Raw genomic sequence first — 72,089 nt, 5'->3', positions numbered from 1 at the left:
CCATTTGATATTATACATATATGTGACAGATAACAATATTAGAATATATCACCAGATGTAACTAACTAAAATATATTGATTTTTATTTTATACTTTATCAGCTGTTTAACATAATATTGTCTGTTTTTAAGGTAAAAAGTATATTATGTATTTTATCTTCTATACAATAAGCCTGTTCTTGTGATACAATACTTCTTATGACAAATTTTATTAGGATCTGTTCAGCGGTTTAGTCATGTAAAGGAACAAGACAGATATACCTTTGCTTTTACATCTATACATATAAATAAAATTGGAGTGTCTGTTTGTAATATTGAAATAACCGTTTTTTACTACATGTATATGAATATAAATACGGTACATGTACCAAAGTAACATTTTGTCTATCTGTCTGTTTGTTCCAGCTACTCTTTGAAATAGCTGGACCGATTTTAACGGGACTTTTTTTGGCAGGTAGCTGAAGAAATAAGATGTAACTTATTATACTTTTATTTTTGAAAAATTTTTTTCTTTTAGAAAAATAAAGTTAAATCCCACGCGAAGTGGCTTGTACAGCTAGTTATTAATATAGATATACTCCCAGGGTGGAAATAATAAGGGCCACGATGCAATTACGTATCCATTATTTTTTTATGTTTATATAAAATAAAGTTATTTGTCAATAAATTGCCGAAATCCCTTTGTCTCGCAATTATAATTGAAATCTTAGGGATTGGGTTAATTAGAAGCTTATAGTGGGTCAGGGCAGGGTATGACTGAAACGGTATAATGGATTAAATTCCCATGTTGTAACGATTTCCAGGTAAGGTCTCGTTGTAGGGAATATAGGACATTGTGAAATAATTTAACATATATATATACAATCTGTAGCATCTCTTTAGTGGGGTTTTATATAATTTTTAAATATTTTAATAATTTTTTTTACCTATTGTTTTTTGTAACAATCTATTATATGTTGCTGTTGTATTAGTCGCATTTTTAATTATATTCGTATTTTTCTCATAAAACTCTGGGTACCTCTTGCTCATCAGGTACATCAGATATCTCCTTTTCACAACTTTGTTTCGAGATATAGGCAGAATCGTTTTAACTGTTTATGATGTGGGGAACTTAACATTTGATAAACTACCTTTTTGGTCAGTTCATTTTGACTGAATGACTCTCCAATGATGGAATGACTTGAGTCAATCAATCATATTGGAATTCAATTACTAAGAATATATAATATACTACACGACCTCCGTCGGCTATGCACAAGTAGTAGTAGTAATATACTAAAACCAGAAATCATTCTATTCTTAGATGCAAACCGCAGACTAATAACCCCCCCCCCCCCCCCCCCCCCCCCCCCCCCCCCCATAATCTGTTTTATATAGACAGGCAACGCCGCGAGAAAAACAAGTGGAAGAGAAGAGTATAAAGAACAAGGAACACGCAGACGTGGCGTTGTAGGCCGACATGTTTTTATGACAGAGACTAATCTGCGGAGTCGCAAAACAGCTTACAGTCGCCTTCCTGTTATGTTACTTGCAATCGATACTGTTGACTAACAATAATTAAAAATTATTTTTAGGTAATTAGAATGACAAAAAAGTTGACGACACCTGATTGTAAGTGTTATCCATCACCAATGATATATGAACAGCAATAGATAGATATCCCGTTATCATGTGACGCCCTTTGGTACCAACCATGCGTTTCATGCACAATTTATTCCTCAGAAATCACTCTGTTGATAGATGAAAATTACATGAAAAATTGTTTAGTAGTTTTGAGACTATGGTGAATATACAGACAGACGTGGCTTTATTTTATAATTTGTACAAATTATAGTCACAAACTACATTTTATACAAAAGGCTGATATTGTATTCCAAAATATTGGTATCTATAGCCTACAGATATTTTTACTTACCATACTGACTAAAAAAACTTATGAAAAAAAATGTACCGGATGAGTTTCTTGTCACTTCTTATCAACTGACGTAGCTGGCTAAACTGGGCGATAGAGATAGAGAATATAAGAGAGAGATAATATAACATACACAAGAGGCCGAAAGGTCCTATGTGAGTAAATGATTTTGGCTTTTTCAATAGTCAGGTTAGAATCTTCTAAATTGCTTCAAATTCTTTATTTCTAAAGTACAGGTAATAAACGTCTTAGATTAAATAATATACTTCGTCTGTCTTTTTATTTCTTTAACATTGGAAATGAAAACTGTGTTCATTCTGTACACAGTAATTGAAATGTTCCATTGTATCATGCCTTCGTTGGTAACCTTTTTGCAAGCTCTACTATGATTAATATATATTCCTCTACTTCATTTATTTTAAACTACTCACTATATATGAGTTCCCGACCTTTTTGTATATATTACTACCTTTCGCCCTCGACTTTGTTCATGTCATTATGTGTGATTAATATAAAAAGTATCCTTTTCTATTCGGAATACTACGATAGAAAAATTAATGGTGATTAAGCTAATTCCTGAGTAATAACAATTTTTAAAGTAATTTTAATGATTAACAATCTGACGGTTACATATTCAAACTAGCGGTCTGACTCGGCTTCGCGCGGCGCAAATCTCATTTGAAAACTCCGAACTGCCGATTCATTTGATATATTTTTTTTTTTTTTTTTTTATATTTAAATACATTTTTCCACAGACATATTCGTCCGTGCCTTTTTTAATTTACTTTAATATTATAATATTTATTTAATTTCCATTTTTGTACAACTCCAGCCGAGATGTTACAATTTGCCTAACAGTGACACCGAGGCAGACCTTATCCGTCTGGCCCAGAACCACCGCTGGCCGGCCGGGTGAGTTGACAACATGCAGTGTCACCCATCTTTATTTGGAAGATTAGATTTATCAATATGCATATACAATTATATAAATCTTACACTACTACTAATTTCACAGTTTTCATTACATTGTGCAATGTAAGAATTCATAATGTAACAATACACATTATGAATTCTTACACTGCTTATACAATTATATGAATTCTTATTTTAACACTATTTTCAAAGTTCACTATTTGTTATAGTCCAGGTTTTGTTTAATTATTGATTGTTTAATTTCACAGTTCACTTTTTGTCGTAATTCGGCAATTTTTTTTTTTTTTTTCCCTTTTTCACTTCCCTTTCCCCTTTTTTCCTTTCTTCCTTCTCTTCCCCCTTCCTTTCTTTTTTTTTTTTTTTTTTATTTATACTTTTAGCGAGCATGTTCCGGCCTTTCCAGTCCAAAGCGCCCCGATGATGCATCAGCTGTTCTGGTTTTCTATGTGCTGATTATTTTAGCGCAATCAGCGCATCAACAATCGCCCTGTCTCTATTTTTAATCGCCATCTGCAGTGAGTACTCACGAATGTCCGAGTGAGTCGCGCCTTCGGCCTCTTGTATAAAACGAGCAACTGCGTCTTCTCAATTTCTCGTATAATATACGCAGTCGCCTGTGTGCCTGGTGATGGCTATCACGGCATGAGAGTAGCTGCCATGCACTTCATTTGATATATTATAAGAGTCTGTAATAGATCTACATGAATAAAGATTTTTTAATTTGATTTCATTTGATACAAAATTAGGTAGACTTTGTAGTAAGTCATCCGCTTGGGTACTGTCTATTTCAATATTTTGTATCGATATAAGGCTATTAACAGCTTCAGTATTAAGAACGTGATGTGTGCCTTGAAGAAACCTTACCCTTTGTACAATTAATTGATCTGACTTCATGCTCATTTTATCGTCTTCCATTGGCGCCCTGCTAGCGTAAACCTTTAGCGCTAGCGCTTTTAGGCTTATAACATCATTCCATGAATATGTCAGGCGAGAGTTGGCCTTCAGCCGCTCCATAAGTCATTCCGCGGATTTGGAATGCCATCTTCACTCGCCCCCTATTGTTTGGTGAAGTTGTAAAGGCCAGCTGCGGGCAATAGTATTAGAGTAGTCCGAAAAAAATTATCATCAACCCCCCTCCCCCTCATCCCCACGCTCACTCCAGAATTGTAGCAATGCGGTTAAAATCATTAGTCATTACATAAGCAAAATCAAAGTTAGAGCCGTGATGTATTAGTCTCTGAGCAGTATAATTTGTTCTAGATGTTTCCACCACTCTGATTAAAAACAAGGTACTCTACATTTTTTTCACTTCATTAGAATTTGGTAAATAAGCGGACGATCTTTCTGAGTGGTTACCATCGCCTATAATGGTGAACAACACTACAGTCATCACGTTATCATGAGACGCTCATGATACCACTTATGTGTAATCATTCCAAAGTAGTAAATATCGTGTCTTTTAGACTATAATTTCAACTCCTTTATTTTACTCTTCAACCGATACACAACTTACAAAGTAAACTGTTCGGCGCCGCGGTGGCAGAAATAGGAGAGACTGAGGAACACAGACAACTGCACAAAGTATTTAGTAGTTACTTTTACAAAGTTTATTAATATTATTACTACTATTATAAATAAATGAATTTATTCAGATACATATTTCTAAATTAGAACAGTCAAGTTGTATCAGCTTACGAATGGAACAAGTCCCTGGCGTCCAACTTTCGTCCGCTTACATTGTTTTAATTTAAACTTGCAATGTTGCCAGTTATTTTAATGTCACCTCTATACATCACTGGCTTATTTTGCAAACGGATGTCTCTTTCTGTTTATATAAAAATATTTTCTGTTTCATTTATCTAACTAAATGTTTCACATATTAATGCTATTTATATGTTTACACTTTTTACAATTATCTAGATTACTTAAATGACGAGCATGTATGGCAGTAGTTATTCATGTACGGGATTTTTATTTAATCTTAGACATAGATACCTATATAACTGTAAATATGTAAATAAATTGTTTTGTTTAAAAAAAATTAAGTTTCTTTTGAGTTTTCACTTGAGTTTCTAGCCAGTTCTTCTTAATTGAATCTGTATACTGAACTGGATGATAGGGAAAATATATATGTACGTAGAACGTTATAATTTTTGTGTCATATATAAATACAATACAAAAAATATAATGTTCATAAGCTGCTATGTCCTACATTAATAAATGATTTTTAATTCTACATACTTTTTGAAGGTCAAAGTGCGAAAGTAATTACTCTGCCCAAGAACATCCATAGCACCATGGGAATTGCAGGTGGGTGCTCGCGTTTTAAGGAGGAATACATATAAACATTTCTTGTTTCTTTCAATATAGTAAAAGTTCTGAATTATTACTGTTTTTTTTTATTCTACGTATAAGTGTAAATGAACTAGATCTCTACAGACCATTTACATTTACAATAAATTATATATACATATTATATACTAGCTGTACCCGCGACTACGTCCGCGTGGATTTAAACTTTATTGTTCGAAAATAAAAGTAGCCTAAGTTACTCTTTATCACATCAGCAACTATTAGTCTAAATAAAGTAAATTTGTTATAAAAGTTGTATAAACTGCAGGCACCTATTAACGTTGACATCACTGTACACCAGTCAGCTAGTGACCACGGCCAGTACAGCCCAGTCGAAAAATAGAGAGAAAACCTTCATTACTGCAGTTTATGGGCAACTCCTTTTCGTTACGTGATGCTCGTGATGCTAGGGAGTAATCTCCCTTTGCATATGAAAAAAAGTCATATTTCTTCTATTAAGAAAAAGTATTTTCACTTTTTCTCTATATATACATGTATACATACACTTATTTAGCAAAAAAATACTATCTTTCTACTGGTATGTGATAATGTAATGTCATCATTGTATATTTATATTTCAAGTATTTGTTGTTTGTATTACTATATACAAGTATATAGTACAACTGTATTGACAATATGCAATAAATACGAAAGTTAAAAATAACTATTAAATGAAAATATCTTTTTTGAAGATTTTTTTATTTATTATTTGGTTCGGCTCATGAATTTCAAAATAACGGATTTAGAACTGGCACTGTGCCAACTTTGAATTCGTGCACAAAAACTAGATATTTATCACCGATTGGTCGAAAGGTTTTTCCAAATATACCTAGGGAATAAATGAAAATATAACCGAGCGATTGCTCTTGCTTTTTAGGATGGCATGCACGTATTTAGTGTTCCTCAGCCAAAGAGCAAAACAAAATTATACTGCAGTTGTTCTGTTGTTTTACTGTTTATCTATAACTCACGTCTCTCTAAATCTACACTAACAATATAAAGAGGGAAGATTTGTATTTGTAGATGTTTATAACGAATAAACACAAACTAACTGCTATGTCGATTTTAAAAATTCTTTTTACATTATAACGATATATTATCACTTAGTAATATTGGCTATATTTATTACTAAAAAAAAATAAAGATCTCTATTGCAACTTCAATAACTCGAGGTATAACTCCGATAAAATTGGCAATTGTGCCATTGAATGTTTATCTGTGCAAAGCCGGAAGAAGTCGCTAGTCGTAGATAAGGCAAACGAATGACTTCTTATTGAAATTGTAGGTATTTATTATTCGTATATTCTATTAATTCGTTATAAATAGCACATTATTATTTAAACATTATTTTATAGATAATGAGATATTCTATAAATAAATATTAATAGAAATAATATTGAAATATATTAATTTAGAATGCGTCGTGGTAGTAGTGCTTACTACCTGGAGTTATACATATGAGTTCAAATATGTCTGAAAAAAAAAAATATAACAATTTCTATTTGGAACAGATTGTCCGGTGAAGGAAACATCGTCGCAAAATGATTCCAAGAAGTAGCAGTAGAGTCGGCTCCTGCCAAGGAGTTTTCAAATATACCAAGTAAAATGTGAGTATGTTAAGTTTACTATGACTTGGATAGTTGACAATTCTTCTGTCTACTTTTTTGTCTGCCATTTCAGTGCATTATTGGATGTAAAAAATGTTTATTTTATGTTTATTTTTTAATTATGGTAAATTAAGTTTAATTACATGTACATTTTATTTGCTCTTTTTTTCCGTTTGTTGTTTATATTGTATTTTTTACATTGCACTGAATAAATATTTCTTTCTTTCGTTCTTTCTACTTCAGCTGAGATAATAATCGTGACGTCATGTATGTTACATAATTTATAAATTAAACTAGTGAGTTCTAGAATTTAAATTTAAATAATAATAGTTTCAAAAATAGAATAGTATGTTAGAACCTATTTTATTTTGTTCTGAATATTTACAAAACTAAATTACCACAATTTATTTGTTTATAAAATATACCCTTTCAACCATAATTCGCGTATGACAAATTAACTTCATTTTCAACATAATTAATCATGTCTGAACAAACAGCCAAGGCCTTTTACATGTATTTATGCCCGGATATAATTAACCTTAAGCTAGTTAGGTTAACATAATCACATTTTGATGACTTGATTTAATTAGTATATTACATGTTGGGCAAATTTCTTGCAAATATCTATATACTATTCGAATATTACATTATGAATAAAATATCGAATATCTATAAAACTTTTGTAAGATATGATACTTCAGTTGAATAGGAGAAACACTATAGTCATATGCCTTGAAGCGACATAGACACACTTTTTTCGTAAATACATTCTCAACTATACAAGGATCTGAATAACGATAATAGTTAGCAAATATGACAAGATTTAACATAAATTAATTCCAAATAATTCTCACAAATTCTAAATGATGTTATACAAAAAATGAAAATTCTAAAATTAATATCTTGTCATTAGTACAGGTGTTCATAAGCTAGGGTAACCGTTTATCTGATAGATCGTATGATTATTTGACACCAACGTTGTATACAAAAAAATTGGTAAATCAATAACATTTCAGAACAAGTCATCATTCTTGTTTTTAATAAAATGCGTAATGGAAGTCGTCAGCCACTTAATAACTTTAACCGCGTCTTATAAATGCCCTCTGCACTTCCTTTTTTATCAAGTGTATCTATAAAGGCCAGATATGGCTAAGAGCCTTAGAATAGATCGAAAATATGCAATGCAAAGACAATATTTTGATCTTACACGCTTTAATTTAACTTCAAAGAGGAATAAATAAAAACTTTTATTATCAACTTCAGCAAAACGTCAAAGTTACAATGTATTTAAACCAAGTAGACAGGTAACATAAAGTTACCAACGTGGCAACGTATTTATGTTGTGGTAATTTACATTTTTATTGCCACAGCGCAGCGCAGCGGTGGTATTTTGTGTAAGCGATATAGTAGCATCACGGATCAACAATAACAGGGATTGGATCACGATAGGCTACCAAATCTCAAAACATAACAGATGCACGCTGAGTAACAGTTAGTTTATATTATTAATATAGATGAACGGGTTTTAACACAAATAATTTTATGGTAAATAAAGGTATTTACCATTTTTATTTATTTATACTCTTTGTTGTTCCAAGTACAGAATTTTTTTAAAATAATAAGTTTAAATAAACTGATTTAAAGGCGGCCTTATCGCTAAACAATCCCTTCCAGACTACCTTTGAGTAGAGAAAGTAACATAAAGATAAACATATTAAATTGACATTGAAATTATTCATGCAAAACCCGTTTAACATTAATCTTGAGTAGTAAACGCGAAAGTTAAAAAATAAGTTAGTATATAATAATAATAATAATAATAATCTCAGGACAATTCACACAGCGCCATCTAGACCCAAGTTAAGCTAGCTAAAGCTTGTGTTATGGGTACTAGACAACTGATACAATTACATAGATTTTTTTTTCTTTCGTAAAGACATACGTATTATACGTAGAAAACACCCAGACCGACACAAACAATTATACTCATGAATACAAATGTTTGTGCCGTGCGAGGAATCGAACCCGCGACCATCGGACGTAAAGTGGTGTGCTAAACCACTAGACCACCGAGGTCGTATACGAAGTATATATACCTAATAGTTATATCGAAAAACACGATCAATGCAAAGTCTCACTCTAATGCAGAGACCTTAGGATATTGAGATAGTCTACTAATCACTACGCTCCACCACGAGCGTACCACAGGTACGCTCCTTCGATCGATTCCCCGTCCATTTCAAACGGGGATCGAAATTACGATGGCCTGAACCGAGATTCGGATCCCTAGTGGTGCCATCAGACTAAAGTCGTATATGTCAGGCGGGAGTTAGCCTTCAGCCGCTCCATAAGTCCTTTCGCAGGTTTGGAGTGCATCTGCATACGCCCACTATCGTCCGTTGAAGTTGTAAAGACCAGCTACGGCCAACAGCATTAGACTAGTCTGAAAAAAAACCCACTAAAATATAAATACATAATATAATATAATTTATGTTATCGTAACATCGGATGAATGTCATTTTGCATTAGGTACTTCGTACCAGTACTAAGTAGTTAGTTAAACTTTGCACTTCGTTTGTTTGCACTTTTGAGCAAAGTTTGTGCACTTTAGGTACTCCCAAAGTGGGCAAAACTTTGTTATCTTCCCCTACACCTCCCCTTTTTCGCCTCCCCATAATTGTAACTATATATATGCAAGATATCAATTAAAACGAGACTAGCTTTCAGAAATATCTTCATAATATTAGACTTACTAAAACTTGTAGAGATATTAGCATCGTTTAATTCTTGCATGTATATTGTATAATAATAGTAATTATAATATCTGAGGATTATTCAGACAGTGTCATCTACTCCCAAGCTAGGCTACGCTTGTGTTATGGGTACTAGACAACTGATAGATTTTTTTTTAAATACATACATTATATACATAGAAAATATCAACTGATCTGATCTCATGTTTATTTTATCATTCTCCACGTGCCCCGTTAGCGTAAATTATTAGGCCACCGAGGCCATCAATGTTAGCAAAATGTTCGTGTTTATATTTTGTTTCATAGATTTAACTATTATATAGTACTAGCTGTACATGAGATGCTTGCGACACCGTTCATACATTACCATTCCGGATTATACAATAATAATGTTATAGACTGATATATGTACAGATGAAATATAAATATATTTTTTCTCCGTGGTCACGGCACTGACGACGGCAATCTGTCATGGTAGCGCCGATACACCACCGCCATCGGCCAGTAATTCTCCGTCATGAAGATAGGCAGCATGTTGGTGGGGCCCGGACCACAAATGCCTTGAAACTCGCGTTGTGACTCGGGTCCAACTACGCCACCCTCGATCATATAATATTGTGTAACAATAATTCAAGATAACAAATAATACAATATATTAGTGTGATACATCATTTTTAAAATGTATCAAATAGTGTGTGGGATCGGTAATAACTGAATCATCATCATCATCATCATCGCAGCCCGGAAGACGTCCACTGCTGGACATAGGCCTCCCCCAAAGATCTCTATGACGATCGGTCCTGCGCTGCTCGCATCCAATGCCTTCCAGCGATCTTAACCAGATCATCGGTCCATCTTGCTGGAAGCCTTCCCACGCTGCGTCTTCCGGTCTGTGGTCGCCACTCGAGGACTTTGCTGCCCCAACGGCCATCGTCTATTTTATTTACAAAACAATTATTGAATTATTGAATAATTGTTTTGTAAATAAAATAGACCCTCAACAAATAATTAGTATATTAGAATATAAGATGTACAAGAAAATGTATATATCGAATAGAGCTGTATGAGGCGAGTGACGGATGACGAGAAAATATTTTATAGGTGAACTATGGAACGCGTCTGTTTGTCTGTAAGCGGCCAGTTGTCCTGAAAAGAGGTAATGACGTGAAATGATTATTATATTATACAAATATATACAAGCATACCATAAGTGCTTGGTTTAAAAAAAGAATAATCAATCGTAAAAATTATAGCTCTAAGAATATCCAAAATCTTTTTCCAATAAATTCATTCTTACGACAAAAACCAAACCTCAGGCTGTCATAATAAATTTTAAGAAACTACTTTCGGGTGAAATTCATTACAATTTGGTTAGCGAAAGTCTGTATTAAAAAATATATTTCGATATGAAATTATTTATGGTTTACGTGAAATGAAAGTCTAATATTTCAACGATTTTATAACTATTGTTCGTTACTTTTGGATGGTCGTGGGTTCAATGCAAATATATACCTATATTCTTCAGGATATGAGGATCTGCTTGTATTGAGCCGGGTGTTTTGTATATATGTACACATATATAATCTAGCTGCTGGTTGGCTTTGCTTGAAATATTTGAGAAAAACTATTATTGGGGGACTTTATCAACGTAATAGAACCAAAAAGAATGATCGCTAGAATGTTTGTCTATATTTATATATAACTTTCTTATCTTTCGCGTTTATAATATTATTATTAAAAACGCGAAAGTTTGTGAGTATCGATGGATATTTGTTACTCTATCACGCAAAAACTACTAAACGGATTTTGCTGAAACTTTACAGCAATAAAGCTTATATGTTAGAATAACATATAGGCTACAAACTTAAGGCGGGTGAAGCCGCGGGTACAGCTAGTATGTATATAAATAAATATATATATATATATATATATATATATATATATATAAATATATATATATATGAATACAAATTGCCGGGGTTGTTAAATTTCTGTTAATTTGTGTTAATTTTCTCATGTAATTTGATAAGTATTATATATTTTCTAAATCCTTGCAGTTGTAGTTGTGTATTATTAGTCTCGAATCTATCTGCTTTTTTTATAGTAAATAGTTTTTGTATCGTTTATTCCTGAAAAGTTTACAGACAGACAGACAGAAATTTTACATTTATGACGCAGTATGTATTTAAACTGTGTACGCATCTTCATTGTTATCGGAAGTTGTCGTGACTTATTGCGAGGAAATCGAAATAAACAAATCTGACGGATGTTTACTGTGTCGTAACTTGGCACTTTCTGTCAGGAAATGAAAGACGAATTGAAATTTTGGTACAATGCCATTTGTATGTATTTGTTTCACGTAAATCCAACGATCTGATAAGGATAAAACATGGCCGTCGGGAACGAGCGGGGGTGTAAACTGCTCCGAGGTTTCGCAACTCATTAACGCTCGTTTCCTGAATTTAAATGCGATTTTGTTACTTACCAGCTGTTTGTACATCTAATCGTTTCCTATGGGTTTACTTGAGTTAAAATTATATTACTAACTAGCTGTTCCCGCGACTACGTCCGCGTAGAATTTAACTTTATTTTTCTAAATTAACAGAATTTTTCTAAAATAAAAATAGCCTAAGTTACTCCTTATTACATCAGCTACCTGCCAAAAAAGTCCCGTCAAAATCGGTCCAGCCATTTCAGAGATTAGCCGGAACAAACAGACCGACAGACCGACAAAAATTAAAAAAAATATTATTTTGGTGTATGTACCGTATTTATATTCATATACGTGTAGTAAAAAACGGTTATTTCAATATTACAAACAGACACTCCAATTTTATTTATATGTATAGATGTATAGATTAGCTGTATTTGGGTCATTAAGAAGAATCCATGAAACCCTCATGGGACTTTGTAGTAATGCACGAGTTACTTCCTGTTAGGGCTTTTGAGTATTTTTGTTAGTACTTACCTAAATACGCAGCTAATTGCTAATGTAATTTCAGGTGGCCCATTCGATTCCGCGTCTCTGCTTATATGAGATGACGGTTGGCAAGGAGCTCGTGATTCATGCGCCCATATGCTACGATAATCGTTTACCATCAGATGGGCTGTACGCTTGAATGTCACTGTTTCGATATAAAAAAAAATATAGTTTCTATGGTAATTTTAGATTTTTTTTCGAGTACTCATCTATTATCGTTACTCTCATGTTTGTAATCTTAGATGGGGTAGTTAGACACATTGTCAATTATCGATATTATAGAAAGAGTCTATCCAACGTGACAGAATCTATGTAACGTAATATTACAAAATGGTTTTCTAGGACCAAAAAGTTAGTATAGTAATTTCAATCGACATTCAGATTTTTGCCTCGAAGTCCTTCATATGAAATTCTACGTAATTATTATATTTTATGTCACTTTAATCAAGATTGGTAAAGGGGATAAAGTGTTAAAATGTCACTTACACATGTACTATTTTTACTATTACTTAAATTTATAAATTTGTTCAGATATTCTTTATTTAGGCATGAGATATTATTGAAGATATAACTGTTTGTATCATAACGTTTGATTTAATAATATTTCAAATATATTTTCAAATAATGTTATATAATGTACCACAATTTACCTCAAAGCAGCAGGCGTGATCTGACTGAATAGGCTTAGTGTTTCGGTTATAGGGTTATATCTAAGAGTTATAACATTTAGTTTTCTGGAATCGCAATGCATGAGTTGTATCCCAAGTGTTACATGATAACTGGGTATCAATAGTGTTGTTCATGTATATAAGAGACAGTTACCACTTACTATCAGCTTTCAATAAAACCAATAGATAAATATATGTAAAAAAAGAGTACAACTTCGAGAAAATTACAATTAAAATAAAACCAAGACGTCGACGATCATATCGTTTTATTATTTTAAATTATTTCTTTCATTTACGTTACGAAACATCTTTATTATTATTTATTATATGTACACCAAATTACATTTTATTTAATATTTCTAATGTCATAGTTTTTATAATACACAACAAGATTCTTATTTGAAATAAATTATGAAATACTTTTTAGTATGTAACATGTATATTGAGATCAATGCACTATTTAATATTTCAAAGTCTATAATAACAGTTATTTAACAATAAATTTGATTTTATGTGTACCATTCAAGTATAGTTAAATCTTAGTTGATTAAAATAAAAGTCATTAATATTAATAATAAATAAAAGTGATAAAAGACAGAATTAATAATACATTTATTATATTAGCACTAAAAAATCCATAAAAACAGTTTCAAATACTTGTTACGAGTAAAACTCACATATTCAAAATTATCACTTTTTTTATTCACTTTTTCTATGAAAACATTTAGTTTCTTCGTTTAATAATGAAATAAAATCCATTGAGTATTACTACTAAGTATACATTTTACAAGCAATTGTACAGTATTCAATTAAAATAGAAACATTGGAAACAATCCTACACCAAAGAATGTACGATATTTTCCCTAAAATTCTCCATTGAATATTAATTGAAAAAGTTAAGCAAAAAAGTAAGCTTACATTTAATATTGAAATTTTGAAATAAAACACATTTTACTAATATATGCTATACAATCAGTCTTCGTCTAACAGATATACGTCCTAACTGCACATATTACAGAAAAGAAAAGCAGAATGTCATCTTTATTGGACTCCACTTGGACTTATGAATAAGAATAACCCAAAACAATTAACATAGTGCCATGTAGTCTCAAGCAAAGTAGAGATTTTGTTATGGGTACTATACAACTGATAGAAATACCAACACATTGTTTAGTACATACATATATGATATATATAGATAACATCCAGACTGATACAAATAATTATACTGAAAATTACAAATATTTGTATCTTCCTAGGAATCCTCCTAAGCATCTGCGACAATTGGAAGGAAAGCGGTGTGCTAAACCTATACCACCACAAGGCTAAAATATACATATAATATTCTTACTAGGGCATTATGTACCATAATAATTTATTAAATTTTATTGATGACAAATATATGTATACCTAAAACTCATATTATTTCGTGCATTACAACATTTCCGAGTCTTTGTCTGACGTTTTCATAACAAGGGACGGAAATTATGAGATCAGAAGATTTAAAAAGCCATTTTAATACCGTGTGACTTTGTTTGATTACAAAATTAAAAATACAGTGTTGACGTTGCTAATTAACACAGTAGGTAATAAAATCTAATTTGCGTCAAGCTATAAGTACTTCGCACATCAGAGCCGTTTATTAAAGAAGATACCTGCTTAAAATGTAGACAATACATTTTGAAACACAGTTGGCCAAATTCAAAATTGATAATCATTCTTTTTGACAACAATAGCACTTCAGTAGGATCATTTATTCATTCATAATTTAAGAGACATGTTTTTAGACCGGTTATCAAACAAGATACCTGCTTAAAATGTAGACAGTACATTTTAAAATACAGTTGGCAAAGTTCATAATTGATAATCATTATTTTTTACAAAAATAGCACTTCAATAAATTCATTTCATTTCATTCATTCATTCATTCATTCATGGTTTAAGAGCCACGCTCTAGTCGGTGCAGCTCTTACCACTTTCTACGATCTTCCATCATGCTCTTTAAATATTGATACTATGCATATAATATAATCGAAAATAATAATTAAAACAATTATACGATATGTATACACCAAAGCTGGCACACTTTTATTATTTATAACTAAATATAATACATAATAATAGTAGATATACTGAAATAACAATTATTTATTACAGACATGTAACACATGGACGATAATAAATATACAATGTATGTAATATAAATTTAATAAACAGTTAGACATATTATAATAAATTTATTCATAATTTGTCGCGACTCGTTTTATATTAATTTAGAATATCCAAATATAGACACAATATTAAAATGAATTACCATTTTGAAATACTGTTGAACATATCATATTCATACATAAATTACAAATGCGAAAGTATGCTTGTATATCTATTAATTTGTTAGCATTTCATAGTTATATAGATTTTATTGAATTTTGACGTAAAAATTAACGGCTATAGACAGTATTGTATCTAAATAAACAATACGTAAGAGGTAAAAGAATACGATGAAAGTTTGTCCAGTTAAAATCGCGGGTTCTGGCTAGTATATATATTCAATAGTAGTTCAAAGTAAAGGAAATACTTTTATAGTAGAAGATCCCAACATTCTGTATGGGCATTTAATCGTTTGTCACGGGGATCAATAGAATTTAGAGAAATAAATAGTAAGAGATATAAAACATAAAATAAAGTTTCTATTTTCAGCGGCAAGCGAAGCGTCTACAGGTTTTTTAAAAAATAAAACACCATTACATATACACCTGCACCTTTTGAGTAAATACCAAAATACTTACCTAACCGTTATTTTTAACTTGTGCTCGTACCGTTGATTTGAAATCGCAGTGAATGAATTCGATCTAAATTGTCATCGCATAAATATTTTATACTTAAACTAATAATTTCAATACTGTAGAGAATTTTTATTTGATATACTATGTACATGTAGGTACATAGTATATCAAATAAAAGTCAGCTCTAATAAAAAATATGTTTCTTTATTCGGGATAAATTGTTTATTAAAATTTAATTACCTATTCATGAGAGATATCCTATTTAAATCAGTCGCCTACGAAGAAATAATTAATTAATAATTAAAATAATTTATTGATTACCTGGAAATTCATGGGGGGCAGAAGTAATAATAATTTATGATTATTATTAAATCTGTCCGATAGAGTCTTCTACGGATATTAGGCCGTGATTGTTATGAGTAGGCCTATTTTTCTTATTAATACTAGAGAACAACATATAAGTTGGTATGCCATATTAAATACATTGTATAGCAGGGTTTCTATTTTTTATACTACGACGCGATGGTGGCAAACAATTATTTCTCAACTATTTTCTAGTCATGGGCCGAAACACCGTATTACGGACATGATTCTAAACGCATCATGACAATTCAACATATAACTGTATTGTAGAACGCAAGCGGGGCAGAATATTACGGGGCTCTGCCTCAAACACCGCTTTACCAAGTAGAAACGAACCCCTCCTTTGCAAGTTTCCAAGTATCAAAGTGTCTACAGTTTTTTTTTTAAATGTATAAAACAGATATATTGTTTGTACAAAAGCCAATCAATACTACTTTAGGTTTTATAGATAGCAAAAGTCAAGCAGTACCCGTTTAGATGGATTTTGCCCATATAAAAAAGATTTGCTCACAATATTTCTCTGGTATTCATTGCTGCACCCTTTAGGCATCCACGGACTAAGTTAGAAACGCTATTATGTTGGAATTAATAACATATTATATATGACAATTAAAGCATACACTTGAAACTACAATTAAAGCATACGAATACGTTGCTGAACAATTATGAAGGGTAACAACATAACCGTATTTTAATGCAGATGATTGTGTGCTTTGTACTGGTATTATATAAATTATAGTAGTATATAAATGATATTTACGGTATTATACACATTCTCTATGATTTTTTATTTAGATTTTATTCATATAATCTATTGAAACAAATCTATTAACGAATTTCTTCAGTAAATTATAAAATTATACTTGGTACTCCTAATAATCTCATTCGCATATAAATGATTGTTTGAATTGACTAGAAAAAAGTATTTTTTTCTATGATATATTTATATGTATCTATATTATCGCAAAGAATTAGTAGTAATGGTTGATACTGAACAACTTTGTTAACGAAGCAAGCGGAAAAATGATAATATTTCTAAATACTCTGCATAGTCATTGATTAATTAAATTTTAATTTCAGATTCCACTTAATTCTACGTGAAAATGGTTTAGTATTCTACTAAGTGCTTAGTTGGGTCCTTTACAACTAAACCTGTATTATCGTTACTATATATTGAATAATATTTGAAGTGACTCCAAAGAAATGTAAGAGAGACTTGATTGACTTGGATTTATGTTATGTTATTAGCATCTTTTATGTTAGCTCAAAACATGTAGAATTTACAATTAAAGCGTATATATTCCTTACATAATTAAACACTGTAACAGTCTTATTAAACTACGAAAACTTAAACGCTGAGCGAAACATACATTAGTTCAGATAGAAGGCCTTACTTACCCTTTGTGCGCTGCTTAGAACATAATTAATATCAAGTATGGCTTTGTTTAAAAAAATAGACATCTAGTGAGAATATAATACTATTATCAGCACTAACATCTAAGAACCATTGACGCGAATTAGGCCAGTGTTGCCAGATGACCGTCTTGTTTCCTCCCAAACATTGCTCAAATTCCTCAAAGAAACAAGAAATACCCCCTAATAAAAATCTGACTAGCAAGTGTTACACTATCCTGTTCTTGTGTTTTAGATAACTTAACTTTTCTTTCTTCCCAAAACATCTCAAATTCCTCCCAATCGCCATAAAAACCCTAATAAATTGGGGGAATTCCATCCATTCTGACATCACTGGATTAGGCTAAAATCGTATGTATTTAAAGCTCGTCAGTGTTTTACACGAATTGAGATCTGATATTTCTATTCACTGAGAGCGCGCCGAGACCTGGATCCGAGGACGGACGTACGCGCTCCCAGGGTGCTGGCTATCTCCTCGACTTGCAATACTGACATAGCAGTACTTTTTTAAAAGCTTGCCTAAACACCTTATTGAAAATAGTATAGAATATAGGATTCACCATAGAACTAGCATACCCCAACCACAGTACGCAATCAAATACCCACGGCGAAATTCTTCTTTCACACTCTGGACAAACCGCTGGCACCATATTTAGAATAAAAAAAGGAGCCCAAAGTACCACAAATGTAAAGAATACTACACCTAACACTTTAGTTGCCTTCTGTTCTAATCTTAATATTCGGCCATGACGAGACGAATTTCTAGAAATGACACTAGAGTTTCTAGAATGATGTGGTCTCGGTGTCTGACGTTGAGGACTCGATGTAACTGTTTGCTGTGGTCGGGTTGTAATAGGTCTCTGATTTCTAATATTTCTGACAGGCGTAGACAATGTTGTTCTTGCTCCTCCAAAACTGGAGCCTCTTCTAAATCTTCTTGCTTCATCCCAAGTCACCATGGAAGCGGTACCACGACTTGAGCGTCTAAAATATTGACCTGACTCATCAACTTTTAGGTTTCCATTACGAGGATATCCATTGCAGCCATTTATATCACCGCCTGAGACAATAATGACTTCTGTTGTACGTCGAGGAGGAGTTGATTCTGTTCCAAAATAGGGACATGTGCAAGGTGGAGGTAAAAGAAGACCGTCTTCTGAACTTCGCGATTTAGCAGTTAAAGTTGTTGGTGCTAGAAGACCGTCATTGCTTTCGTCATCAGATGCACTTCGTGGCCTATGTAATGGGGTGTTTGGGTCACAGGTGGACGATGGTCGCCGTCGATCTTGTAGCATAGAGGACGGTGAACTTGAGGATACACTCAAGGATCCTGGGGTCAGCATGCCTCCGCGTTCAGATATATTCGTCCTGAAAATAAGCTTACATTTAGTTAATAATTACTATAATTAAACATTATGATAATACCACAGACTGGCACACAAAATAGGAAAGCAGTTTGGACGTTTTATTAGATTTTACTGATCGGGTAGTGTACTCTTCAATCTTCGGAAATCAATTCTATTCAACCTACATTGAAATTTTTCGTTCCGTACTTTTAAATTGTACACTATAAACGTATTCGTAGTTCTAAATGCACATTAAAGGAACTAACCGACTTCATTGGTGTTTTATCTCGATTACTGGTAATGTATGTAAAGAATGGAACAAAATTGGAAATCATTGAAATTGTTATGGAGATTGGTGTCAAGAGCAATCCGGATAGAGCAGTTTCTGCTTGATCTTGTAATAATTTGTGTAGTCAATTTGGAAAGGGAACAAATGCCAATGTATACCCTCGGTACGGTGTCTGTGGTTTTGTAGCGGCAGAAGCTTCCAAGCCGCGAGAGAGGCGCAACATCTCAGCTCCGAATTGATGCAGTGCTGTCATTGCTGACGGAGCTGGCTCGCTGTGCAACACCGCGCGCGTATGAGGACAACACAATACATATACAGACGGAACACGTTAGCATATATACATATAAACAGAAATTCATTATTACAAATTTTAGTTACAAGACAAACGATTGTGTTTATGAGAATAACCGTTTGTAATAAATTCGCTGAGTGAGTGATTTGTAGATAAAAAGAATAGAATAGAACAATAGAATGAGATGAAATATAGAGTCCATATTCAAATAAACTTATTATAATCAAATTTTTATTCTACCGTCATATAATATTAAAGATGTCAAACTTCATCAAATACGAACATTATTTATCATTGGGGTGCTGTATAGTGGTGGTATACATTTTTTAAAATATTGTACCTACTTTTACTTTGTACAACACAATCAAATAGTGAGTGAAAATTATCATGAATTTCTGTTATAAAAATATACAAAAAATTTGTTTATTTTATTTTAAGCTGCAAAAGCCCTGTTAATACAATAAGCAATTTATAATTACCAACTTTATTTCCATTATAACCCATTTAGTGGAATATGGAGATAATAATGATAATTTTATTTTTATAGGTGTACAGTGTATTCTTTCATAAAGTTGATAATTAGCCTATCAAGATGTGCAAGCAAAATAAAAAAATCCTGGCAACACTAAATTTAATTATTTGAATGACTGAAGTTTATTCAGAATATATTTAAATTTATGCTCCTTTGTACTGTAATAAAGCACCTATATAGTTATACCTAAGACTAAACATCACTTAATAGATTTTTTTTTTAATTTTATGAAATTTTATATGCATATTCAGTAGGTCTGAGAATTGGCTACTATCTATTTTTCATACCCCTAAGTAATAGGGTTTGTCCATCCCTAACATTATTTTTTTAATTTTTTGGGCATAATATTATATTGTTTATTATGTGTCATTAAAAAATACATACAACCCTACATTTTCACCCTTCTATCACCAACCCTTATTTTTTTTATAGCGTTATTAATTTATATGGCAAAGCAACGTTTGCCGGAACAGCTAGTATGTATATAGTTACAAGAAGTAGACTAAGAGGTCTGCGTGGGAACCTTAGTCTCACCTATTTCAGCCGCCAAGCAGCTTGCTTGGTAAATTGTGTTTCGGTTGTAGGGTGTACATTATTTGTTTAAATTACAGGATAAGAGCTGCCAATTACAATCACAGCTGCTAATACTTCTGACTGCCCTATATAGGATCAACAAGGATAACAGTCAAATATGTATATTATTCCTACTATATTTATAAAATATAAATGTCAATATAAGGATTTGGCATAGGTATACCTTGTGACATAGTTACATACATAAGTATAATCCTTAACAAATGTATATACGATATATGTATATATAATCCGTAATGCTTACGTTACAGTATTAGAGTTTTTCGTAAAATCTCTCGTCTCGTCTGATTTCATTTTATCTAGTTTTTTATTCGGCAAATTTGTTCAATACTAGAAAATGGATAGAAAATGTCTCTTGAAAGAAAGTCCTGCTAACGTAATGTAAATTGTAAGTACTTCAGCAGAAAATATTTCTCGAGAGGGCAAACTCTGTTTTAGTTGACATAGAATTGCTAACTCTTTGTATAGTGAAGCCTATAGATTTTAATTAATCCATTTTTAAAATGAAGGAGTTTCTAAATTCGCCTGTATTTAACTTGGATGTATACAGATAGCTTTGTGTTCTAGTGATTTACTTCCACGGTTAATATCCAGTAATCATGTATTCAAATCTGGCCCAGTCGAAAGAAAATGTTTGGATCAATTTATATACCTGACTTGCTCTAGCGAAGAAACATTGATAACAAAATCAAAATAAATTCAAGAGAAGATAGTAGGCTCGCCCTCTAGCTCAGATTCAAATATACAGAGCGAAATGCGGACATGTTACCTGTTGCCTTCATAATAACATCGATAATTTAATATGACTCTGAGTACCCTATCAGCGATGACAGTCGTGAAGATTTGTTGTGTGTTTTAGCTGTATACCACAGATCTTATGTTTATAAATTCTATACATTGTAAGATATTGTTTTTAGCAATAAGGTCGCATTTTGTCAAACATACAATTAATTTATTTACATCCTGTAGTAACTAGGTAGTCAGTATACAGGTGTAACAATTAAACTACATTAGTTTATTTAATAGTCTGCTACATGGCTTATTAGTAACGCGTGCACTCACCGCGGAGTCGTAACGCGGACTGAATTTACACTGAACTTAAATCTAAGTTATATGGAGACGTAAAATGGAAGGGTGCCGAGTGTTGACAGAAATATTACAAGTGTATGCACAATTATACCTGTAATTTTCCTGTTACATCTGACCCTTCATCTGAGTAAGCAGTTCAGAGGCTGAATATGACTGGGGTATTCATGCAGGTGATTTTATACAAAGTATACCTTGGTAAAACAAGAGGGAAAGAAATATTCCCTTGGGTCTATCGTGCTGTATAACTCTGAGTTTTCTAGAAAAGTTACTTACTACATTGTTAGTAGGAATATGATGCCAATGTAGTGAATATAAAATATGTGAGGGCGTTTCTGTATATTGTTTTATTAGTTCAACTTAGTGTATGTAGGTGTGGCGTGGGTAGTACTTGTGCCTTGTATTCACTTACGTTCAATACATTATGAAATACTATGCTTTTTTTTCATAAATCTAATATATTAAAAATGTCGCTATATTATAAATAATAATAATCTATTTATTGCCAATAATGGTACAGTGATACAAATATGCGAAATATTTAAATTCAAATTCAAACTCAGAAATCATTTATTCATGTAGAACATTTTAGCCGCTTATGAACGTCAAGTTTTTTACATTATCATTTTAATTTTTTTTGGTACCGTCCATTTCGGTATATAGATCCAATTGAGAAGAACTGGCAAGTAACTCAATTGAATTACTTTTTTTTAAAAGCCAGTTTATTTACAATGTATATTTATATAAGTCTAATATTAAACGAAAATCCCGTGCATGAACAGCTATTGCCATGCACGCTCGTCATTCAAGTAATCGTTTAGTGACTTTTTTAGGGCTTTGCTAAGTAAATATGATTTAACAGATGTTTTAAATTTATTTAAGGGTAATTCCAATATATCCTTTGGTATCTTATTGTAAATTTTTATACATTTTCCATAAAATACCTATTGACTTTTTCTAAACGATACTGTACTATAATGATTGGCAATAAGTAATTCAGCTATTGCTGGATTGATATGCGCCCAACGCTGGTTTTCAGTTTGTACCTACGTAAGCATATCTAACCATATGTGCTGGACATCCACACCATAATATAATCAAACAAAATTTTACAATACATAAATAAAGTATAATGTAAGTGTAGCAGTAATTTCGGTGCAAGGAAAGTGAGGAAAAAGAAAGAATTGACTAAATAAATAAAATGCAAAAACGAGTATGGACCTTTAGTCTATGGACGATAAGGACGTAACTAAATAAAAAAGTATAATATACGTACTAAACGAAGACACTTAAAATAAGATTATCTTAGGTCTCGTATTAAGTGTCGATAATCGTGGGCTACTTGGAACGGGTTTGAACAGATCTAATAGAAAGTGGCAAGAAGTTCCAAAGACGAATAGCCTGGACAGTGAGAAAACATGTGTACTTAAAATAATATATATTTCAGTATTGCCATCAGTTGTCTAATACCCACAAGATCAGATCTGTTTAGTTTTGGAATTAGATCGCGCTGTATATAACATAGAATATAATAACATATAAATGTTATAATATTGTGAACCATTATTATTTTAATTCTTTCAAATTATTTATACCGGGAGACATTTAATTCGCTCTAGCTAATGTTTACAATGGTAGCATCATAAGCACTAATTAAGAAATATCAAACAGATCAAAGCCAGCGGAATACCTTTATTCGGAAATTCTTATCCAAAGATTCTAACAAGTAGAAGAAAGGAAAATTGAAATTATTCTGCTCTTATAGTCTTTGAAGTACTTAGCCACAAAAGATTATGCGGATTTTGTTCGTGCCTACACACCGGGTCGAGCGAGCTCCGTTCGTAAATTACATTTCAGGAAATAATCCAATGGTTATTATTGCACTTATTAGGAAACTAGGCTAGGAAACTATCTGCTACCCTCGACTTTGTCTGCTTTTAAATAAAAGTCGCTTAAAAACTCAACTGAATTTCATTATTTTTTAAAGACAGTTTATTTACATTGTGTACTTATATAGGTGATTGTTTAATATTAAATGAATATCGCGTGCATGAACTAGGTACTATTACTATGGTCGTTCGTCATTCAATATAGGACTATTAAACTGCAATCAAGTAGTGTCTATATATACATTGACATTAATCAACAGTTTAAGCATGGAATTGATATAAAACTTGTAATAACGGCGGAATAGTAAATGTGGGCAATAAAGGTGTGTACACAATATCGTTTTATGATAATATTTACGAGCAGTATTCCTATGTAACAATGTAATAATTATAATTGGTTTAGTGTCACTGTATTGCTAGCCAATTACTGAAATATGTGCCATACCTACATAGAATGGAGTAGAGGATAATATAAAATATATTTATGATAATTTTACTAATATTATAAACGCCAAAGTTTGTTAGTATGGATGGATGTTTGTTCCTATTTCACGCAAAACTTTTGAACTACCTTATACATTAGTATAATAGATAGTTTATATATATACCTTTCACGCGGATGAAACTCGGGCACAGCTAGCTAATTACGAAGATCTAAGCGAACAGACAGCGTAAGCGTTTTGATTTTATACTACATATCTAAAGATATAACAGGTTTCCTATGTTTTCTCACGAGACTACAGCATGAGGTTTTTCAAGAAGGGTATATTAAGGTTTCTTTAGGGTCGGCAATGCGCACGTGATACCCCTGGTGTTTCAGGCGTCCATAGGCTATGGTAACCATTTACCATCAGATGGGGGGCCGTATGCTTGTTTGTCACCATACTAGTATAAAAAAATACGTATTATAGATAAATAGATACTATAATATACTATAATCAATATGACAATCTTTTATCGTCTCATAACTGGACACAAGTAAGTCCTCATAAAAGGAGGTTTCACATCATAAACTGCCCATTTCGAGAATCTTACAACCCTTATGAATTTATACCTATTATAATACAGAGTTTAACCGATAAAGCTAAATATTGTCAAAGGTCAAATAGTAGGTGGTATTCATAAAGAAAACTTAAAAAGGTTATTGCGAATTGACATTTTTTTGTTACGATTGTATTATGTTTAATTTGAATAGATTGTATGTATGACTTTATTTGAAGTGATGGATATTAATATCAGAATGTCGATTAAGTAAGGTATATATATACAATTCTTTTTGTATATAATGTAATAAGTTGTTAGGTGGTTTGAAAAGACAATTTGACGCGATAGGTGGGCGATGCGCGACATCGCAAATTAGGTGGTGTGCTAAACCATTTGTTTCCATTAGATCACAGTACCGTATATAAGCATTCATAACTTTGCACTAACATTGAAAGTACTTCTCGATTCGTCCAAATGTCCTATTGTATATTGTTTACTCGTATTACCCTTTACTTGTATATAAACCCATTTTGTGATATTATCCTATATTATATATAAATAAAATATTAAACTTAAAAAAATATTACAAATGCTATCTGTCTATATCATGACTGTGACCTATACACTTTTCCGGATATATAAAATTATTATTATAATAGAGGGAGTGAGTGTGGTCACACCTTTAGTTTTGATTCAAAGAAATTTATAACGTAACTACTCACGGTATATTGTAATTATATTCCATTACCACATACATACACACGGTATGAAATAATAATTACGCGACATGTTCTGTATTTTCACTAATAACTACCACAAGTTTATCACACATCACGTTAGTATGTATATCTAATGAATTATTAAGTTATTTTCTATTATTTTCGTGTTATATTTGTCATCGATTCAGAAATAAATCTGAAATTACTTTAGTTTACTAAACAGTAGACTCTTGTTTTCGGTCTTTAAACTCTATGCACGATATACCTTTTTATATATTATTTATGTTTTTTTATTGTCTATTGTTAGATATAGGAAATAATGTGTATTGTCACTCTTATCTGGTTTACTTTTGATACGTTTATTTACGTATACGTTTATGTACAATTATACTATTCCATCTTAAACAACCGCCTTTCCATACTTATATTTACGACCATTAAGGTAATATTTACGACCATTATTGGTGTAGTATAATGATGCAGAAGAAGGCTTACTGAAAATTATTGGTAGAGATGGAAACAGAGTTGGACACTATAAAAGAATTAGCTTAGTAAGAAGAATAGATGAACTTCTCAGCATTCTATGGATTCACCGTGCGGGTGCCGGGTCCATTTCCGGTTGTGACAACGAAGGAAACTGAACAGTTCCCTGGACTTGTGACCCGAGTGTGGGTTTAAGGGCCCCTTTGTTGATGAACGTCGACACTCACCTACACAGCTCAAGTTTCTTTCTGCTCAACCAAATTTTGTAAGATCCTGATAGTGCCTTCTGATACACGTCTTAGTATAGAGCTTATTGCAGTTCTACATGGACTAAGATCTTTTTGTATGATTGTAGAGAGATTTTGCTGATATACCTCTAGCTCCCGCAAATAAATTAACCACATAGCCAGTTTTTGTTAATTCTTTTATTACTTACTATTTCCTTTTATTGCATGATCTTCAGTTATATTTGTTTCCCAAATGTATCTATATATAATTATTTGATAAAAATCACATATATTAGTGTAATTTGGATATCTAACCTTAAGTGACATTTAAGTTCTCATATATTTAACGATATAGAAAGTTGAAAATTGGTTAAATACCTACATATCCACTTTCAACTTTATATATCGATAAATATATGGGATATAATTTTTGGACCAGTTTTTTACTTTAGTGTAAAGTTGAATTTTCAAGTTACGGCAATTCATATATTTTAAAAACACATTTATTTATTTAAAAATATATTTAAAGGACCTAAAACAATTTTTATATGTACTTGGGATTTTCAAGTTGACAATTTCGCTTTTTTACCATCGATATTTTGTTATTAAATGGAAGAATATAGAAATAAATAAAAGTTACGTACAAGTGATAGCACATGTAGATAACTTTTATTCAACTGTGTACCTATGTACACAAACACAGTTTGTATGTATACCACTACTATGTAATATTATTTTATCTGTGCCACTACTTTATACTTATAACCGTGAAAGTAATTATTCGCTCCCACTAAATCCCATATAAATGCAATACTGAGACATGTATTCATGCAGTTGTAAATTTAACAGGAACGACTATGTAAAATTTAATTACACGTTATGTCAACCGAAATAAGATTTATTACGCTGTTAATTTCACAATTTCAGAAAAGTTACAAATTAATTTAATACAAGTCACGTTATATTGTGTTGAACTTTTAAATTTTTTAGGCGAAGAAAATTTTAACGCAACACAATCGAATACTACGAAGTTTGTTTTTGTTAGAAGCATGTAATATTATCACATCTGTGGTTAAAAGCAATACAGAAATTTGAATAACTAGCTTTATCGTCTAGCGCTGCTTGTGTAAATTCGAAAAAGTTGCGTAAAAGATATCAAATATGTCAATCTAGGTATAACCTAGGTCTGTACAAAATTTTGTTATAATCTGTCTACTAAATTTTGGCGTAAAAGAGATTGATCCATCATGCATTTATGAATTTAGTAGGATTTAGATGAACGTTTGAATCTTTGAAACGACAAATTTTGACTCATCAACTCCATGCGGTTTCCATGTGACTGATGAATTTGTTATGGTGAGTTATCTGATCTGACCTCATTCTCGTTCGCCAACGTATACTATTAACATAGGCGGGTGCATCATTCCATTAAAAATTGACCTAATTGTAATAATGAAAAGTTTAAACCAATCATGGCACAGTCAGAATTAACAAAACTTTAAAAAAACACGTATATTAAGTAAGTAATAAGTTGGGTAGACAACCATGAAAGGTTATGCCTCTTGGTATGCCATTTATATTACTACTAAGTTCTTTTTAAATTGTGAAATAATAAATTGTTAACCTTATAAGATGTGCCTTGCAAGGAGCATGCCCTTCTGCTTTGCCTTATATATTACTGCACCCTTTACTATCATAAGCGAAGCAATACTTGACACTACAACGACAGCACTGAGCAAAGAGCTCAGATAACAGATAAATGATTGTACTATCATCCGTATGAGAAACGAGATAGCATGTTCGCTATTTCATTTCTTCTCTAATGCCACAGAACACAATCTATCTCGCGTGCATAAAGCAGTGTACTTAACAGATAATCCCTCCGATCGGTTCAATTCAAACGGTGATTGAAATTACGACGGCCTGAGTCAAGGTTCGAACCTCTAGCGGTGCCCTCAGACTTAAGTCGTACCTGTCAGGCGGGAGTTAGCCTTAAACCGCTCCATAAGTCCTTTCGCCAGTTTGGAGTTTGGAGGGGGCGAGTGCAGATGATGCACTCGCCCCCTATCTTCCGGTGAAGCTGTAAAGGCCAGCTGCGATAGACAGCATTAGAGTACTCCGAATAACAAGTCAAAAAAAAAAGTAACAGATGACTTTTTTATTGTACTGAAAAATATTTCTTTTTATAGTACTTCTACTTTATATACTATATTTGCTCTATTTTTTTCCGAACGATAAAAAAGTCAGTAGGTAGTATCGGCTGCTTATAAAATTATTTGCCTCCAGGTTTAGCTTTCAGATCAGCATATAAAGGCGGAAAGAATTACATCACGTACTTATACACCTACGTTTCTTTCTGGAGCTAAAGTAAGCAAAACGTATTTTAAAGCATTGACACAAGCATATAACATTGTAGAACTCCTACGTGCTGCTACGTTGGCGTACAATGTTCCACATGAGTGTGTACAGTAGGAGTGTGGCATTTCGTACGTGAGGTACTTGAGACCCAATTCTATTAACCGACCTTAAGCGCTATTCACACAAGTCGGGTACTGGCTTCGTCAGTGGACGTTAGTAACGGAGGAAAATGGCTTGCAACATTTTGCATCTAAGAATATTATAGACATTAATCCATTTAATTAATAATAATAATTGATAAGAAAGACAGATGCCTGTAAACGTTTAATATAAATATATAAAGAATACTTATATTTTAAATATGGATAAATATAAACTGCCAGTGATTGTCTTTGTAGATCTAACAAATAGAATGTTCTAAAAAGCGAATAATGGAATAAGAGACGGAAAATCGTAATAAATAATATGACTAATGATCTCGACTTAGAGTCTACTCTAAGTCTATCTGCCTGTAGTGGTGATCCGATTGCAATATAGTTTAGTCTTTATTACATAATGTTGATAGCTCTCCTGGCGGTAAGTGGTAATAATCAGCATAGACATGTTTTAAGAAAGACGTCATGTCTTTAAACCCTGAAATTTTACTGCCATATCTCAGTCAATACAAATTTCAATAATAATATGATAAATGCTATAGTTTATTTTTTTGTGCCATTACGCATTAACAATGACAAATAAAAAAGCAATATACATACTAAATCGTGGGTGTACACTGATAGCGTGAATTCCCTGATAATAATAAATGAGGGTCAAGTATGATTTGTCCCTGACGGCCCGGACGACACGGAACTTGATACCGGGACTTGTGTGAATGACGCTTTAAAGAGTTGGGTACCTTGAATCTTGTAGCCACAGATCTCTTGTGTCTATTGGCGGTAGCTCTGTTTCCGTAGAGGCGGCCGAGTGCTGTGGAGTACCACCTCTGGGGCCGAGGAATCTTCTCCAAGTACACCGGCGTTCTGCATAATCAAAAATTATAATTTTTAATTAATTATTTTAGTAATTAGAATAGTAAACAAGCTGAAAGCCGACGCGATCGTAACAGGCAACTCTCGCACTGTGGACACTGCATTATCATCTGATGTCCACTTATTCGTTACTATTCCGGTAGACTGAGATTTAAAGCCTCCGTATCCTGTAATTTCACAACTTATCTGATCCTTATACCAAAACACAGGTTACAAAGCAAGCTAGGAAGTATTTATCTATGTAAAAGACGTTTCACAAAGTCTACCGATATTTGTAAACGTAATTAATAGACAGCATTTACTCCGTCGCGGGCGCACTTATATAATACATGCAAGTAAAGCCACCTGTTTACAGCTAGCGGTACTTAATGAATTTATATTATTTTGTTTAATTTCGCTACCATTAGCATGTAGGTCACAAATATGTAGTGTAGAAACCTGACCATCGGAAGCATTACGATCTTGACTATTAGTAATCACATTCAGAGCTTTGTTGAGACTAACCCTTTTTGGTGACACGTGTTTTACCTCTGAACGTAGCATCATCAGGCATTGAATCGAGTTCAGATATAGATTGATCAGAAAGCCAATCGTGCCGCAATGTGAGTGTAGACAGTAACGGTCGAAATTTTATCATCTATAAAGGTCATAAAGCTTCCAGAAACGATGGTCAGGATTCCTCATTGAATATTTGTGGTCTTATGCTAATGGTAGCAAAATAAAATAAAAAAAAACATAAATTCTTTAGGTAATGAAATGGACTTCAGCAAAATAAAATCTAATTCGATAAAATATACAACTAGTATTGTTATAACTTTGAACACATATCTACGAATAAGAAATTGCTTAGTCAACCACAACTATAATTTCTATTCATTTGAAATTCCCTTAACATACGTCTGTACCTCTTTCATTAGGCCTTGAATGTGTTGTAATCTAAATTGTTTCTCTTACAGATACTGTCGCTTGGAAATAATACTCAAATTCTAATTCTCTGTCTTAATTGAAATATTATGTAATTACATCTATAATAATATTATTAAGCTGAAAGATTTGTTCGTTTGATTGGAAACGCTAATCTCTGAAAAAATTGTTGGAGCTTAATTACTAGATATGTCAATAAAATAATATTGTTTTCATACACCGCCAATAGATGGCGCTGTACAAAAATTATATCTCGCTATAGTTTGGATAGCGCTATAGTATAGAAAAATGAAATGTATTTTATGTTGTTATATTTATTGTACCAATATTGATACCGGTCGGTAAACTCTTTTATACACGAACGAATATAGTGTTTAGGTTTATAGTATATTTAGAACCTTTTGGACATCTATATAAAAGTAGGTTGTATATATAGCTCCTTATTTATGAATAGAAAAAATCGCGTTAATATAGTATAAACGCGAAAATATAGTATTCTATAGCCAATTTGTCGAAAACCCAATAGATTCGCGTCACGTTATAGCCAATAGGAGTAGAGTGTCAATGAAAAATTATGCAAATACGGTGAGAATTTATTTGACAGGGCCCTCCCGTATCTTTTATGAGGTACAGACGTAGTTCCATGGGTTAGTTAGTGATTTGTAAAAATGATAAAATCTAATACATAAATCCCTATGAATATTATAAATTAGAAAACGTGTTTGTCTGTTTGTTACCATTTTTTTATGACTAAACACTAAACTGATAGTAATTATATTTGACATCGCGAAGGCGAACATTGGCTATCCTTTATTTTAAAGAAAATAGTCGAAGTCGCGGGAATTGCTAGCATTATATATCCGAAAGTTTGTCTGTCGGTCTGTCTATTACCTTTTCATGTCTAAACGACTGATCATATCATAATGACATGTATCATGATGACAAACAAATCTTTATCTTAAACATACTGAGAAACTCACCTAGCTATAGCAGATAACACCTAGCTATATCATACTAATATTATAAATTCGATCCATCTGTCTGTCTATTTGATATCCTTTCAAATCTAAACCGCTGAATGAATCATTACATAATACAATTTTATATGACGATGTATTGTATCACGAGGTTGAACATAGATTATCATTCATTTACAAAAAAAACAGACAAACTCGCGGAATAATATCTAGCTGTACCATATTTTGGCAAAGGTATTAAAATCTTCATTTTAACATCATACCGCTCATTAAACGAGTGTGAAACGGTTCCATTAGGGCTGTTTAAATCTACCTATATAGCATTATATGAAATTATTATGTACCTAACACCATGTGCTTACACGTCATTAACTCTCGTAATATGATTTAAACGTAATAACGAAGACTGGCAGTGAAAAGACACGTACCTACGCGTTCTTAACTGCTATATTACACTTCCCATCTTATTGATAAGAAATTTAATATTATTTATAGGCACAATTGTTTTAAAGAGGACAGATTTATCTTTAAATGAACATACTCAACCAGACGGCTTCTGTGGTCAAGAGGTATAGCACACCACCTTATTTTCGATGGTCGCGGGTTCATTTCCTCGCTTCGGTACAAACATTTGTGTTTTTTTTACAAATATTCATGAGTATTTAATAATTGTTTGTATCGGTCTGGGTGTTTTCTATGTATATTTTGTATGTATTTACGAAAAAAATATACTTATGTACTGGAAGCAGTTATCTAGTACCCATGACACAAGCTTAAGCTTGTTTAAATTGGGTGTAGATGGCGCTGTGCGAATTGTCCTGAGATTATTATATTTCTTTTGTAATGGATACTACAATTCATACAGTACCAAGTGTGTGCCATCTAGTACCAAGTTACGCAAAGTTTGTGTAGTAGATAATTGTATACATACATATATAATATACATAGAAAATACCCAGATCAATACAAAAAATGATGCTCAATCACCGCCGCTCTCAGAGACGGCTATTGGTTAGTAAAACTACTGAAAATTTTGGAAAATAACCTACTCAGAGACAACAAATCTTTGATTAGTAACATATAACAGGTTAACGCTTATTTAAGTACCTAATGATACATTTTAACGTACGTTTTCAGGTTATTTTTAATTAAACATCGTTCTTTACTTTGTTGAGGATTTATTTTTGAAATATAAAAGCTAATTATATTTTATTATAGCTATAAATGTACGCCTGATAAGAAAAAATATATTGTACCTATAAATGAACCGGGTCATCCACACACGCATATACGAGAGTGTAAGTAGGGGGCTCCGGCGAGCCCCTCTGCCCCGGCATCAACTTCGGGGGCAACAACCCCCGGGGGCTGGAACAGCCCATAGGCAGGTTTACATTGATTAAAATTAGAGACTTCACTTAACTAGTCTACGAGGGACAATATGTACAGCTTAACCTAAGTCGTGTTATAATTGAGTTTTTTTTATAATAAACTAGCTACCCACCCTGGCTATCCACACCACACAGGTGTACATATATTATACATATAAACCTTCCTCTAAATCACTATATGTACTAAAAACACATCATAATCCGTTGCGTAGTTTTAAAGATTTAGCCATGCATATGGACGGACAGACAGCGACAGCGACTTATACTATATAATGATGATAAATAAACGAATGAACAAAGGAATCAATAAATAAATAGAATTATTCGTGTTAAGACACGGTTAATTATATTTGTATTATGTGTATTGAACACGTACTAACTCATATACTAAATAATATTTATAATAATAACACTTACTAATATTATAAACGCGAAAGTTTGTGAGTGTAGATGGATGGGTAGATGTTTATTACTTTCTCACGCAAAAACTACTAAATGGATTTTAATGAAACGCTAACATTATATTTCAATAACATCTCAATTTTTAATTAAAAGTATATTTTTGGTCTTCAGTCATACCAGTGACTAAAATTACTAAAGACTAAAAATCTTACATTATATGTACATACGAGTAAATTAAAATATTTGTCCTTTTTTATTTATTTTTCTTATTCATCATTGCCTTGCCTTTATCCCATTATTTGGGGTCGGCGCAGTATGTCATTCTCTTCCACTGCCCGCTATCGGTCGTCATATCTAAACATACTCTTCTTTTATTCATATCATCTTTCACACAATCTATCCATCTTTTCTTAGGGCGTCCCCTCCATTTACATCCATCCACATTCATATTATACACTTTCCACTTTATTCTTCTTATTATTATTATATATTTTCTGTTCTATTTTTGTATATTTAGGTTTTTAATTATTTACATTAACATTACTATGAGTATTTTTAAAATTGTTACTTTGCTTAAGGTTAGAAGGTATATAAATAATACTATTACTGTTTGTTATAAAAATAGCTTACTGTCGTAACTTCTATTAGCTTTACTTCATGGTAATAACGTTCCCGGTAAATCTTGTGATGGCCGTCAAAGTATTTATAGAAATACAATTGGTTTGGTATTAGCAAAAGAAAACTATTTACATTTAGGTATAGTTCATTTCATATTGCTCTATTATTAACACAGTCTATAAAAAACATTAACTGTGACCAAACCTTATTTCGATATATAAAATACATATATTTTTGTATCCGTTTAAGTTAGCCGGTCACTTACTCAATCACTTGTTGTTTTCTCGTAATAAAATGTATAATTAAGATTAGTTCAGCCGTGATTTACAATAGTAGTTATAATTTTCTGATATAAAACTAGCTACTACTACTTTTATCCCCTCCGATCTATCCCCCGAGACCCCTAGTGGTGCCCTCAGACTGAAGTCGTATCCGTCAAGCGGGAGTTGGCCATCAGCCGCTCCATAAGCTCTTCCGCACGTTTGGAGTGCCATCTGCACTCGCTCCGGTGTAGCTGCAAAGGCCAGTTGCGGCCAACAGCATTAGAGTAGTTCGAAAAAATCTACTTCTATTATAAATAGAAATAGAAATAATCTTTATTCAAATAAACTCATTACAAGCACTTTTGAATAGTCATATACATATTTTGATTCTACCACTCATTCGGAATACAGATTCATCACAAGAAGAATTAGCAAGAAACTTGTGAGTTGCTCTTTTTAGATTAGATAAAAGGTAGCCAATATCCGTTCCCTTAATAGAAAATATCTTCAAATTGAATGCCATTCAGATTTGTTCAGATATTTAGTCGTGAAACAGTAATAGATAGGCACACAGAGGCACAGATACACCTTCCAATTTATAATATTTATATAGGTTCATGTTCATACTATGTTAAAGAAAAATCACCAACTTAATTTTTTTTGTTTTTTATTTGTTTTGGCCGGTGGTGCTATAATATGATTCTATATGATGTTAAACAAAATTACCACTTTGCCCAAAAAATACCACCCCCACGGTTAAATTTGTATTAACCTTTTCTTACTAATCTTGTTAATAATTATGTTGTATAGTGATCTAAACTACTGGGCTTATAATTTTGAAATTTCAATTTATCGTCCATATAGTGTATTGACGTGCACTATATAAAGGATTTCCTGAAGACATGACGGGAACAGGAGATAACAACTACGAACAGCTGATTTTGCGGTAAATAGTAAACAATAACAAGATGCCAATATATACTAGCTGTGCCCCCGATTTTACCCGCGTGAAATTAATAGTCCATATGTTATTCTGATATATAAGCTATATTACTGTATAGTTTCATTAAAATCCGTTCTGTAGTTTTTGCGTGACAGAGTATCAAACATCCATCTATACTCACAAACTTTCGCGCTTATAATATTAATAAGATAATAAGACTAGAATGTAAATAATACAATAATAAACCTAGACAACCCACACAGCTCCATCTAGTTACTTAATATTTACTTTTTTTTGTAAGTTCATACACAATATACATAGAAAGTACCCCGAATAATACAAATAATCATAGTCAATATCCATACAAATACTTGTACCGTGCAAGGAATTAGACTCGCAATAAACAACAAACTATAAAAATCAATACTTATATCTCAGAAGAAATAAAGGCAATATACATATATTCATTATTAAATGTAGAATTTAAAATTAAAGAGGTACAGCCTAGTGGTTTACAACCCGACTTAGACACAAGATCATGAGTTCGTATCTGGCTGATCCTAAAAAACTTTATATATTAATGTATAATTTAGGGTGACACTCAAATATTAGAAACACTCATAAAATATCAAATTATTCTAAATGACTAGATTCGGCCGCTGCCATTTGGTTTACTCTGAGAAAAGTGGGCATGTTAAGTGTTGTCTTCACCACGACATAGTAGGTGAGACAATGTCAGAATCATCAACATAATAATCGTGATATTATTATTTTCATTTTCCTACTAATCATTATTTATATAGTAGCTGTTAGCTAGCGCATCTTTGATTTACTTTTATTTTCGTCTGGCGTAGCTGTAGGCCAAGCAACGCCTAAAATCATTACAACATAAAAAAAATCATTTGATAAAAGAAAACCTACTATATTTGCAGTTATATAACGTATATTATATAATTCAACCGTTTATTTCTAAAAGGTAACAAAACAGGATACAATTTTGTACTTATTGGTATGGATATGTAATATTATGTTATCTGTGGTATGGATAACGAACTGAAAAAAAAAATTAAAACCGCAAGCGTATTTATAACAGAGTAATATACTTGCGGAGCACGTAAGAGATTATTGAAAACGATGGCCGTTACGATCAATTTCAATTGGGAAAATATGGACGTGGTTTTGATAATAATCGCACGGGGACTTGTGGTTGCGTAAAAATAATTTAATCCGCTCATAAACCGATTTCAACTTAAGCCCACTCGCTCAAAGTGCTTTTTAATATCAAAGGCCGTTCTCGCAAAATAAGCACAGCGGTTTTTTATTACGTGCGTCGGATTTTCTCTAACATGCAAAATTTAACGAATTAGATAAAACCATGATAAATATGTTTATGATGTTCAAGTCTGGAAGCTGTAAGGTGATTTTAACCCGCGATTGTGGTAACGCACCATCCACAGAAAAAAATATGTAAAAATAAAGGATGACTATAAATTTTTACGACGCTTACTAGATACAGACTGTATCTAGAACCTTTAAGACATTTTTCTGCTCTTCAAGTTAATATATTTTTATAGACAACAGAATCAGGGTTCTTGCGAAAGAGCTTGAGACATCAGTAATAAAGTGTAACTTACAGAATGATAGCAATCATCACCTATACATGAACAGCACCAAAAACATTAAGTTATGTTCGTGGCGTATTCGTGTAATTGGCAGGGCTACCAGGGGAAATGATAAGATGAGGTCAGGTCAATTCAGATCCCATCATGGTAAATTCAGAATGAAATTAAGAGGATGGTTTCCAAAAGGATCAGTGTGGAGATCAATCTGACATGGTACATTGCTAACTATGGGACTATCAATTTACATTACTAACAATCCTCTTCCCGCTAGGGCTGCAATATGAAACCTATCAAAGCTACACATAGCTTAGGAAAACGAAAGGCTTGTGTTGAATCGGTTTGACTAAAAAAGGTGCAAACTTGTACAAAATTTACTTCATCAATCACTCAAAACATTGTCATAGGTATAATAAATAATCCTATACGATACGGCGTCATCTAGTCCCACGGTAAGCAGAGCTTATAATGGGTACTAGATAACTGATATAAATACTTAGATAACGTTTGATTGTAAATACATAGAAAACACACAGACCGATGCAAATAATAATATTCATGAATGTTTACATGTTTGCACCGTGCGAGGATTCGAACCCGCGACCATCGGAATAAAGTGTGCTAAACTGCTAGACCACCGAGGCCGTAAAATAATAAATTCTTCCAGATCACTACACCATAAATACCGATTTGAGGCGCACCGAGCCAGTTCGCTGCCCATCCAGCACCAAGTCCTTTCCTCTGCCGTGCCAGGAGTTGAACAGTCAATGCGTAGGTGAGGAGCATCACGACCAACGGGATGTAAAAGCAGATGATGGACCCGATGGCCTTGTAAAGTGGATCTGGTATCTGGCAGGAACCCTCGATAAGGACCGTATCAGCGTTCTGTGAAATAAAGATTTTCTTGTATTTTTTTTATTTGTGTTAGGAGGATGGGCAAAGAAACATTAAATAAACAGGTAAAATAATAACAAGAGCAAATAATTGAACAACATAAGATATCGGAGATTATTTCGTATTTATAGATTTTTTTGAAATAAATACACAATCATGCGGTATCTAGACTGAAGTTAATCAAAGATTATAATATACGTACTATATACATATATATTTAATTATACTTTAGAAAAATATTTCTACTTAATACTCTTAAGAATACTAAATAACAATATATTAATAGTATTGTGTAATAATTAATAATTTATATATATAATTCTTTAAATGTGATCGAAACTACAACTATCTGAAATTAAGACAGTACCAAAATTGCCGAGATGATGAATACTTTCCAAAAAGGCCTATGGTGCTTAGATAAAATAAACTTAATATAGCTTAATATAGCTCTTTCCAGCCCCCAAGATACAGGCCTGACCTAGTTTGGGGACTACAGATAATAGAAATATATAAAAACTGTATTGTAGTAAACATGTAAATGTAAATCTATATACAAATGTAAATGTTAATCTATGTAAATAAATAAATTTTACTTTATATATATTTTGTATTAGGTATAAAATATAAAACTGCTATTCACAATGGAAGTGTATTTTTTCGCGTAGAAAAAATAAACCGTCTCAGTATTAGCATAAAGTGGCTTGACATTAAGTGAAATTGGATCGCAGGTGCTTGTAGTCAGCAAGATCGGGCCATAACTCAGCGGCTGGGAAATGGCTGAGTTGAGACAGTGAGCCCTGTCACTTGCGAAGAAACTATTGATGGTACAATTCAATTTGAAGTACACTTACAGGTAATGTTGGAGGGATAGTTCTGCTCTAGTTTCAGTTTACTGCTCACTTATTTTGATATTACCCGTATTTTTATACTTTACGTCCATAACTATGTAACTGGAAACGCAGCTCCGGTAGTTTTTTTGGCACTTGATGGTAAGTGGTAACTGTCACCTTTGTGGTAGACTGTAAAAACTTTGTGTGTGTGTAGTCAAGTTGCCCTTAGTTAGAGAGCAGATTAGGCAGTGAAATATACCTACCATACCCATAGCTACGTATATACTATATATACAAAATAACGTATCATTACATAATATAAAATAAAGTCGCTGTCGCTGTCTGCCCCTATATATGCTTAAACTTTAGGATTTTGAAGCGGTTTTTTTTATAGATAGAGTGATTCAAGAGCAAGGTTTATATATATAATACATATATGTACACCCGGGCGAAGCCGGGGCGAGTAGCAAGTAGTTAATGATTAACTCTGAAACAGCATCGTGTATTGATAGATGGAAAAAGTGTATTTAACCTTTTTTATAGAGGATAGCGTAGGTTTTATATCATGATAAGTGTTAAAGGTTGATAACACTTATCACTTTCAGCACCAAAGGAACTGCAGATGACTTGCCGATATTTAAAGAGGAAGAAGCTATTTTCTTGAAGGTTTAAATATCGTAACATTACGGAAATAACACTGCAGGGAGGAGATTCCATTATGTGATTGTGAGTGTAAGAATTTTCTGGAAAATTGCACGCTCGACGATTGCCAATCATCTAGGTAATCAGATTGATGTTTTAATTTCTGGCAAACCGACCTCTCCATGTACGGTGAATTTAGCAGCTGGAATTAATCCGATATCGCAATGATCAACAGAGTCGCAGAGTTTTTTTTGCGACGATAAATATACTATAAATATCACTTTTACTTTATAACTTCCAGTAGACTATTTATTTCCAGTCTTTTACAGACTTAATAGAATACAGTTATTTATTATTAACATAATAAATGTACCAATTTAATGACTTGTAAAGGCCCGCAAAGGTTTAATTACAATGTAAATATTTGACTTCGACTTGCGAGTTTTCGTGAATTATATCGCCTTGTAAATTTATTGGCTATTATATTATTTAAACGGTGGAATGGAAATGGTAGAACAATTTGAAATTCAGTGAAGAAGAAGTCATAAAATTAAACAAACTGTCCCCTAGATTACGCAGCTGTATAATGAGAAGGCAATTCTGTGTGTTTGTCTATTACACACTTACATAAATCGATGAGGTTAATTTTATTAAACTTTTGTATGTATGTAGAACTTAGGGTACTTTTCAATATTTTTTCAATCCATTATATTAAGTGTTAATAAGATTTTTATGGAGAATATAGATGGGAAACTTTTTATAACATTTCGATAAAATGTATAAGCAGTGAATATTATCACATGATGGTTTCTTGAGGCTAACTGCTCGGGTAGAGACAGATGCGATGCTTCTCATATATAGATCCGTGCCCAGTGCATGTGAATCTGAACTTCTTGTACTTGATCCTCTTTAAAGCGGAGGATAGCAGCAATCTTTGTGCGTTTGCGCCGCTGTGTGCGATTTGATCCCTGCGATGCTACCAAGCAGTCTGCCATCCTGCCTTGAAGGCATCCAAGAGCAGGACTGCAGACCACTTGGTTGACAGACAAAATGCTCCCCGCCCAAGGGAAAGAGAACAGACAACCAAGCCTCAAATCACGAAGGTGGAACGAGCGTGGCGGGTGTATCCCCACCTTCTCAAGATAAAGCCTTCCTTTCTCTCCTCTTGAATATCCAACTTACCCGACATAAAATAAACGATGCCGCGGGGAATAGCTAGTATTTGTTTTAATCCATTTAAAAGTAAGCTCAAGTGTAACACAATAAAGTTTTAATTAATACCAACTATTTAGGTGTCGTGGGTTTGCGGCCGGACATCGGCAACAAAAGACCTTAGCTATAAGAGATTTATATAAACGGATCAGAAGCACGCTTTAAGTCTTGAATAGTCAATTATTAGCTTTTGTATTTGTAATTTAATCATTAATTGTATACCTTTGTACCTTTATACAAACTTCAGTAGTGTATGTCTATTTATTTGTATCGTTGTTGACTAGATTAACGAGATTAGGTATTGTATTTAGTTTGTATATTGTTTCAGTGATTAGATTATATTAATATTATTTATTGATACAATATAGTTTCTAGGTTTTTTAATTAATATATGCAGAAGATTTAAAACAATATCATTGAATAGATTAACATTTAAACTTCTAGATTTTAATGATATGAACAACATTAATATATCTACTTATTCTGTTATTTATAAATCCTCAAATATGAGTGGTATAAACTTCATTTATTATTTAATTTAATTATATTGATGACATTTAAAAGAAATAAAATATTTTAATAAATAATCATTAATGTAATCACATTACATAATACTATTATTAATAACATCCTAAGATGTTATTAATAATTATTTCTGATGCAGAATATCATTTTATCACCAAGATTGAAAAAAATTTCAACGTAATGTTACTTTTCATTTTTCAATCAACTACATGAGTAAAAATAAAAATATATATATACTCTACTTTACTCACTATGAAATATTTGTGCGAAAATTTAGTTTATAAAGATATATATAATAAGTAAACAATAATTGTATAGATCTTACTTTAGTTATAATTACCTAAATAGCTTAACTTAAAAGTATTGTCCTAGGTGTGCATTATCAAATAACGCTCGTAGTAACACATTGTACGACGCACGAAGGTAAACTTGCTATAAAGTCTGCCTCAATGAAATCTTAAATCACTCACAAGGTAAAAAAAAGACGCAATGTAAGCTGCCCTGTTTCAGATGAAACATTATCAGTATTCAGGTTCATAAAATTTATGTGGAAAGTATATAAAAATTAAAAAGTTTTAATGTTGCTCTGTAATGAGGTACTTCCCTATTATGGGGATGTTTTATAGTAGGCAGGTATTTTTATACATTTACGACTGTTGTCCCAGATAGGGTACTAAGAGTCATCAACTGCCGACAATATAATAAAGGCAACACTTGACATGTACATTCAGCTGTATTTGTTTCGTTTAAACCTTTCAGACCCAATTTTTTTCTTTCAGATTAAATATATTTTCATGTTTTATGCTGAAATAATAGTAAAAAATTTCAATAAAACTTACCGCGTCCTGTTCGGGGGTCAAGGAGCCAAGCCATCTAAATATAATAAATCATATAAACCGCTAAAATAATTTCTTATTGGCTGGTTTAGAAACTCGCTATCATGTTATTTCGGCTTCGTGCGTAAAAATGAATTGCGCGCGGTTTTAGAATTTTTTAAAGTTACAACATACGCCCGTATAGCTCAGGTCTGAAAGGGTTATATTAGTTTTTTCCAGTTAATATTCACAATTAATTTCATTCTGCAATAATAGTCACCATTCCCCAACACAATTCCATTACTATTCACAATATTTTGCAATCTTTATTGCCGTTTTAAGACAACGACTTTCAGGTTATAATTTTGTTACTTGAATCATTGTTTAATTTAGCTATAATAATAGTTCTAAGCTTTTTGACATACAATAATTTAGTGTGAGTAATATATATAAAGTTCAGGTATTGTATTTTAGAATACATATAAAGGTTTTTGAGAGTTATACTCACGTCTGTTAAGGTATAAGTTAGTGCAGCAATTTCTAAAATATGCTCTCACACTACAATTCAATGTATCTTAATATCTAAAATTATGCATAGTATAGCTCTGAGAAATATTTACATACATAACAATATCCCTTCCAAGGTTTCCCCGAGAGACAGTTTGGGTTTCTTAAAAAGGGACGTGAAATGGCTTATGTAGGATCGCGATAAAAATTTATTGTAACTATATATTTGTATATTACACTATTTATTGATGTTCAATACGTCTGAAACGAAATGATATCATACTTATATATTTGTCTCAAGAAGAACGAGCAATAAAATTGTTTGTTGCTCTTTTAAATAAATATTTTTCAGTATTACATGTATAAGAATTTTTGTGAATACAAATTGACAAATCTATACATATAAATAAAATTGTAATGTCTGTTTTTATATTGAAATAACCGGTTTTTACTACATGCAAATGAATGTAAATAAATACATACACCAAAATAGCATTTTTTATTATTTTTTCAGTAGGTTTGTTCCGGCTAATCTCTGAAATGGCTGGACCAATTTTGACGGGACTTTTATTGACAGGTAGCTGATGTAATAAGAAGTAACTTAGGATACTTATATTTTTAAAATATACTTTTATTTTAGAAAAATAAAGTTAAATTACACGCGGACGAAGTCCCGGGTGCAGTTAGTGTACATATATAATAGCTACTTTAGTAAAAAATCAGATTAAGATTGGAATAAAAAATAATTATGTTATTACACACACTCTATGATGGAATTTCTCCAGAAAGAAAAGATGTAGGTAAGTCTTCGTCGACCCGAACCATAAAAAAGTTCGACTTGAAGTTTAATCAGTACTTAAAACTTACCAATTACAATGTAAATCATTGACTCGTAAAAAAAAACTTTAGTATATAAACAATAAAACAGAACGGGTTGCGTTGTTAACGCAATTTAACAAGTTTTGAATAAAATATGTGTGAGTGAACAACGTAATTCGCTTTTGTAGCTATATTTGTAACCTACTAAATTAACGTACCAACTTCGTCTTTTAATGTTAAATTATGTAATGTATTCACTTAGGTGGAACAATTTTGTGTAATTGGCCCATTTTAAGTACAGTTAACTACGAGGATGAGTAAAATTTTCTTACGGCCGCAAATTCTGTATTATCTACGTTGTTCGAATGTGAATAATGGAACAATGTTACATCATCTAAAGCGGCCAATATAAACATATACCAAATACAAATATAGCTAGAATTAATTCTTCATCCTTTTGTTGATATCTATACATATATATAAAATTAGAGCGTCTGTATATAATATTGAAATAACAGGTTTTTACTACATGCATATGAATATAAATACGGTACATAGACTAAAATAACATTTTTACAATTTTTGTCTGTCTGTTTGTTCTGGCTAATCTGTAAAATGGCTGGACCGATTTTGACGAGATTTTGGTAGGTAGCTGATGAAATAGAAATAGAAATAATCTTTATTCAAATAAACTAATTACAAGCATTTTTGAATAGTCATATTTTGTTTGTACCATTCATTCGGAATGCAGATTCCTCACAAGAAGAATGAGAAACTTGTGTGTGGCTATTTTGAATAGATGTTTTTTTTTATATAATAATTACAGTATAACAAGTAAGAGGCATGCGATAATCAACATAAAAATCGCTACACATTCATTATTAGTGTAATGTTATATTGTCAGTGCTATGGATTTTAAGTTTTTCTATAAAAACATTATTGTCGTTAACGAATTCTTCAATTTTATAGTAAGCTTTTTTGCAAATAATAGAGTTAGAAGTTTTTTATATGACATTTAAATCTTTTTCAGGCAGATTTATAACAGACTCTGGTATTTTGTTGTAAAACCGTTATGCAATTGCCATCAAAACGAATTACTAACTTTATTTAAACGACATTTAGGTAAAATCAGTTTGTCATTGTTGCGTAAACTTTTATTAGTGCAATCACTAACTCTTTTGAAATTGTCTATATTCTTCATGGCATAGAAATTTTCATAAATGTATTGAGAAGCAACGGTGAAGATATTTGATTCCTTAAAGCACTCTCGTATAGACTCCCTGGAACCCATACTATAAATGGAGCGAATGGCCCTCTTTTGTAAAATAAAATGTATAAGGAGTAAATGATGTAATAAGGAGTAACTTAGGCTACTTTTAATTTAGAAAAATAACGTTAAATTACACGCTGACAATGTTGCGGCTACAGCTTTAGTAGTTTATTAATAACCTCGGTGGCTTTTTTTTTCAATGATTCGAGTTTCACCCTTATACATTTCTAATATTCGTATTTATGAGTTTTTTTTCTATCTATATTAAGTATTTATGTATTTAAATATTTCTGCCAGTGTCTATTACCCTTAGTTAAATTAGTTTAGGATTTATTTATGTTATTTAAATTGTTTCCATTTCTTTATTTAAATATTGTAAATTATTTTTAATATGCTTTTTAAGAATATGACTGAGTAGTATATACGTAGTAACTATTAAAATTTTATGACTTTATTAGTAAATAGACGATATTATATATTTCAGTGATATATGTCAGTACTATTCGTGACTTTACCTTTTATATGAAGCTGACACATATTAAAGGCAAGTTTTAAAATCTGGTAAACTCTGGGTCTTGTTCTTATCTATAGACAGCTATAAAAAATCTTAAAAAAATAAATGAGACACTAGTTTACCAATTTTGATTTTTTTTTTTATCGAATCTGAATACCAAATAAATCAGTCAAACAAATTTATTGAATAATTACACACAGTTCGTGCATTTTAAAACAACCACACATGCTAGTCCACGCAAGCTTTCATAACCTATTTTACCGCCATCCACATTAGTTTTTGAAATAAAAGATAGCATAAATTTCTCTTTGTGATACAATATATCTTTATGTCAAATTTAATTTAGATTGGGTCAGCCTTTTAGACGCAAAAATATTAATAGTGATTAACATTTTCAAAATTATAATATTAATATCTGCAATATTAAATTCACGATTACTGTACGTACAAATATACATATCTATTTAATATTTAATATCTTAATTAATCATAATATTAACCATGTCGATCCCTAGGATATCTACGTCACAAGATGTACTCTACCTCTACGCGGAACCCATTTCTACCAGTCCTCAGGGGAGTTAACGAAAACCTTTTCTTAATGGATGCCTATATCACATGAGAAATCTCTGTGATTGGAATGGCAAATAAGCTGTCAGCCCATCTGATGGAGAGTGAACCACATTGTTTATGGACATGAAAATAGTATCACAGATTAAAAATATATACAATACTGAAACACATTTCAACACTCATGGTGTAAAGTCTCATATAATTTCTGTTGATTATGGTATTTTATGTGCTGTCTTTCTTTTAGTACAAGCAGGCGGGTCACCGGCTGGCTTACTAGAGCATAGGGCGTTCTATAATACTGGCCACCAATAAAAACGTGTGGTTACTGAAGTTTAGAAAAAAAATAAACATTTATTATTTTAAAGAAGAAATTACGTAATGAATATAATTATTATTGATAAATCTACCTTAGAAAACGTGGGCATTAACTTGTGTGCATTAGATTACACGTCGGGATGTTGCTGAGAAAAACAGAGTGATTTTGGTGTTTCTTTGTGCTAGGTGTGTGCGAGATGTTCTTTCCTAATAAATCGTATGGTTTTTGTAAAGTTATTTTTTTATATAAAATATAGTCCACTATCTATTTATTACTTCTTTGTACGGATTCGTTTATTCAACAAAAAGAGTATTTTTTATGAGATTTAATAGAAATGAAACTAATTTATTTGCCTGAAATATAGTATAATTGTTAAAGGATTCTAGTGTTAAAACAAAAGTAATAAGTATATATAGAAGTTAAATAGTGTATATGTGGCAAACAAGTAGAGGACGGCCCACCCGACGGTAAGTTGTATGTTAATGGAGAATGCAAATGAAATCAGGTTACTTAGTCTATTGTGAAAAATTCACCAATTTTACGACAAATATATATATACACACAAATATATATCAAACAAACTCAAGTTACACTATTATAAGTCAAGAATGGTTAGATTGATTTTAATATGTTTAATTTATTTTCGCTCCGAATAGCAGAATAACTATTAAAATATCAGTAAACCTCAAGGAAAGAAAGATATGATAACAACTGGCAGTATCAATTGGTTTCAATCATTATAGATAGTACCAGTTGATCAATCAGTCATCTTGTAAGTATTTATCTCGCAAAAGTGTAACATAACCGACGACCTCGGTGGTCTAGCGGTCTAGCACACCGCTTTACGTCCGATGGTCGCGGGTTCGATTCCTCGCACGGCACAAAGATTTGTATTCATGAGTATGATTGTTTGTATCGGTCTGGATGTTTTCTATGTATAATATGTATGTATTTTCGAAAAAAAATATATGTATTTGTATCAGTTATCTAGTACCCATAACACAAGCTAGATAGTTTAACTTGGGTCTAGATGGCACTGTGTGAATTGTACTGAGATTATTATTATTATTATTCATTGATTGTTACGCGCCATGGCGCAATTTATCGGGTCGATATTTAAATATTTTTTAATAAATACCCATACAATCTATGCCATGAACATTTTGGCTTGGACGGAATGAATATATTGTTCAGGGTGTTGTTTATGGAACAATTGTTTCCTAGTATAGCAAATGAAATAATAAAACAGTATATTTTTAAAAGTTAAATGTTCACTAACATCAGAATAACAATATAGTTATATTTTTTTCTTTCGTGTATAATATACATTATTTAGCTACAGTAACCTAGTCGAAACGTCGAGACCTATTTTTTTTTTATACCACTTAGGTGGCAACCAAGCATACGGCCCATCTGATGGTAAACGGTTACCGTAGCCTATGGACGCCTGAAACACCAGGGGTGTCACATACGCGTTGCCGACCCTATTACCTATTATTATATCATAAAATTATTCTTGTCAAGTTAACCGGGGTTAACGATATAAATATCAAAATAAATATAGTTTATTGCTTTATTTTAAATGAAGAAAAGAACAGAATTTATTGTTAACATCTATTGTTTTCACATGCCATAAAAATGTCTAAATTCTACTATATTACATATATTTAAGTTTTAAGGCTAGTTGTGACTGCATCTTTATTCCACATATGCTATGGTATTCGGAATAGCAATAGTTTTAAACTTCCTTATTTGTAAACTGATTTAAATAAAAATATAATTTTAAGTAAAGTTTATCACTATAAGTTAGTGAAAACTACATCCAAAACGGTTCAGTCGTTTCTGAGTATGTACAAACGTACAGATAAACCGACAAAAATTCTGTCAGTCATTGCTTTACATTTCTACATTAAATATATTTTATGTAAAGTACACGTGCACTTATATTTTAAAATTCATGGAAATAACAAAAATCATGCAGATGACAAAAATATAAACATTGTTTTAGTAAATTCTTATAAATTTATTGAAAAATTATTTAAAAAAAAATATTAATTCATTAATTCATTAATTTATTATTCAATGTCAACTTTTTCATTCTATATTTCGTATTTATATAGAGCTTAAGTAACTCTGTTTTATGCCTTGTTTATGCTTTTGGGATGACCCATAAAATTGCTAATCCACGTAAATGTACATACTTAATAACGGTATTATACTTGGAACATTCTTCCTACAATATACTTTAGATAACTACAAAATATATAATGAAAATAACAAGTTAGCAGTACATTACTGAACACGCGTACAATGTACATAGTAAGGTTCACTATTGTATTGGGCCCATACCTGTATTAATAGTTGTGCCAATAAATAAAAAAAATATTTAATAAAATTTATATGTAATGTAACCGTAAAAAGAGAACTGACACTTTTTCTGTTTGTGTATTAATGTTTCACGTAAGAATAGTTGGTAGATTTAGAATGTTTTCTGTATAGTATATATTATTAATAATATTTAAATACGGGTCAATATTTGGACTAAAGAAAACAAAACAAACAAATAAGATAAAGAGACAGACGTACACACTTTCGTATTTAAAATATTAGTATGGATATATATACACATGATAGATAGACGGCCTCGGTGGTCTAGTGTTATAGCATGCCGCTTTACTATACGAATGTCGCGGGTTCGATTCCTCGCACGGTACAAACATTTGTATTCATGAGTATGATTGTTTGTATCGGTCTGGGTGTTTTCTATGTATAATATGTATGTATTTATAAAAAAATATATCTATGTATTTGTATCAGTTATCTAGTATCCATAACACAAGCTTTAGTTAGCTTAACTTGGGTCTAGAGGGCGCTGTGTGAATTGTCCTGAGATTGTTATTATTATATATTATAACATAGACACTCACAAACCACCAAAACTACACACGCATGGAATAAATTCATGTTTTATAAAGTCGGTTGAAAATTGAGGGTTAATGGTAGCACAACAATCCCCGCGGGAGTCTTTCATCTAGCGGGTTTTATTCATACAACCCTTTGCGAGAGGCACTAAAATTTTCGTGCATAAATATCTTATAATTCGTTCCAATATTCGTATGTAGAAGAGAAATAATCTGAATATCTATCTTAGTAAAACGCGAAAATTTATGAGTGGATAGATAGATATAGATTGATGGTTGTTTGTTACTAGTTTATGCAATTACTACTGATGAAACAGTAATATAGCTTAGTACCAGTTTAACACATAGGCTATTTCAGGCAGGTGAAACAACGGGCACAGCTAGTATTTTCATATACATTTTTCAAACTTACTAATTTGGCCTCCTGTCACAGGTATTTTTATGCTTAAAAGGAGGCTTAAAGTATAGAATTTAGTAAAAATTGTATTACCTAAATAAAGAATAGTACAGTAAACGAAAAATAAAGAAAGTACAAGTAAATTGTTACCTATTATAGTCAATAAAAAGTAAAGAATAGTATAATAATAAAATCCTTACATCCTTCCTCGTAACAAGGCCAAAAAGGTCTGTTTATGTATTTATGTGCTAGTGTTTTAGGTAAAAATACCTTAGGATTTAAGATGAAATTCAAGATATATTGTAAATATAGGTCAATCTTGGTCAATCCTTGAACCGTAACATGTCTTACAAAGCAAGTTACTAAAAGCTGAAATATGTCAGACAGAAGTAGCCTTTCCGTAAACTATTTTAAATGTATAAAAACATAATTGAATTATGCATAAAAACTTAAATAAATTTATATTTAAAATACGTGCGCATTGCCGATTGATATCAGCGAAATTTATGCGTAGTGGACAGTGCTCTGGCAAATACAGTGATCTGCGTTGTTGTACTGACAATGTTGTTTATGTTTTATGCAAATATGAACTTTAAATTACGTAACGAATAATTCAATTTCCTTTACTGCATTTCGATGCATTAGCGTCGTTTGATTTAAATTGTACAATATTAAAATAATAAATGAATTATGTGACACCAGCGGTTACCCGCTACTTCATCAACTGTATTTAAATAAGGTCGAGAGTTCCAATCCGGATCGACATTATAAAAACTGTGATAATTTATATTTCTGACTGACCAATTCTCCAGCTAATAAAACGTCGATATCAAACCAAAAATTCACTCGTGAAGGCCCATCTCTTGCTATGTTAGATTGCAATACAGGCTTCGGGGTGGAAGAGTTTATCTCTAACGTAACTAGTGATCCTATTGCTAGCATTCTAGCATTCTACCTACCATGTCAGCACGACCTCTACGCTATCGTAATTAATGAGGTAAATTTGCCTTATATTATCATATGCTAGTGTCCAACGTATTTTGTTAAAGCTGGCGGGTGCAAGTTCCATTATCAGCCAAAAAATACTTAACATTATGTTCACCATGACCATAATGGTATTTTAGGATAATCGTCGTAACGATGTATTTATTATTATATATTTTTAAATAACATAATATAATTATTAATTAATTTATTATTTTCATGAAGCGATATCCAAATAGTTAATCCGATATCCAAGTATCAATAGATCCAATCCTATCCGTTCCAATAGATCATATATAAAAGATAAATAACATTTTATCGTCGCAAACATCACATCAGCACTTACTAAATGCAAATATTATAGTAACACATTTATTCGTCTCTTAAGGGTTCTTACTCGTAACTATATCGATACATATACTAACAGACTAACATTTACGGGGCAAACGTTATCTTGCCATATAAATTAAAAATTGTTATAAAAATTGGGGTTCATGCTAGAAGGGTGAAAATTTAGGGTTATATGTATTTTTCAATCCTAAATAATAATAAAATATTGTCGAAAAAATAAAAAATATATATTTAGGGGTGGATATCCCCTAAGTGTATTAATGTGTATTACCACTTAGGGGTATGAAAAATAGCCGATTCTCAGACCTAATGAATAGGTATATAAAATTTCATAAAAATCGATCAAGCCGTTTGCGAGAATTTTATATATAAGATATACATCACTTTCAGCAACAGTACTTAGTTCTTTTGAGTTTCTATATTGTGATTTCAAATAGATCATTGGAACATTATATATCACTTTCAGTAAAAATAATTATTTGTTTTCAATTTCTATAGTGTATTTCAAATAGATCATTAAAAAATTGTAACAAATAAGTTAAAAAAGGACTTAGTTCAATAATATTTACTTCATCTGTTGATTTGTCAGCCATATTAAGGTATTTGTAATGATGTATAATTAAATTAGTAAAATGAAACATTGAATATACTAATAAAAATATTAAATGCAATATCTTATATATAAAATTCTCGTATCACAGGAAGAAACTTGTATGGTGCTCTTTTAAATAATCGTTGTAGTCGAAATGCGTGAATAAAAAAATAAAGAAATATATTATATCATATTAAAATAGTTTATATCAACAAAGACGGACATATGCTATCTTTTATTCCATTAAATAATCTAAACGGGTGAAATATGGGATCACAGTTTGTGCAGACGATACAGCAGGTAACTTCTATCTATATCTGTGGAATTATATGAAAACAAACAACCATTGGCGTGGTATAAATCAATCAATTGTGTACCGCGAGACAATAAGCGGGAAGCGATTGGGTCTAATTTTAAACAGATCGTTACGTAAAGGTCCTATATTTGGATATGGGTGAGTTGTTTCTCCGTGCTGAACAAAATTATCCAATGTTTTTGTATCGTGTTCGCAACAGTACCTTTGTTGTTTACTTTTTGTTCATTTAGAAGGAATAGGTTTATAATATAAATAAATATATCTTTATAAATGTTATACCAGTAAGGGTTGTCTGAGGCGCTGGGAATTCTGAGCATCAGAGTGACCATGCATATTCATTATATACAATACTTGCCATATGTGCAAAATGCACATATGGCAAGTAATGTAAAGTAATTATAATAATATTTACACAATGCCATCTAGTCCCAAGTTAAGCAGAGCTCGTGTTAAGGGTATTAGACAACAAGATAAATACTTACATGGATATTTTTTTTGTAAATAAATACATATGATACATAGACCCAGACCAATACAAACAATCATACTCAGGAATACAAATATTTGCACCGTGCGAGGAATCGAACCCGCGACCATCGAATAGTAAAGCGGTATGCTACTCCACTAGACCACCGAGGCTGTGGTGAAGATGAATAAAACAGCGTACACACGTCGCTAAATGGGTCATATCAGAACAGTGGTCGTGGTACGACCAAGATAACTTCCTAATCGCAATTTCATATAATTTGCTCACTGGTACGATTTTACCCCCACCATCGCTGCTATTGCCTCTCATTTTAACGTCGTTTGTAGGTCTTATACAGGATTGTAAAGGGCAGACTACTAACTCCTACTACTAAGCAGAGGGGAAAGGAATTGTTAGTAATGTGGATTAATATCTCCATTGCTAGCAATGTACCATGTCAGGTTGACCTCCACGCGGTTCTTCCAGGAAACCATCGTGATAAACTTTTAGTAAATTTACCACGATGGGCTAACTGACCTGACCTCATACTCATCTTATCATCCTCCACTGGTGCCCCGCCAGCGTATACCGTTAGCGCAGGTGAGTCCACCATACCATTATCATCCCTTGAGAACTACTCAGCAGACAGTAAGTAGTAGTATTCATAGTAATATAGTAATATCCCTGGACTATTCACAGAGTGCTATTGGAAGTAAAAAGATGTGCTAAACCACTAGACCACCGAGGTTCATAAAACTGAATAACTGTTCCCAAGATGCAAAGAGGAAAATATAAAACGATATTTAGTCTATTCATCTTTTGTTTATGCAACCTACGCGGTCACGTCAGCAATGTGGTATGAAAAATTCACAATATATTCATAATGTGAAATTTCTAATTTGTATATTGATGTAATCAGTTCAGTTTCTATATGATAATTATTAGGCGTGGTATACGTCCTTACTTATTTCGTCCGTATTTCTTATATATCTGTGCGAGGATTTTCACAAACAAAATTGGCTACATAAGTCACATACGATTTATGATATATATATATTAATCAACGGCAAAAGAGAAGAGTTGAAGACAGTCAACGTGACCGAAATCGGCCGGGATTACAGCATCATCATCATATCTGTACGTACCTTTGAATACATAAGACTCAATGGAAGACTCATTGCTGTGGACAGGATCCAGACGAAAGCTATTTTCACAGTTACTCTTTTTCTCGTCTTATTTCTTCCAAACCGCATTGGATAACGCAATGAGAGATATCTGCAAAAAATAATTTCCATTGCTTCATTTTAGTTATTATTTTTATTTGTTAAGATCATTATACACTAATGTAATGTGATCTTGTGATAATTCCACCTACCTATAATAAAAAACAAAAAGAGAACAATCGACTTAAATTAATTCGATACTATCCAGAACAATAACTTAGCTGCATCTGAAGCTGGCTCTTCTAATATTTCATGGACTATGATGATGATGTTATATTTCATGAATATTTCATACTTTTTACTTGGAGAAAATCCCTCATGTAGCCATGGGATATACTAATGATCGAACAAAAGTTAATGAAATTTGATATCACGTGGACGGCGATAGTTTAAATTTTCCCAAACGATGTAGAAAAAGTCTCGGTCCATAGCTAGTTTATAAAAGTGTAATATCATACGATAATAAATATTACCTGTCAACGCTAATGGTACAAAGGTGCATGATAGAGGCTGTACATAGGAGCACGTCGAGGCAAATCCAAGTTAAGCAATACACGGCGGGCAGCGGAAAATAACCTGTAACAAGGAGAAATTGTTGTTATAAGGAGAAGTTGTATGATACTACAAGAATTATTATACCAGAGAGAGGCATAGACTAATGTTGTAATTTATTAACTTTTAATTTGATTATTCATAGTGTGGAATACGATTCAATGTATTAATGTAGTATAGGAGACGGCCTCAGTGGTCTAGTGGTTTAGCACACCGCTTTACTTCCGTTAGTCGCGGGTTCGATTCCTCGCACGGTGCAAACATTTGTATTCAAGAGTTTGATTATTTGTATCTATCTGGGTGTTTTCTATATATATTATGTTTACAAAAAAGTCTTAAGCATTTATGTCAGTTGTCAAGTATCCATAACACAAGCTCTGCTTACGATTAGCCTTACCAGATTAAAATATAGCAGTAAAATTAATGGGTATGGGTATTAATGGGTACCATAACATTATTCTTAATAATGACAAGGCTTGAAGAGATATTGAAATATTTACTAAAATCTATAGAGCACAGTGAATTTTTAGTATGCATAGTGTTTATAGTCTCTGTTTAGTACTTCCTAGTAGCCGCTTATGTTCTTCGTCATTTCAGTTGTGAAATAAATTGCAATTTAACAGTAGCGAATTTCAGTGACACAACTAATAGAAGCATAAAAAAGACGCTTTATAAAATTCTCCCCGGTCGAGCTTATGGGAAAATCGCCGGAAATTCCTTTCAGCAACATTTTATATCTTCACACTTAATGGTCGCAACTTGGAACCTCTTATTGTCGCCCGCGATAGTAGCTCTCGTTCCATTTTGTACCCCCTTTTTATTATCTACCATATCTGAAATAGCCATTTATTTTGACGTAATAACGGAATTTGATTGAGATTTTTTTTTATCAACTTCTAAAAGGGGTATATCATGAATTCAGATATACATATATTTAGCGTGTTCAATTTAAACTTACGTAGTAAAAATGTTACGATATCTGTGTTAGTACTGAATTTGATTAATTTTAAACCTTTTAAAATTAGTTCAGACTTTAATTTTGATGATTTACAATCTGTGTAAATAGATAATTGCTTTTGTTTATCTTATTATTCCATGATATAATACTTCTATGTTTAATTTTTTTTATTTTGTAACTTTCTACGATGCAAAGCCAATTTAACAGAAACAATATACAATTAAATCAAATGATGAAATTAAAATTGAATACTAATTAATTTTATATCCAATCATATTTCATCTCATAAAGACTAATTAAAAACCACAAATTCTTTATTAGCATCGTTATAAGGCGTAATATAAACCAATGGTTATAAGTAACGAGCTTTTAACGCCTGGTGATAACTGCGCGCCCAAAGTAAACGATACCTACCCCAAAACATCCATCATTAGTGAGTGACCAACCGATGTTTACTAAAACTTCCATGTTGCTTGTAATATTATCCCGGGTGTAAAGGGGTAAACATACCCCTGAGAGAGATTTAAATGTAAACCTCTACCCACAAATCAAATTCACTTGACTCGTACATTTTTTTACTATTTCTATTTTTAATTTTATATGCCTACCGTAATACATCATATAGATTAATTTGCAATGCCTATTTTTTACAACTATTCTAATGCTGTTGGCCGTAGCCTGACCTTTACAGTTTCGTCGGACGAAAATAGGGGCAATTGCAGAAGGCATTTCAATTCTGGAGAGGGATTTAAAGAGCATCTGATATATCTTCTATCTAAAGGATACGACTAGTCTTGGGTTCGAACCTCGGCTCAAAATGTAGTAAATACAATCCCCATTAGAATACAATGGAGAATAACAATGATATGGACTTTAATTAAAATTTTTAAAATGTTATTATTTATCATCATTTACACCTTAAAACTCTAATAGCGAGTTTTAGGATACTATTAAATGCTAAACAATTTACAATGATATATAATACTATGTTTCGTAGTCTTTGGTGGTTTTTTTAAAAACTAAGTTACCTTAGTTTTTAAAAAAATTCGAAAAAAAAATTTTTTTAATTTAAATGAAACAATAATAATAATAATATATTTTATTGACACCAATTTAAGTAGTTACAGTTATTCTCCTTATAAACTATTACATTTTTGTTAAATACGCATCATACATATAATTTACCAGTAGCAACTATACTAGGCCGAGCCTGTATCATAGATACTACCTTCTTCCAGCGACAAATAGGTAAAAATTAAAATGTTGCAATTGCGTGGGTAGATTTACATTTCAACTTGTACAAAATATGAATGAATTGCATTGGCATCAATCCATTCGCAGCTCGTAAACAGGTTTACAAGTGACTCAGCGCGACCACAATAACCATGAACATAAACAATATAATAACGTTAGTTAACAAACTAAAATAATATAGTTTTAATTTTATCTCTTTATATCTTAATGTACGCTTAATCTTAAATTTTATTTTTTAAATATATTTTTATATTTTGAGTCAAGACTTTAATATTATAATCATAATCCTGTTTTGACTTTATTATTGTTTTACAGGTTTCAGGATCGCATAAATATGACATGCCTGTTGATATTTTATCTATGTTGGAATTTATTTTATTATTATTTAAGAAATCGAATTTTATAAAGAATTTTTACGGACTTTAACAAAACTAACAGTAGGCTTCCCATAGCAGATACTTGAATGTATGTAAATAGAGTAGTTGTATAGTACTTTTCGGTGTATGTGTATATAAAAATATATGAAACATTATATAATGTATTTTGTAATGTAGGTTTTACGTTATATATAAAAATAAAATGAAGTATTTCTAACCATTTATAGTTCCCCTCGTTGCCTACAGAGACTAGTCATATGACATTCTTGATACTGCTTAGTTGAAGTTCATCCTTTATTTCAATGTGTGACGATTCTTGTGTTTTCCTAATATATACCTTTCCATTTCTTGTCCAGCAGAATTTGTACTGTTCCGATTTTGCTACATCACGAGCCAGAGAAAATAGTGTGCGACTCCTATTGGTAAGCGCTTCAGATACGTAAATTGGCTTTGATTCTCCGGCTAGACCAATATCACCAGAACTTAGTCTTTTATTAGGATTTTGTCTGTTATATATTCGAGCATTTCTAACAATATCGTCCTTTAGGATGTTTCTTGTAAACTCCGTAACTATTGTGTTATTGTTACCTTTGCCCTTTAATAAAATTACATCCTTTATGTCACTTTCTGCAACGGTTACGTTCAGGAGTTTGCAAGTAGATTGTACTATATTGCACATCTCTTTTTTGTTGTCTAATTTCTTCTCTTTCGGTAGATTTCTAATTTCTATGGAGGATTTTTTAATAACCCTTTGCAAGTCTTCAACCCTTGTATCCAAGTAGGCTATCTGAGCCATATGGGTTTTACGTTCAGATTCAAATTTTTCCATTTTTTCCCTCATATCTTCGTATTTGCAACTAATAAATTCCAGTGCTTTTTCAATTTCCTTGTTTGATTCTTGTATTTGTGAATTTTGGAGTTTAATTTCGGCAACATCAGATACTAATTTATTTAAAATCCGATTTTGTTTTTCCTGCCAGCTAGACATCATATTTTTTATATCTTCGGAATGTTCTTTATTTGCAGGAGATCCTCTTCGCCGTTTTGTTCTTTGAGTGATATGTTGTCATGGTCAATTTTAGTAAGATCTGTATCCGACATCGTAGTCTTTTGATCACGGTTAGGAGGCGATCGGATTGTTTTTGGCATTTTTAATAATTACTAAAATTGTCTTGTGTTCAAAGCTTCTTGGGTCACACTAAGCGTTCAGAGATATCCAAACTATCTTGAACCGTAACTTCTATTAAATAGCAGGATAATAGAGGTCTTGTTATACTGGCTTATTGGACAAAAGCGCAACTGATATTTAAAAGAATTCTATTTAAATTTAATATTTTTATGGAAATAAAATATAGTGGACACGACTACACACAATCGCGACTCGGACGGAAGAGGAAACAGTATCTATATACTACTTATTAAATAAAAAAGAATATTCTAGTCTCAAGTAAGTTATTGTTAAATAAAATACTAAGTAAAAGGACATTTTCTAAACAAGTTTACTGTTACCTCGCTAACTTTACTGCTACGTTCAAGGTGTTAAGTTAACTACTAATAAATATTAGCATTAACAACAAATGTAATAAGGAAGAAAATTTCTCACACATTATACTAACACTACGCCTTTAATATTAATATAAATGAACGATAAATCCAGCTGTGAATGGTGCGGGATAAAGTGGAGCTATAACCTTAGCTAAATTGGCGGCCAGATATGTTTCAAACATAAGCATGTTTCGGAGTTCGGTCTAGTTTTTGTTGGGTAATACTGGTCTTCATGGTAATTTGAGTATTATTTTTGTACATTATCGGAATAGTAACTGACGGTAAGTGGCAAACATCACCTATATACATGAATATCATGACGAATATCATGACATGATGTGACGTACGTGGTACGCGTCAAGTGTTGCCATTTAGAAGGAATAGAGTTTCGTTTTATTATGCCTCCGTAATTTTACTGACATGTCTCACCCTCCTATCGAAACACAGATTAGAGCTAGATAAAACTAATTCATTAAAATTTATATGAACATTTTATATGGTGTGTTGATTCGTTAAACTATAGTTATATGTGCATATACTCGTATGTGTTATAAAATCAATAAATAAATCATTAGAACATCTCTCTTTTTATATAAAATAAAAAGTGCTTAGAGAAAGAGTCGATTTTCTTATGAGGAAAGCCAACACTAACCTTAATTAATTTGAGAAATTCTTTCACTTTTTAAAAGAACTTTTCGCTAATACATTAAAACTACTTAAAAAAATTGTAATATTTGTATTAATAAAAACTGTATTTAAGTAGATTAATGGACAAATTAAAAAAGCCGTTAAGTGAGGTAATATTTGTATAGATGGTAAAGAAAATCCAGATTTTCTTTGGATAAGGATAGGGTCACCATGCGTCTGTGTTTATTATGATGAGTCCGGATTTATCATAATAAATACAGACGCATGGTAACCCTATCCTGGTTGCGATAGTGAAATATGAAGGTACTTTGTCGTCTTGACCTAATTTTGCTGTACCATTATATTATATTATATAGAATCCATTACGGCAGGATGCGGGCCTTCGTCGGTTTAAAGATTAATTATGTATGTTAACTATATTTACCAGCACCGGTGAGTTAATTGATTACAATTTGAGATTGATATAAATTTTGCCACCAAAATTCAGCTACGTAGATCCTTTTTGTTAAATGACTGTGGTCTTGGTTACACCAGCATTAAATTTATAGCCTATGTGTTATTCTGTACGATATATATAGGATATATATTTGTAAAATTTTTCAAAAACTGTTCAGTAGTTTTAGGTGAAAAAGTAACAAACATCCATCTCAGTATCCATCTATTTCGCGTTTATAAGATTAGTAAGAAGTAAGATTTCCATCAGAAGTAGATAGTAAAGATCAGATTTACATCAAAAACATATTGTGTGTTAAAATACTTTATTAACTAGGTTTTTATTCTATTAAAAAAATAAAAATGTAATTTTATCATAATATTTAATAATCAGGTAGGTATCCATTAAGTATTATTTATTTATAATATAAATAAAATATTGCACAACATTAAATTGTTAATTGTTTAATAATTGTTAATACTACAGTACACAAAAGAGGCCTTTGACTGATATACGACATAAATATAATGTACTATCGGATTCAGCAGACGTCGTTCTGGGTTCAATTGAGTTTTTAAACGTTTCAGACACATCTTTAAATGTAAACATAAAATTTCGTCCAAATAGGTTCCATCCGTTTAAGAGAAGTAGGTTTATAAATACATTTAATGTATTTTAAATTTTCTTTAGAATAATACAATTAAATAGTTATAATAAAAAGTAAACAAGAATCAAGGACGCGTTTAATTTCGTCAATCGATTGGTATAGACGGCACGCAACAGAACGTGATTAGACTGGAGACAATTTACATAAATAACTTAATGTTACCCATGAAACATTGATGCGACCTTCAACTTTCTATCATTTCTAAATAACAACATTCTGAAAAAGTAGCGTTACGAAAACAGAAAACAGTTATTTTTAGATTTAAATACTTAATTACAGTACAATGACTGTTTTTAAATTATATAGATTGTGAACTTGGATATTAGCTCAATCTATAAAGTGATAATAATCAGTTCCTTTACTTATTAAGAAGATTATAAGAAACTCGCTGCGCCGGCGACTTCGTTCGACCTTTCAACCCCTTGCAAAACTTGTTTTGCATTAAAAAGTAGCCTAGGTCCTTTGTCAGAGTCTAGTGTATCTGTATACCAAATTTCATTTAAATCGGTTCAGTGGTTTCGGCGTGAAAGCGAGATAGACAGACAGAGAGACAGAGTTACTTTAGCATTTATAATATTAGTAAGGAATACCGATTAATAGTCAAATATGGAAAACAATTTTTAAAACTTTTAAGACAGTTGTATATGACAGTATATGTAAACAAATTTTATGAGGAAATAAATTTATTTAACCGCTTTCTTAGTCTTTTTATGTGTGTGATAAACATATATACGTTGGGCTGATTACTAGATATATGGTTTTGACTTACTATCAACGTTTTCTATATGATATGTTAGTCAAAACTTAAATTTACACAATATAGGTGGACTGGTGTCGTCCATAAACAATCCTACAACTTTAACAGTTATAACTCTAGATAGTAAAACACTAAGATACGACGCTTTGAGATCTTTAAAAAAGAAATATTATCCTGAACTACTTCCGACAAACAAAGCAAGAATACCGGTACAATTTAAATCTATTCTTTTACGTTCCACCAGAACGGAGTTACTGGAAATAGTATGCATCGAGTTGCTTTGTAGACTAAAGAGACCTTCCTTTTCGTATTATGTAGGACATACTTGTATTGTCAGCAGTATTTCCGCACTGAAATATTTAACAGATTCCACGAAAAATCTGACGTTAACGATATATACATCGACGTATAATAATTCCAAGACGCATATACCTGAATAACTTAACTAGAAAACTCAAACTATAGACAGGTATCGTGTATAATATTTGATTATATCTACCTATAATATTTGATAATTTCCTTAAATTATCCTGGAATTACATTATCAGATTCTATCTTGGCGACAATGTTACAACTACTAAGGCAACACACGAGTTCTTGCTCGTTCTTTTTGTGATAAGACTGTTTTCCAAAATAGCGGTAGATTAAAAAAACGATTAAACCAAACAATCTATGACTATTCAAGAGTTCTTAAAAAATAAAGGATATTCTATTCTATTCTGTACAAATGTTTGTTATGTGCGAACCATCAAACCCAATCGCAATTCAATATTCACTAGTTATTATGTTGTTTGTTCCAAATTTACTTATACCACCGATACGTCGTCCATCTCCTTGTGAACGATGTGTCCACTGTATCCCTTTCCACAAGAGTACTTGTGGATAGTGATAGAGCGGACATATTTATTTTATTTAAAGTTGGACACCCCATTGTAGACAAGAGTATTCAATTGGCAATCCTTTATAGCCAGTTAGAATATCTACGCTGTTTGAAATAGTATTATATATTTAAGTATATACGGTATAGTTTTATTTGTCTTGTTTATTCCTTTTCTTTACGTATAATAAAGTAATACAATCGAGAAGAGGCGAAAAATTGTTATACTCTGTACAGTTTTCAGTTTTTAAGTGAAACCGTAATACATAAAGAGACAAACGAAAATTATCTGATTGTCTGTTTATGTAAGAAATGTTAAGGTTTCACCTGAAAACGGTACAGAGAACTTTCACAGACTGTGTGATATGTTTTTAAATGTAAGTTCACATATAGCCTAATTTAATCCATATTTAAACACTTCATGAGTCCAAATACAGGAGAGTTCATAAGTTATTGACTTGTAAGGTGTATAAAGAAATCTGCGACTAATTTCTCAATCGGTAATCCATCATATGTGTACATAGCTTACATGTATAACTTAATATCACACCACGTCGATTCACAATTTAGCATAAAAGGAGCTTGTCATTGATAGATGGTATTCTATAGGGTGTAGGGCCAACTGAGCGCAAAATGTTTGAACAATACATATCTAATGGTTGGCTATATTGTTCCATACACGGCATTGACGGCCTCGGTGGTCTAGCGGTTTAACACACCGCTTTACTTCCGATGGTCGCGGGTTCGATTCCTCGCACGGTGCAAACATTTGTATTCATGAGTACGATTGTTTGTATTGATTGTCTGAGTGTTTTCTATCTATATTATGTATGTATTTACAAAAAAAATATCTAAGTATTCATATCAGTGGTTTAGTCCCCATAATACAAGCTCTGCTTACCATGAGACTAGATGGCGCCGTGTTAATTGTACAGGGTTATTTATTTGTTATATAGCACTTTAAACAGAATTCGAACCTACGTGATGTCTTTGTCTACACATACTTATAGATAAATAATAATGACATCTTAGATTGGATATTGAGTGAACTAGTGCCCACATCTATAATATTATAAACAGCTGAAATTTGTGAATTTAAATGTTCAGAATAATCGCCGGTACTTCTGAACAAATTTTAACCCTTTTTGTATTGGTAAGTCGTTTATGTACACAAGAAAAGAAGACCCTTTGGACTTGCTTCCTTTAATGTCTACTACTATTGGATAGCCCATTGATTGAGGAGGACTATAATAAACTATATGTTATAAAGTCAGTCTACGATAAAATATTGGATAAACGGCGAAAATGTGACGTAGATAAAGTCGACAGCGACAGCGACTTTGTTTCATACTATGTAATGATTATGTACATTTCCCGAAATATTGATAAGGATATCAAAATAAAAAAAGGTTCTCTAGAATTATAATTATACCTTATAGATTTTTCCTCTATCACATTGGTTTAAATATATATAGTGAAATATAAACATTTTAAGCATTGCGTTCACCATAATATTGATTGTTGATAGTTTCTCTATGGTCACACCACTTTTCTTCCGACAGTTTTTTTTTTAATATTCATTTATTTCTTATCACACAGACAGTTGCGGGTTCGATTCGTCGTACGGTACAAACATTTTCATTTATCGGTATGATTGATTTTATCGGTCTGGGTATTTTCTATATATATTATGTACGTATTTACAAAAAATATATCTAAGTATTTATATCAGTTGTCTTTTTTTTAGAGCAATGGGGATAAACAAGCTTGCGGCTCACCTGGTGGTAAGTGATTACCGCCGCTCGTGAGTACCCGGAGCACAAGGGAAATTGCAAGCGTGTTGCCGGCCTTTGAAGAAGGAATTAGCATTATTCTTGAAGGTTTAATTTTTCTCTCTTTATTTTGTCAATAGGCAGTGTCATATAAATATATAAATGTACAAATGAATGTAAATATTTTTACAATAGAAATTGAGTGTCAAATTTTTTTTACATATATATGAATAGAATAGAATAGAATAGAATAGAATAGAATAGAATAGAATAGAATAGAAAATCATTTATTCAAATAAACTTACATTGAAGCACTTTTGAATAGTCATATTTTTTTTTAATCTACCGATCATTCGGAATGCTGTCTCATCACAAGAAGAACAAGCAAGAAACTTGTGTGTTGCTCTTTTAAATAATTTATTCTTACTTACAATTTAAGTTTAAGTGTGTGAATACAAACCACCGATTAGCACTAATTCAATTAAATACTCTAATACTAAAATATGTGTATAATCATTTAATAAACGTTTGAAATATTTCAAACTAACGAGTCTCGAGACAGGAGACAGTTGCTTGACGGTGCATTCTTCCATAAAATTATAAATGGTGTCCTTGATTGCCCTGCATTACTAGAACAAATAACTATATACTATAAACGCGCCCTATAAATTACCTCGCAGTAAAAAGTGTTCTTTATTTGCAAAAAAGCAATTCAGAAGCAATTTGGGACACTTCTCTACTATTAATAGACTAGAAAATAACTATAATATTGTAGCGAAGAGTTCAGATATTGACGTGTTTTCGGATTTCTCCAAATTCAAGTCAACCATTCAAGAACACATATTGAAACAAAATTAAAAAGATAAATATGTATACATATATAAAATTCTGTAAACATTTACGGATGCCGTGGCAACCAGTAATTAAGTCATAACTATATACCTGAACATTTTGCAAGTGATAATTATTGTAACCTCATAGTCTTGTTGGTCGCTCAAATAAATAAATAAATAAATTAATGTACTCATGTTTACAGTTAATATACCCATAACACCAGCTCAGCTTGGGACTAGATGGCATTGTGCAAATTGTCCAACGGAATATGGTAATATTAAAATGATAGTAAAAGTATTGTTATTATAATTACTGCCTTATTCAGTATTACAGTTGTGGAGCTCCATTATACGGTACTACAGGATTGAAAGTATTACAACCGTTACATAGTAGATCAAAGTCTCAGCGTCTGGGCACCAATTAGTAAGCGGACTGTCAGTTGAGTTTATTACCATTGAGTACATGATTCCTTTGTCCGTTATCTCCCCAATTGTAGTCAATGGTAGAACCTGACAGGTAAAGCTACCGGTAACGATATTACTCAATACCAGATGGAATAGAGGCCTTTGTTAGGTTAATGTTATGGTTAACGTAACAGTACAGCAGGGTTGTGAATTTAAAAAACAAATAGCCTCGTACGAAAAAGAAAAAATAAAATATCGTACATTAACTCCATTGTGAGGGCCTCGGTGGTGTAGAACACCGCTTTACTGCCGCCAATGGACACGGGTTCGAATCCTCGCACGGTGCAAACATGTAGCTGGAGAAAAATGATCTAGGTAAAATCTCGTATTGGAACGAGGATCTCCGTATGAATGGAATAATTGAAGTAGACTCGCTTTACAACAGAATTAAAAAAGATGAAATCTTTGATTCGATTAATAATATATTTAATACGCTAAACAATTGGCGGGCTTGTCGCTTAAAGCAAACTCTTACAGGCAATCTGAGACCCCGAAGCTTTGAGTAGGTTAGGTAGGTGGCGCACTATAAAAATCGAAATTGATAATATATTTATTGAATATTATTTTATTATAAAATAAATCATTACACATCGGGACACAGCTTACAAAGCGGACTGTTTAGCAGCAGAGATAGGTGATACTGAGTTACGATCACTTTGTACAAAGTCTACCTCTGGTTTATTATTCGAATGTTATGTTTATGAATAAGGGAGCTTAAGTTGATTTACATAAGTTTTATTATCGCACGAAATAATATAGTTGAATTTAGGTCGCTTAAAAATGATTCCACATTTCTCTTAAGGCTATATCGTTACTTAGAAAATCCATTAACGTAGTCATACTCACGTTAATGGATCCTCTGTACATATATATACAGGTTGTAATATTTCATTTAAAGAAATTTGTCGCCGTCATGGTCTTGTTGTTTACAATTCTACTTATAAACTCAAAGGTCGTAAGTTCAGTCTAGATGAATAAAAAAAAATGCGTAATGAATTCCGTTGATATCCATAACGAATATTATAATAATGGCAGATCTATCCAGCAGAGACCAAGCTGAGTCTTAGACCTGAGTAATTTTGGATTGAAATATGTCCGTAGGTACATTTATTTTTGTATTTATACAGTCTAGATTTAATAAATAAATAAATGTATAATAATAATAAGTGAACCTGTACAATTAACACAGCGACCTCTAGACCCACGGTAAGCAGATCTTGTGTTATGGATACTAGACAACATAAATATAAATACTTAAATATTTTTTTTGTAAATACATACATAATATATATATAGAAAACAACGAGACGGACTGATACAAACAATCATATTCATGAATACAATTGTTTGCACCGTACAAGAAATTGAACCCTCGACCATCGGAAGTAAAGCGGTGTGCTGAACCGCTAGACCACAAAGGTTGAGATTAGTATACTGAAATGTGTGTGATTGTATGATAGTTCGTGTTGCATTTACCATCATATCTACAATGAACAATACTTCTGTCGACTTCTTTTCTCATTATATAGCTTTGAAGGTATAATATTTTATTATAAAGAATTACGTATTCTCTGTGGATTTAAAAATATTTAGACTGACATACTACATCCCAGCAGAGAGACCGTTAAATGAAATTACATAAGCCTTTGTTATGGAATCCTTTGACGTTGTATGAAAAAGAAAAATATATTGTAAAATTTATTTATCCAACTTAGATATTTTATTCTCAAAATAACTATCTATCTATACGATATTATGTACTAATACGATTTGGATTGGCAAATGTTGTTTACTTTTTGTCAATATTGATGGTATTTCAGTTGAACTATATTACCTGACTCATCTCATGATGGTCGCAGGTTCGACCCCAGCCTTACACTAATATTATAACAATAAGTAATATTGTAAAAATTTACCACATTCAATTAATTCCTCTGGACTTTTTTTCGGACTACTCTAATGCTGTTGGCCGCAGCTGGCCTTTACCATCCATCTGATAATAGGGGGCGAGTGCAGATGGCACTCCAACCCGTGGAAGGACTTATGGAGCAGCTGAAGGCCAACTCCCTCCTAACGGATACGACTTTAGTCTGAGGGCGCCGCTAGGGGTACAAACCTCGGTCGTAATTTCGGTTTTGGTCGTAATTTAGATCCCCGTTTGAATTAGACAGGGGATCGATCGGAGCAGTCAGCAACGAGTGTGTGATATCACGAGTGTTACAGGATAATGTCCGTGGTGCTGTTTATGTATATATGTAATTACTAATTCATGTCAGTTTAGTTATTAGGGGAACGGGTAATGGGAGTCTTCGGGCAATGGTAGTCACCCACATATCTGTACAAGTACATGTCCGAGAGTGCTATAGTCTTCAGGCTACAGCTACACCCTCCAAATAATTCACGAATTACTAACATTAGCCACGTTTCTGTAGTGCTTCTGGAATATTCGCTCTTGCACGAACAGATGACTTTTATACCATGATTAGAAAAAAAACTGCATCTCATCAGAATGCGTTGTAGCTCTAACAACATTCTGAACACATTGATGAAAAATATAGATTTTCCTTTAATACAAGATTGTGTCAGTGTACTTGTTAGACAGAGGTCTAACAATTTGTAACGACTGCAACTGTAGTACCTACTAGATAGGTAAGAACTTTACTAACATTAGATTAGAAAAAAATACTAACAAATGGGTTATTGATGCCAAAATAAACATTATTATTATCATTAGTTACCAGTGAGCGATTCTGAGTGACATTTGTATTTATTTTGTGACCATTTCGCTCTAAATGAACATTAAAGTGAAATGCACGTAAATGACAAACTTCTCAAAGTCACCTATTATTTAAAACCACTGTGCAGTTCCAACAACATTTTTGGTTGAAAAAATACTGGCAAGAAATAGTTTTATATATAAGTATCCATTAAAAAAATATGCTGCTATATACAAAAGAATGTTGTATACATATTATAGTTATTTTCAAACTTTCGTGTTTAATACACATTATTTATATTGTTAACCGGGTTCTAACACGAATAATTTTATAAATAGAAGTATTTACCTCTCCCAGCGTTTCCACTAGTTTTCACTAACCATGGTCACAAACTAACTTTTTTTTTAAATTACATATAAGTTTAAATTTTAATAATTTTTTTAAATTTTATTAAAATTTGTTTCGACTGCCTTTCGCAAGTTAATTTATTGCCCATAATTATATAGAACCACATGAATATATATGTCCTCACGTTGCCGAACTGTCTAAAAGGTATTTACCTCCCAAGTTTAACTCTTCGTTACGTAAACTAATTAAAACAACTCAAAAGTAATTTGTCAAACAAGACACAAAGTTATTTTGCTTCGGGTGAGGACAAAACAGTTTTATTTTATCAAATAACAAAATAGAATATGTTATTATGCCATCTGATTTCAATAAATATCTTTATTACTTTAGGTAAAATGGAGGTAAGCATGCAGCCAATGTTGCTAAGTCTACTTGAATAAATTTATAATGACTCACTATTATTAATGTTATTTTGTACAACACCAATTACTTCCATTTAACTGCATTTAGAACCGAGCAGCCTGAATCATTGTTAATAAACGTCTTTGTGACAGACTCGACCCATTAGCTTTGCTGCGAGACGTTGCATTTCTGTGCATTTTCTACCTCATATATTACGGAGGGTGTTCTAAGCATTATTGGGATTAATATCTAAAATACCATCCTAACTATCTGGATAAATGGCGGTCCTCTACCGTGAGTTAAAAAAACTGTTCGCAACGCACGAATGTAGAATCACCTTCCAGCAATGTATATCCGAACCGATACATATTAAAAACTTCCAGAAAAGAGTTTCTTGCTTCTTAAAGGACTGCAATGCTCTTTCAATTTCCCGGTATTGCTGTATGCTCATGGGCAGCGGTAATTACTTACTATCAAGTGAGCCGTAAGCTTTTTTGTCCCCTATACTACATATAGTATAAGGGACAAAAGAGCTTACGGCTACGGTTAAAATTGCAATTTGTAAAAACAACTCACCTCGTAGCAATGTCAGGATTCCCAGCGGCATCACCAATATAGCAACGAGAAGGTCTGTTATAGCCAGTGACATCAAGAAGTAGTTAGTAACATTCTGCAGTCGTCTTTCCAAGTATATAGCAAGGCAGACGAGCACATTCCCAGCTGCAGTACATACCACAAGCACCAACGCCACCAATGCCCACCAATTATTGACGAAGCCCTCATTAAAATTCCCAGTTACATTGTAAGTGCTGTTAAATCCCGTGGTATTATAATCCGAATAGTTGTCTGGGACGTCCCAAATGTTAAGTTCAGTATTAACATTGTCGAAAAGATGGAAGAATTCTAATTCATGCATTGTTAGTTGCGTGCAATCTCACCGCCTTCAAGTTCATTTTTGTTATAGTCGAATTCATCTTATCTCGTAAATATGGCACATCATAGTGGGCACGTCCATTTTTTGTGTTCTAATTCAATATCCTGCCGTCATTACGATGACACATCTGAAACAAAAATATATTAATTAAATATGTGCGCATCGATTTACTTCCAATTGTCGCGGGTTCGATTTTTCGCACGACACAAACATTAGTATTCATTAGTATGATCATATACTATGTATACTTATGTATATGTTTACAAAAAAATCTAAGTATTTGTATTAGTTGCCTAGTACCCATATCAGCTTTGCTTAGCTTGACTATATTTTTTTATATTAATTGTAATATTATTATTAATATAAATTTTTTTTGTTGTTTATGGAGTTTTGTGGCAGAGATGAATATACACCAATAGTTCCATCTAGGCTGTTTCGTTATAACTATAAAGGCATAATAACACCTTTCTTTAAATTATTATTATCATTTTCATACTGTATGTCTTTAACCGTTTACCCACGATTACCTGATTACGCCCACTTCAGTCTTAAGATAATCTAAACACAATTGAGATGTGATGAGAGATCATGAATATTTCAGTCCGCATTACTAATGTGTTTAATTAATTAATTAAACCATTCAATATAAATCCCTATATGGTATTCGAGATATTAATAGACAGATATTAATATTTTATTAATTAGAGATATTCAGTTATTGAAATTACTATTGAAAACTTTATAATTGAGTCGGTTACATCAAATAAATGCTTGTTCTAATATTAGAGTCAAATTTACACACATTTCAAAAGTTTATTAATATATTATCATTATAGAATATAATTGAATTTCAATAGTTTAAATTCTATCTATTAATTTCAATAACTAGTTTGTTGACAGTGTGTAGCAATGAAATATATTTGCTGTCGTAAAGGGATTGAGTTCAAAATATAGTTTCGTTTCAAATATAAAACAAGTGAAGTAGATGGTATTGACAGACGATTTCGATGAGTTTTTTTTAAAGTTTCATGTTTAATATACTTTATTTGTATTGTTAACCTAATCTTAACGTGGATAATTATACGGTAAATAAAGGTCCTCTCTCGACGTTTCGACTAGGTTGCACTAGTGGTCACGAGCTGACAGGAGTAAAGACGATGTCAATGTCGGTAGTTGCCGACAGTTACTTCTATTACCGTTTAGAAAAAATGCTTATTGCTTAGAAAATGACTGTATTTATCATAGAATTATTTGTATTAAAACCTAGTTGATAATATAAATAATTATTTCAGTGGTCCATAGATCAATTTATAGGTGGATTGTTTTAAGAGTGAACTCTACAATGTGACCTACATTGTAGAGTTCATATGCGTCGGCCCGTGCCGCAATACAGTTCAGTACAACCACACAATACAGTAATATTATATTTTTATTATAAATTTTAGATAAATTCTATAAAATAATTTGCCCAGTTAGCCCGAATACTGCCAACAGTTTTGTATATCTTGGTAATGTATTATTTATATTATTATTCGACTACCTTACAATATGTATTAGTCTAGTTTTTGTAAAAAATCGTCTGCGTGTGAATCGTTTTTTTTTTGGCCGTGGAAATAATATGACAGGAGTGCTATAAAGAGTGTCATATCGTAACGTGATGTCCCTAGTGTTATTCATGTATATAGACGACGTTACCACGTTAGTAAAAGTCCATGGGTCTTTTAAAGGGATGGGTATTAAAAAATACAATAAGACAACAAAGGATATAGTTGATTTTGATATTTAAACGTCTGTTAAATCATATTTATTGAGAAAAGCATGTTAGTCAATAAACGATTACTTAAAAGACACGTACATGGCAATACTTATTCGTGCACGGGATTTTGATTTAATGTTGCACATAGATACCTATATAAGTACACAATGTTAATAAGTTGAGTTTCTTAGCAGTTCTTCGCAATTGAATCTGTATGTTGAACTGTCAAAACAGTACACAGTCAGACAGTAGGCAAAAATACTAATACAAAAAACTTACGTTCATAAGCGGCTAAAACATCCTACATGAATGATTTTTGGTTTGATTTAATTTGACCATCATTAGGTCGGCCGTAAGTTTGCTTCCAATAATAAAATTCCAATTATATATATTTTTTTATATGTAACGATTTTTATATACTTTTATTATCCTTTTACTATTGTAGCTGCTGTACTGTATTATAAAGTATGTACAGCATCCACGTGTTTCCATAATTCTGAGAGCAATACAGTTCACCGATTCATAACAAGTATCTCTAACAAAAGGTCTGCTAAGTTTAAGACTAGACGGCGCTTTACAAACAACAATTTTAATTGTATCTGAAGTACTACCAAGTTAATTGTCCCTTCGTTTCATTCATTCCTCATTTGTAAACTAAATTTGCACCTAATAATGTTAAACTTTGACTATCAAAGCTAATAAATTAATTTTAAAATAAATCGGAGTTGAAACTTCTTCCTTGTCTATTTCAGATAGATAGATATCTAAAAATATCTCAGTCTCGCAGCCAATTACAGTTCAAAAGTTATGAATTACTGACGGCTTTGGAAGTTGGCTATTTAAAATTCACAAGCTGATCCGAGGACTGTTTGTACCTTTTTGATAAATGGCTCTAATATATTTAAACAAAATGTGGTCTATTTACTTGAGTTTATGATTTCTATTTATTTATTGATACTTTAATATAGAAAAGCACAACTATAAGTGCATATAGCAGCATTTTGACATTTCGTTTCATTTTCTGACAGTCAATAAAAAAACCAATAGTAAAAGTATAAAAAAATCTTTCTTCTTTCTTTCTTCTTCGTTTCTTACCAGTTCTTCTGAAGTAGCTAGACGAACTGGACATTAGGGACAGTGATAAAAATATGATAAGCAGAAGTGGTAAAAAGGTCCTACATTAATAAATAATTTAAAGTTAATAAAAATTACATATTTTTTTATACTATTGTCTCTATCACAATATTTTACGCCCTTACACATGGGAAGGAATGTGCATATAAATGTAAACAAAGAGAACGAGAATGACCACTAAAATTGCGCGCGCTTCAGATCGAGTGTGAAAGAATGTGTCGTGTAACTGTATCCGTCGGCTGGCTGATAATATCCTATTCTAGCAATGAATACTAAATAGCGTTGTCATCAACTACATATTTGTATGTTATTTCATCTCATATAAAATGTCTATATTATATAAAATCTGATCTATAGAAAATTATGAACTCATCACACTTTGTGAATTATTAACGCTATAAAAACTCACCGACCATCTTTCTTTATCCGTCAAATAATCTATAATTTACCTTCCTTTTATCGAAAAAAAGGTTCCTAATAAAAATAATCATAAAGGTCATATTTACGACATCCGACATTTTTCATCATTCAGAACGCACCTTAGTAAAATAAAGGAAGGGACAGTTGAGGTTCTAAGACTAAGCAGGTAAGGTCTATTTGTTGGAGCGAGGACTGATTAAAATAAAATGTTAGTAAAAATCTTCAAACTAGAAACGGATTCTGTAAGCTTGATTTTCAAAACCTTCTTACAATAATTGTCAAGCTATCGAATAAATATACTATTTGCTACTTCGTCTGCGTATAATAACAGACCGGGATAAATAAA

At 32.0% G+C, this 72,089-nt stretch overlaps 1 protein-coding gene across 1 annotated transcript; it reads right to left on the bottom strand.

The window, feature by feature from the left end:
* Nucleotides 1-18,233: 18,233 nt before the first annotated feature.
* On the bottom strand, nt 18,234-68,415 carry LOC131844446 (D(4) dopamine receptor). Its single transcript, XM_059193339.1, has 7 exons — nt 68,076-68,415; nt 53,368-53,470; nt 52,817-52,946; nt 37,414-37,612; nt 29,461-29,584; nt 19,560-19,673; nt 18,234-19,134 (listed from the first exon to the last, which is right to left on the bottom strand). The coding sequence occupies exons 1-7, from the start codon at nt 68,413-68,415 to the stop codon at nt 18,234-18,236; spliced, it is 1,911 nt and encodes a 636-aa protein (XP_059049322.1).
* Between the last annotated feature and the right edge of the window lie 3,674 nt (nt 68,416-72,089).

Source organism: Achroia grisella, unplaced genomic scaffold (assembly GCF_030625045.1).
Source record: "Achroia grisella isolate CSIRO2021 unplaced genomic scaffold, CSIRO_AGI_Agris_v1 utg402, whole genome shotgun sequence".
In the NCBI taxonomy this organism is placed as follows: Eukaryota; Metazoa; Arthropoda; class Insecta; order Lepidoptera; family Pyralidae; genus Achroia; species Achroia grisella.
The sequence above is the reverse complement of the archived record's forward strand: the minus strand, read 5'-3'. Positions and strand labels throughout refer to the sequence as shown.

What these genes read in the sequence shown, in the direction of transcription:
- LOC131844446 (XM_059193339.1), bottom strand. Translation starts at nt 68,415, where the DNA reads ATGCATGAATTAGAATTCTTCCATCTTTTCGACAATGTTAATACTGAA. An exon ending in TGTACCATTAGCGTTGACAG is followed by an intron (nt 52,947 to 53,367) that starts GTAATATTTATT and finishes TATTTTTTGCAG; the next exon opens with ATATCTCTCATTGCGTTATC. An exon ending in CTGTGGCTACAAGATTCAAG is followed by an intron (nt 19,674 to 29,460) that starts GTACCCAACTCT and finishes GGTGTTGCACAG; the next exon opens with CGAGCCAGCTCCGTCAGCAA.